The sequence below is a fragment of the Dryas octopetala genome, chromosome 8 (assembly GCF_963921425.1).
Source record: "Dryas octopetala chromosome 8, drDryOcto1.1, whole genome shotgun sequence".
Taxonomy (NCBI): domain Eukaryota; kingdom Viridiplantae; phylum Streptophyta; class Magnoliopsida; order Rosales; family Rosaceae; genus Dryas; species Dryas octopetala.
The window spans coordinates 19,224,028-19,296,116 of NC_141373.1; the positions used below are offsets into that span (position 1 = coordinate 19,224,028).

The 72,089-nt window shown below is 35.9% G+C and overlaps 4 protein-coding genes and 3 pseudogenes across 4 annotated transcripts; 3 read left to right on the plus strand and 4 right to left on the minus strand.

Annotated features, from left to right (window-relative positions):
• The first annotated feature begins 5,411 nt into the window (after positions 1-5,411).
• On the plus strand, positions 5,412-7,340 carry LOC147277812 (zinc finger BED domain-containing protein RICESLEEPER 2-like; annotated as a pseudogene).
• A 1,408-nt stretch (positions 7,341-8,748) lies between these two features.
• Positions 8,749-14,566, plus strand: LOC147277813 (uncharacterized protein C57A10.07). The gene is made up of 3 exons (XM_086254516.1): positions 8,749-9,758; positions 13,143-13,264; positions 14,036-14,566. Exons 1-3 carry the CDS (start codon positions 9,170-9,172, stop codon positions 14,351-14,353), a joined length of 1,029 nt encoding a protein of 342 aa, XP_086110642.1. The 5' UTR covers positions 8,749-9,169; the 3' UTR covers positions 14,354-14,566.
• Positions 14,567-15,908: 1,342 nt separating this feature from the next.
• Positions 15,909-16,978, plus strand: LOC147277814 (uncharacterized; annotated as a pseudogene).
• Positions 16,979-34,167: 17,189 nt separating this feature from the next.
• On the minus strand, positions 34,168-35,522 carry LOC147277815 (pathogen-related protein-like). Its single transcript, XM_086254400.1, has 4 exons — positions 35,351-35,522; positions 35,098-35,230; positions 34,704-35,005; positions 34,168-34,633 (listed from the first exon to the last, which is right to left on the minus strand). Exons 1-4 carry the CDS (start codon positions 35,489-35,491, stop codon positions 34,490-34,492), a joined length of 720 nt encoding a protein of 239 aa, XP_086110526.1. The 5' UTR covers positions 35,492-35,522; the 3' UTR covers positions 34,168-34,489.
• An 8,035-nt stretch (positions 35,523-43,557) lies between these two features.
• LOC147277816 (uncharacterized) lies at positions 43,558-44,199 on the minus strand. Its single transcript, XM_086255727.1, has one exon. It carries the CDS (start codon positions 44,197-44,199, stop codon positions 43,558-43,560), a length of 642 nt encoding a protein of 213 aa, XP_086111853.1.
• Positions 44,200-48,838: 4,639 nt separating this feature from the next.
• Positions 48,839-50,047, minus strand: LOC147277817 (pathogen-related protein pseudogene; annotated as a pseudogene).
• Positions 50,048-57,253: 7,206 nt separating this feature from the next.
• LOC147277818 (pathogen-related protein-like) lies at positions 57,254-59,493 on the minus strand. The gene is made up of 4 exons (XM_086254221.1): positions 59,283-59,493; positions 58,801-58,933; positions 58,404-58,705; positions 57,254-57,619 (listed from the first exon to the last, which is right to left on the minus strand). Exons 1-4 carry the CDS (start codon positions 59,433-59,435, stop codon positions 57,470-57,472), a joined length of 738 nt encoding a protein of 245 aa, XP_086110347.1. The 5' UTR covers positions 59,436-59,493; the 3' UTR covers positions 57,254-57,469.
• Positions 59,494-72,089: the final 12,596 nt, after the last annotated feature.

Here is a 72,089-nt window from a genome sequence, read left to right on the forward strand (position 1 = left end):
GTACTCAAGAAAAATGGCAAGCTAGTGTGTGGATTTCAGAAATCTCAATTTAGCAACACCTAAGGATGAATATCCAATGCCTATGACAGACTTGTTGGTAAACGGCGCAGCGAAACACAAAATTCTCTCTTTTATGGATGGTCATGCCGGGTACAATCAAATCTTTATCACCGATGAGGATGTCCACAAGACTACTTTTAGGTGCCCACCACCAATAGGAATACATGAGTGAATTGTGATGCCATTTGGGTTAAAGAATGCCGAAGCAACATATCAAAGGGCTATGAACACTATCTTTCGATTGATTGGCGACACATTTGAGGTCTACATAGACGATGTGGTTGTGAAGTCCAAGACCAAGGACAACCATTTAATGAACTTAAAGCAGGCTTTTGAAAGAATGAGACAAAACAAGTTGAAAATGAACCCCCAGAAATGTGCGTTTGGGGTTTCCGCCGGGAATTTCCTACGATTTTTGGTTCATCAAAAGGGTGTTGAAATAGATAAGAATAAGACAAGAGCCATCATAGAGGTACCCCAACCAAAAATAAGAAAGAACTTCAGTCTTTTCTCGACAAAGTGAATTTCTTACGGAGGTTTATCTCCAACTTGGCCGGCAAAATACGGCCCATTCTCGACCCTCTTACGACTCAAGGCAACTGACGAATTTATATGGGAAAAAGAACATCAGGAAGCTTTTAACGCAATTAAAGAATACTTAATCCAACCTCCTATTCTCATTCCCCCTTGCCGAGATAGACTTTTGAAATTATACATCGACGTGGCGGAGAATTCTATTGGTGCGTTATTTGCCCAAGATAATGAGGAGGGAAAGAAGCAAACAATTCATTATATGATCCGGATCTTGACCGAGGTTGAAACTAGATACTCGCTCGTTGAGAAGCTGTGCTTGGCTTTATATTTCTCGACGATCAAGTTGCGGCACTATATGCTGCCAACTACGGTTTTAATCATTTAAAAAACGGATGTGGTCAAATACATGCTTACACGGCCAATCATTCATGGCCGGATTGGAAAGTGGACTATAGCCATTTCTGAATTCGATTTCAGATACATCCCTCAGAAGGCAGTCAAAGGCCAATCTTTAGCTGATTTTTTGGCGCACCACCTTTCTAAAGAAATTGAAGATATCGATGAAGTCGAAATTGATGCTATTTCCAGTCACTATTTAGGGATTGAGCCGTGGAGTCTTTGGTTTAGTGGGTCCAGCCCAAATTGTTCGGCGAAAGTTGAAATAATCATAAAATCACCACAAGGGATGAGATACCAGTTTGCTTTTCAATTAGGATTCCCTTGTACTAATAACCAAGCAGAATATAACGCCCTTTTTATTGGGTTAGAGATTTTGGGAGAACTCAGTGCACAATACGTTGCCGTGTACAACGATTCTCTGTTAGTAATCGAACAAGTTACAGGACAATATAGAAGTCTTAATCCGATTTTAAGTTTCTACTGGGACGTGATAACACTGCTAGCCATAGAATTCACAGAAATCACATTCAATCTTGTTAGAAGGGAAGAGAACTATAAGGCCGAAGAGATGACTAAGATAACTTCAGGGATCACCTTTCCAGAGGGTGTCGAGTCACGAATGGTGAAGATAACTTCAGGGATCACCATTCCAGAGGGTGCTGAGTCACGAATGGTGAAGATAGAGAGACAAGAACTGCCCTATGCTCAGCAACGGATGAGGCCCCGCGCCATATGTTGTGTGCAAGTTAACACAAATGATTGGAGATGGCCTCTCATCCAATACCTAAGAAATCCACACCAACCTCACCCAAGGAAGGTGAGATATCAGGCGAGAAACTATATAATGATAAATGATGATCTCTATAGAAGAAGCTACTAATGAAATGTTTGAGAGAACAAGAGTCCAAGATTGCCGTGGCCGAGGTCCACGCTGGACTTTGTGGCGCGCACTAAGCCGGCCACAAGATGAGATGGTTGATCCACAAACATGGCTCACTACAAGAAAACAGGGGTTTGGCAATGATTGAAAGTTGTTGTCTAAAGCTTGCAATTTGTTACCTAAACCTATCGGCAACAAAATTCTGCCGTTACCATGGGCGTTGCCCTAGGACCCTTGTCAATGACTATAGGCAACCAATTTAGTAGTCGTTGCTAATTTTGCAACGAGTTAGCAATGAATATTTTGTTGCCGATGCTGGCATAGAAAACCAAATTCGAGGGATATTTTGCTACAATCACCGCGTTGCCTATGATATTATGCAACAACATCGTCGTTGCCTTACCAATTTATAGGCAACCACTATGTTGTTGCTTAATTATTGCGGTGAAATTCTATGGTGTTGCCTATGCTATCAAGCAACGACTCTATTGTTGCTCAAGTATACAATATGCAAGGACCATGGCATTGCCTAATCTGTTTCGCAACCATGTCATAGTTGCATTTTCCCTCAAAAGGCAACATGGTTTAGTCATTGCCTAATCTTTTTGGCAACCAGCCTATGTCATCGTTGCCTTTTCCTTCAAAAGGCAAGATGGGTTCGCCCTTGGCTAATCTTTTTTGCAACTATGTCATCGTTGCATTTTCTCTCAAAAGGCAACATGATTTTGAAAGATTGCATTGAATATGCAAAAACTTGCAACCTATGTCAAATGTGCGGCCTCATCCAATATGTTTGGGCTAGGGCTGGGTCGATATTCGAACCGCCAACTACTTACCGATCACCGACCAACAAGGGGTCGAAAGAGCAAAACCTTCACCGCCACCGATGTCGACAGTGTCGGAATACCGATTGACGATATTACTGGCTCCAGCTATCGGATCGGAATGGGCCCAATCAAAACATATTTTGGGCCAAAAATATAGGCAAAAAAAAAAAATGCAACCACAATACATTACTGAATAGTGAATACTAATTACAATTATACTTTTATAACAATTAAACAATTATACAAAACAAATAGATCTCAAACATTAATCTGCAGACATACCAAACAGGCAAACTGCAAACATACCAAACTTACAAGTTTAACTGTTTAACAAACTTAAGAAAAAACATACCAAAGTAACACATGTGCTACATATACAAGCGTATTTATAGTTTCAAAAGACCCCCAATACTTGTTAAACTTCTGCATCATTGAATCTGCCACACTTTGCAACACAAGATTACTAAAATCTTTAGTTTTGTCCAAAATCTCTACTTGTAACTTACTTACTGTTACATATAGCTCGAGGCTTGTGCACGTCTTGGTTGCACTAAGCACCAAAGTAGCATCATAGAATTTTTCTAAGAACACCACAAAGGCAGATGCCTTATCCCAATCATCACTTAGAGGCCCATCCCTCACCTTTCCATCCCTATCTTTCTAAAAAAAAAAAAGGTCATAAATGGTCTATACTTCTTTGCCATTCTAGAGAATACAATTTTGTATTTGAAGGCACTGTCCAACATCTTGTAGGTGGAGTTCCACCTAGTGCTAACATCTATTGGGATAGTGGACATTGACCCCTTGTTCATCAAAACTGCATATTCCCTAAACTTATCTAACCTTTGTGGAGAGGAGTGAATCAACTTCACACAATTTCTTATTCCTTCAATTGAACCAACCATCTCCTTCAACCCATCCTTCACTACTAAATTGAGGATGTGACAAGCACATCTCACGTGCAAGTATATGCCATTAAAGAGCAATGTACCTACCTCCTTTAACCTCTTTCTCATATAATCAATCCCCACATCATTTGCACTATCATTGTCTACTGTGATAGTAAACACCTTTTTATCCTCAATCCTTCATCAAACTGTGCTCTAAAACCCTCCCTATGTCTTCACCCTTGTGTGAATTAATCTTAGTGAAGTTGATAATCGTTTTATGCAATATCCACTCATTGTCCATGAAATGGGCAGTCACCACCATGTAATTGATATTTTGGACAAATATCTACGTATCAGTGGTGATGCTTACCCTTTAAGCACCTATCACACTCATAATCTTTGTCTTCTCCACATTGTACAAGTCTAACACCTTGTAGCTACCTTTTTCTTATCTGGAATTTTAAACTTAGGACACAAGTCACTAATCATCTCCCTAAAGGATACTGCTTCAACCACCCTAAAAGGATGATCTTCTCTTATAATTCACTTAATCATTTTCTCTTCATGTTTTTTCTGGTTAAAGACATGTGGAACCAATGGAGCCCTCATGGTCTCTTGTGTAAGGGTTGATTGCCCTTTCACATTACCCTTGTTCACCTCTTCTCTATGTGATTCCTAATCCCAGTAGTACCATTGTTTTTAGGGTGGGCTGGCATCTCATATTTTCATGTATTACAAACGGCATAAGGGTACATCACTCCTTTTTCATTTTTTTTAAAGAATTTTGTACAAAAAGACCATACATCACTATGTTTGACCTTCTTAGACTTGGGTTCAATAGCTGGTTCAGGTTGTGGACTTTCTGGTTGTTCATTTTCCCCAACCCCAAACTGTGTTTGAGTTGAAATTGTTTCAGGTTAGGGTGGATTTTGTGTATAGGAACTTTGGAGTGTTTGTTCATTAAGAGAGGCATTAGTGTTTGAAATAGAATGGCTAGACTCCATCCTAAACCCTAGGATACAAAACAAATTAACAAACCAAATTTACCAAACAATACATCATTATTAATTTATTCTAGGCAGCAGGCAATACACAAACACAACTACACAATTACACAGTCTACTAGTTTACAGTTCTACACAAGCATACTGCATACATGACTCAAATTCCAGTAAAGATTTTGAGAAACCACATCGCCCTAAGTCCAAATGTCCGATGTTAATCTGGTAAATTTCAATATGATTATATGAGTCCTTGCTTTTAACTTGTATAGGCAGCAACTTATATAAAAGTGTATAATTTCTTGCATTTTATTTTTTATAGACAGACTCTACAGAAATGACCAGCGGCTCCGGCCATGGTGCTGAAAATGAGGAAAATCAGACAGCCCCACAAGGGCCACAAGGCCCACAACTCACACAGCTTTCACAGCCACCAAGACCCTCAAGTACCCCACAATCATCAAATTCAACACCAACTGAGGGGGGGGGGGGGGACAAATCTGTACCAAATACTATGACTGGTGATTCAACGGGTGAAAATTTACGTAAAAGGAGATGTACGTCACAAGTATGGGATCATTTCACCAAGCGTATCATTGCCAGCAATATGAAAGCTGTTTGCAATCATTGTAGTGGGATGCTACGAGGGAATAGCAAGAATGGAACAAAACATTTACATGATCACATCAAATGTTATCCTATGAAGAGACAAAGAAGCATATCACAATCAATCTTGAATCCTACAAGGAGTGGTACTGGGAGCTTTAAACTTGGTACGTATAACTTTGACCAAGACAGTGCAAGGAAGGATCTTGGTGTTATGATTATTATCCATGAGTATCCGATGTCCATGGTTGATCATGTTGGGTTTAGAAGGTACTCCCAAACTTTACAACCATTATTTAAGGTTCCTTCTTGGAATACTATTAAGAGTGACATCTTCAAGATTTTTGAGTTTGAAAGAAATAAAACAATGAAGCTCTTGGATACCAATGAAAGTAGAATTTCCGTTACTACGGATATGTGGATATCTAGCAATTAAAAAAGGGGATTTATGACTGTCACTACTCACTTTATTAATGATTATTGGAGGTTGCAAAGTCGTCTTGCGAGGTAAATTTATTTAATTAGTTGCTATAATTATTTTAATACGTTATGATGTAATCAATTCACTAATTTTTCTTTTAATTTGAATGATTTTTTGGTAGGTTTGTATATGTACCAAGTCCACACACTGCGGAGGTACTTGTGGATGTTTTGGTGGATTGCTTGTTGGAATGGAATCTCGATCGTAAGGTATCCACTTTAACGGTAGATAATTGCACAACCAATGATGCCATGATTGATATAGTTTTGGGGAAGTTGCCTTCTAGTTCACTTTTGTTGCAAGGAGGCTTTTTTCACATGCGTTGTTGTGCGCACATTCTAAACTTGGTGGTGAGAGATGGGTTAGATGTTATAAAAGACAACATTGAGGTTATTCGGTCTAGTGTTGCATTTTGGATCGGAACTCAAAAGAGAGAAGAAAGGTTTATCGAGGCGGCTCGACAATTAAGATTGTCAAGCACTAAAAAGTTGGAGCTTGATTGCAAAACTAGGTGGAACTCTACATATTCCATGCTTATCACTGCATTGGAATATAAAGATGTTTTTCCACGGCTGAAAATGCGTGAGTCTCTATACAAAAAAGTGCCTATAGTGAAGAAGATTGGTCAAAGACAAAGGTGTTAGCTGAAAAATTGAAGCTTTTTAATGATGTGTCTGAGTTATTTTCAGGGTCCAAGTACCCTACTGCCAATCTTTATTTTCCAAATATTTGCAAGATTAGGTTGGCAATTGAACAGTGGGTTTTGTCAGATGTGACTGAGGTGAAAGAAATGGCATCAAATATGCTACCAAAGTTTGAGAAGTATTGGAATACTATGCATCACTTGATGGCAATTGCAAGTATCTTGGATCCAAGGTATAAGATGATGTCCGTTGAGTTCTATTTCCAAAAAATCTATGGAGGCGAATCTTTTCTTAAGATTGAGGAAGTTAAAAAGTTAGTGTATGACTTGCTTAGAGAGTATCAACAAAAACCTAGTCAAAGGCATCAATCTTCTCAAGATTCTAATGCTAGTGCTACTGTTTCACAAAATGTTTCACCTGAAGTTGATCAAGAGTTTCTTGAGTTTTTGGCTATTTCTTCGAGCACTCACAGTGTGAGGTCAGAGTTTGACCAATATCTAGAAGAGTCGCTTATACCATTGAATGCTGATTTTGATATATTGGTTTGGTGGAAGACAAATGGGGTCAAATATCCTAAACTGCAATTGATGGCTAAAGATATTTTGGCTATTCCAGTTACTATAGTAGCTTCAGAATCAGCATTTAGTACAAGTGGCAGAATTGTGAGCCCTCATCGTAGTCGTCTTCATTCAAAAACTATAGAGGCCTTGATGTGTGCTCGAGATTGGCTATGGAAGGAGATAAAAGGTAATTTGAAAATTGTTTTAAGGTATGCTAATTAATTTGTTTTAAGGTTTTCTAATAATATTTTTTTGTTTTGTTTTATGATTAGAATCAAACCCGAATGAGGTAGAAGTCATGGAATCTGAAACTTGCGTTTCAACTAATGATGATTTTGACATGGAGGAGGTACGCAACTCATGATTGAATCATTGATGGTTTAATTAATGAAGTGTGACTATTCTAACTTTATTTTGTTTTGATTGTTTAGGTTTCTTGCCTTGCGCGGGAGAATTAGCTCATTATATGATTAAAATGTAAACCTTTATGAAGTGGCCTAAGGTATCAGTATGTTTAATCTTTTATTACATTTCTCTTGGTTCAGCAGCCAGCAGGTGATTACAAATTTACAATCATATCTCTCTTGGTGCAGGTTTGCAAGTTTGGAACACATTTTATGATCTTGGAGAATTAAGCATACTCTAACCATATATGAGTGATGTACTGATGCCATAAAGGAAATATCTAAAGCATGTTTGAAGCTTGATGCCATAGATGTGTTTTCTTATGAATTGATGGATGTATCATGTATTTAGTTTTATTCATTTATGGACTATTAGAACATTAATTTGTGAGTTTGATGCATTGAAACATTAATAGTATGTTTGCAACTCTGCAAGTTTGATATGTATTATGTTAAGAAAGTTTGTATTGAATCTATTGATACTAGCAGGTTTGTATTGATATATTCATCAGGTTTGAATTGAATAATATTACTGCCTGATAGCAGGTCTGTAATGCTTATTGATATGCATTATGTTTAGGGGAAAAAAAAAAAAAAAGTGGTTGAGGCGGGGATTCGGGGCGGGTTCGGGGAAGCCACTCCTCGGCGGGGTCGGGGACAGGGAATCCTCATTTACATAGTCGGGGATTTGGGGCAGATTCGGGGATTCAAATAATTTCGGGGGCGGGGGATGGGGGTGGCACCCCCGGCCCCGACCCGCCCCGTTGCCATCCCTACCTGCACCGACCACCAGCCTACCCTCACCTCTTTATCCCTGCTCTTGCCCTCTGCCGTCCACCCCTGCCGTCGAAACCCACCAAAACCTAGCCCCCTCCTCTCTTCCTCCACATCTTCAGCTCCTCTCAAATCCCAACCTCTCTAAAACCTAGCCTCCCCAAAACCCAGAAATCTCACCCAGTCGAAAACTTAGGCAAAATTTTGAGAATTTCGGAGAAATCATCGAAATCTAGACGAAATTTTGTTGATTTAGTGTTAAAATTTTCATATCCTTGACTGCATCTACTGGCAAGCTCAGTTAAAAAGTGAGTTTTATAAGAAGGTGGAAGCTGAGAGTGGGGGTATTGGTAATTATTTTTAAAATGTATTGACTTATGTAATATAATATATTTACTTTAAATTTTTTTATTTAAAAAATATATGTATATTTTTTGTAACGGGTGAAAAGAGTTGTGTCGTGTTTATCCATTATCTTTTGTGTCATGTTCATATTGACATTTTTTTCATCCGTTAGGTTAACAGGTAGTATCGTGTTTGACCCGAACCTGTCAAAATAAGACTCATGGTATAGCGTACATTATTTACTTTTAAACAGTGACTTAAAAACTTAATTATTTTTTGGAACGAACACTGAATTAAATTTTCTACAAAGTTTGCATAAACAATATGCTACAAATAGGAAAAACAATATGAAGACATCAAAGTCCGCATTCAAAACTCAGGAAATGTATAAAACCTGGATCTTCCCTGCATTTGAATAACAACAAAAGATTCTTCTCCGAGACCTGAATCTTCTTCTCAGTTACAAGCACTCACAACACAGAGTTCCGGTGAGCTTTCTCTCTGTGGTTCCGCCCTGAGCTTGATTCAATTGTAAATTCAATCGCAAATCCCTCTGATTCTCTTTAAAGCTGCAAACTTTATAATATTCATTGGTGTATGTTACCCTCTGATACGGAAATTGCTCGATCTCTCTGTGTAGTTGGTCATATTGTTCTCTAATTGTCTAATATTCATGTCCACCATTGCGTTTTTGCTTTAAATTTTCATCTGGTTATGCTTAGTTTCCATTCCTTTCCATCCCCGTACGCTGGATTCATACTATAATGAGTGATTTTCCATTTGGGTCTGGAAATCCTAAGTCCTTCATTGCATACCCAAGCAGTGACTTTGATTTAGAATCTGGAACCATTAGAAGAACCCGAAAGCATAAGCATTCGCCATACCATCCCCTCAAAATGATTAGGTCTATTGGAAACCGCCTGCAGTATTATTGCAGGCTGAACCCACTTTTAGTCTTCCTCATCTCCTTGTCACTTGGGGTCACAATCCTCTTACTTTTGTCTCTATTCGAGAACCATTTTCGAATGATAAACGAGTATCAAAGTTTTGACATGAGTTCGGGTAGTTATCCATTCCCAAATCTCCAGAATCTAGTCATGGTTGCGGGGCATTCAGTTTATACTAGTAGCTGTGGGAAAGTTGATAAGGAGGATTCTTGGTTTTTGGAGTCTTATCAGAAGAATCCGGGTCAAGCTGCTACTTTTGTGGCACATATACAAGAGGGAATTGAAGTTGCAGCCAAAGACAATACAGCTCTTCTTCTGTTTAGTGGTGGAGAGACTCGGAGAGATGCCGGTCCTCGGAGTGAGGCACAGAGTTATTGGGCAGTTGCTGAATCAAAAGGATGGTTTGGTGAGTTCCTGCATTTCTCTTGTATTTGACATGTTTTGGTATGCCTTGTTTTTAATGTGATTACTTTATATACTAAGAGCTAAATGACTGCCGATTGTTTGAAGAATGAATTATAGGATGCTGTTTAAAATGGTTCTCATATAGTTGATGTTTATACTCTATTTTTGTTACACCATTGTGTGCAGACGTCTTGATTGCAGTAGTTGTGCCAATAATTTTTTATATCTTTTTGGGTGGTCACTGACCTGAAGAATGACCTAAAATTGAGTTTTGCCAGAACCTGGATGGCAGTTCAGGAAGTTATTAAGTTATGGTGAATTTTAATTTTGACAAATTAATTTTATGCTATTTCATGCATCTAGGTTTAAAGCATGCTTTCATTTCCAAATATTTTACAGTTGAAATTTAACTTGAAGAAACTCTTTTTTAGAATTTTAGGAGAGAAAAAGAAAAGAAAATATGAACTGCCTTTGTCCTCCTTTGGTGGAAAAAAGGCGAAAATAAGATGTTTAGTTATTTCTGGTGATGCATTGGGTTAACTTTAGTAAATAAGTGCCAAAGAAGAAAGGGGAAGAAACCTAGTTCATTAGTGAATACAAGATTTAAATTTTATATTCACTAAGTTTAAGGCTGAGAAATATAACTAATCATATTGACATGAATTTCCTGAAGTATGGTGATTAGTGACAAAGTTGTCATGTTGACTATGGAAATTACTTCCATTTTAAACCCTTGGAGAACTTGAATTGCTGGTCAAAAATTGTTTTCCTTTTTGTGTAAGGTAATGATTGCTACATGGAATTTCTATTTGTTCACAAGGTTGCTAACAAGATAAACCCCTTGCAGTTTTCAGCATTGAATGTCTTATTAGCAATTTCCATTATTAAGGCTAAATTATACCAACAGTCTGCAAACTTTACCCCGAGTCTCACTTGAGTCCGCAAACTTTACTTTTAGATTCTTAGTCCACAAACTTTTTCCACATACCCACTTCAGTGCACTCCATCAAAAGTCAATCATGTGCTTGTCATGTGCAAATATTTAGCGTCAATTTTGAGAAAAAATTGATGAAGCAGATTGAAGTGAGTAACATGGAAAAATTTGTGCACTCAAGAATCTAAAAGTAAAGTTCGCGGACTCGAGTGAGGCTTGAAGTAAAATTCGCTGACTGTTGCTATAATTAACTCTTATTATTTTTTATTTCTTGCTTTTGGATGAATACCTTGATGTCATATGAAAAATTTAAAAGTATCAGTGCATTTATTTGATCTCTTGTGGATATCCGTAGAAAAGTTGTGTAAAGTTCATATTAGATTTACCTGAGTCTTGGATTCCATTTTTCATATTTTTTTCTTTTTGCTTTTGGATGAATACCTTGATGTCATGAAATATTTAAAAGTATCAGTGCATATATTTGAACTCTTGTGGATATCCGTAAATAATGTGTGACAGTGTGGATGGGAATTTCCAGTAGGATTCGTGATGACATGCGTAATCTGGTTCTGCCCAAAGGGTAACTTGATTGAAATGACAAGTCAGGGCCAAATAGGTCATAAAGATGCTCCTACTATATGTTCAACCTTTTGGTGAGTCATATATTACATAAACAGAATTACAATTGACTAAATAGTATTTTGGAAGACTCTTCTTACTTTTAACGGAAAAATGCAGGGGGAAAAAGAAGACGAGTAAAACTAAAGAGGACAAAAGGGAATGAAGGAAGCTTTTGCTTCTGAAAGTTTTATTATTTGCACCTACGGGTATCAACACTACCCAGGCTTACTATTACTTCTAGTACTGTTGCAGTTATTACCACACTTCAAGAAACTTTACTACCACAGACCACCCTTTTGCCTCCACTTCCTCCACCATCAAGACCACTTCTAACCTGTAACTGATCCTACTACATCTATCACATCCACTGCTGCCATCTCTAAAAACGTTAGCAAATTTCCACACCGTTCCGTTCATTATCACTTATGAAGCACAGATACTTCATACAAAACTTGTTCCAGTATCCGATATGAATGCTGCCTTGATACACCCTCAATATGCCTTAACATGTATCTATCCATATCCATTTGACCTTTTGGATAGTTTGACTTTTGGATAGGAGACGAAATGTCACAGATGCATGTTTTCAATTTTTTTTAAAGGGTGTCTGAGGGTAATTTTAAAAAGTTTTGTCATTTCTTTTAATAGGGTCTAGGTAGTTATACAAAGTTGAAGGTATATGTGAGAAAAGAACATAACATAATATATATGTATATATATACACACACACACACACACATCTAAGTATGTATGTATGTATGTTTAATATGACGGTGATGATGACTGAAGTTAAAAGAACGGATTTATGGTTCTTAATTTCTCAGTGTTGTAGTCATTTTTATTTTTTACAACATATATAATGTGTTTATATATTATTTTGTTGCACTATCTGTATCTGTGCAACATAGATTACCACCCTTTTCAACTGGTACAACCAACCAACCTTTCATTTAGTAGTGCATCCAATCTCTATGACAATGCTTGCAATCACTGTTTAGTGTTGTGGCCACCAAAGGTGGCATTTTTACTTAATAAACTTTGCATAATGGTTTACTTGTGCATATGCTCTATAGGTAACAGGTTAGTTTTCTTGCCTTTTGAAGTTACTATAACAGAGAATGGTGCCTGTTGTAAGTTTTCCATCGTTTTCATCATTCTCTGTCCAAGGGCCCAACTATTCCTGTTGTCAGTGGCATAAAATTATGTATACATGCAATACCCTCTGTTTTTTTGGCCTATCACGTTCTGTAGTGGATTAATCTTGGGAAATAACTTAAAGTAATCTGGCGTATGCATAGGGATGGAAATCTGACTTTCTTTATTTAGTTTTTATTATTAGTATTTTAGGGGTTTTATTATTATTTTCTCTTTCTCCTTCTATTATTGCATCTTCTCCCTAAGCTGCTCATCCCGCTTCTCTTTTCTTCAATCTCTTTCCCTCTTTTCTTCTATTTCTTTCTTTATTTTTCTTTCTCTTCTCACTCTATTTTCTATCTGCGTTCTACTTCTAGTGATTTCTTGCTATGTTAAGCTGATTTTTTTTTTTTTTCAGTTTTCTTATGCTGCCAAATAAATGTTCAATTTTTCGTGCTATTTTCTTCTTCTCATTATTTGTAATAGATAGTGATAAGCAATCGGGTCTGATACTGATTGTAATGTTTTATTCTTCCTTTTTATCTTTTATTTTTTCTCTCTCTAGTGTCAAGTTCTTAATTTCTGTTGCAAAGGGGAAGAAAACGTGATTGTTCAACCTTCATTTATATGCACGTTGAACCATCATTTATTGATTGCTTATCCCGTATTCAACTTATGCCATGATGGTTTATTTAGGCAAAGAAGATTTGAGACGGAGGGCACTCACAGAAGAGCATGCAAGGGACAGCTTTGAGAATCTTCTCTTCAGTGTGTGCCGATTCCGAGAACTTACTGGCACATATCCTCATAATATTACTGTAAGCCCATTCTACTTAACATGTTTTTTTCTTTTTCTGTTTTTGTTGAGAACTACAGGTATGATGTATTTGAGTCTTGACATAGATGAAAATATCATGGAGAAACAGTTAAGCACCCTTTAACATGCAACTGTGTAGGCTGAACATATATATCTGATTACGAATGTACTGTTAAAATTTCTTTCACCAGCACATTCATGAGTCATGTGCAGATGTGATTGTATGAATGACTTCCCAGAGTTTTCTAGATGATCAAGAAAAACTGGCTGTAAAAATATATTGCATATCCCAGACAAGAGCTATAAGCCAGTATATGGATCATGTGATACAGAAATGCACGAGACATCTCCCTCCCTCCCTCCCTCCCTCTCTCCCTTTGAAACACAACTTATAATTTCTGTACGAGTTGCTTTAAACATTAAATAGAGGACTGTTCTGCATCGTGAGTATTGCACCAACCATGTTGAGCATTCATCCATAATTGGTTAAGAGGACACATACATTCGTTTGTCCTAGCTTTTCTTTGAGTTTCTTATTCTTAGTTTCTTTTTTTTTTGATAAAGTTTGTTGGTTTACCATTATTCCCAGGAGCTTAAGCTGTTAAGACACATGGGCATCTTGACACCCACTAGAATTAGGAGGTTTCAATTGCGAGGATTCAAATTTAGATCTCCTACTCTGATACTATAATAAAGTTTGTTGTTTACCGATGTTCCGAAAACTTTAAGCATACAAAATGTGAGCAAATCTGACATATTGTTTGCAAACCAGGTTGTAAGTTATGATTTCAAGGAGGAGCGATTTGCACATCTACACCGGTCTGCAATTGGCTTTCCAGAATCAAGGTTCTTCTATGCTGGTACCCCGGCAACTTCTACTGCGAAAGAAGCAGCTCAAAAAGGAGAAGCACTGGTGCGGGCTCAGTTCCATGAAGATCCATATGGGTGCCGAGGTTCACTTCACAGTAAAAAACTAGGGCGTGACCCGTTTCACCGTACTATTCCCTATCCTACTGGGTGTCCTGAAATTGAAGGTCTTTTCAGATATTGTGGGGCAGCTCCTTATCCAGGCTCCCTTCCTTGGTCTTAGTGAAATTTATCTGAATATTCTACTCACATAAACAGTCAGAAAGGGAGTCCTGAATCTCACATAGTATATAATTTTTATCTTTCTAAACAATTTTCTTTGAATCAATTTTAAGATATATGAAAAGAAATGTTTGTTCAATGGTTTAGTGAAATATATTTTAGGGCACTTTTGAAATAATGGAGTTAATTGGTGATAATTCACCCTTCATGGTCTTGACTCTTGAAGTTATGAGATCTCTCAACAAGTTGAGTTTTGGTGGATAATTCTCTAAATTATCACGTTGCTAATGTAACATCAGATAGCTAGAATAGTGTGTCATTGTTGCTGGAATTTTACCCTATATAATGATATTATCAATTTTAATAGGCTATGCTGTAATCCAAGAGATTATACTGCCATACAACAGAATGCACTTGATGTCAAGTGGATGGAAAAATGAAAAAGCAGATGTCAACCCCATAGGGGTATAATTGTATGTCAAACTGGGCATGGATTATTCGTTGGTGCTGTACTTCTGTGACATTATTGATTGTGACAGCTTGTTAAAGCTACCCTGGGTTCCTCAAGTACGGGCAAGTTGGAGCTGCCTCTTCACCGGAACTGTCAAAGCTTGCACCCTTCAGAAGACCTCCAAGAAGTTCACCATGGTCGAAAAAGAACACGACTTTCACAATTTTCCCAGGTTCATCTAACTATAACAAAACCTCTGGGATCATCAGTTCCATGACAAAGTAGCTAGAGGAAGAAAAGGTGAACGCTAGAGGATTACCTCAAATCTTGCAATCCCAAAGAGTTCAACTATTTCTCCAGTAGGAGCATGACCTTGAAAGGACCTTCCATTTAACCCCAGTGCCTGAACTTGTATGAAATGACTGGTGGACCAGAATAATGAACATGGAGGATCTCTAGTGCAAATCTGGGTGGGAATGCAGTTGTTTTTATAGTCTCCATTTCCCATGTCTTTACCAGGTTCTACACTTGTTCTTAATTCTAGTGAACCAGAAGGCCATATCTTCCATCAAAATAAAACAAAAATAATTATATACGTTCAATGACACCGATCCTAGTATACCTAATTAAGACTTTCCGCATGTTGCATCTTAATAAGCACATGATGCATTTATCTCATTTATTTCAACTCTTGTTCAATGTTTCAGTTTAAGTTCATATTTGGTATTAATTAGGTTCATATACTGTCATAAATGTGGGTTAGCCTATTCATGGAAGGTTGTTCCATGACCTCGATCTCTATTTAAATCCCTTTTTTTCATTTGAAGATGGACATCAAGAATTATTCAGAATGATCTCTAAACTTAGCTTAGTGAAGAAAGTATTCTTTATATCCTTCAAATCTTATCTCCTAGGTGGATTCCTTAGAGTAGCGAGTTACCTATCATTGAGTACTCACTTGAAATTTCGTAACATGATTTTAATGCCATTTGCAACCCCCATGCCATTTGGCGAAAGAGGTGTATCATAAGTCATAACATGGGAAAAGATGAGGAAAGAATTAAAAAAAAAGTTCATGCCAAAGAATTTTTGTCAAGAATCTTTTATGAAGTTTCATAATTTTCGGCAAAAAGACTTGTCTATAGAAGAGTATACATTAGAGTTTGATAATCTGCAAATGCTTTGTGACCTTGCTGAACCTGAGGAGCAAACCATTGCTCGTTATCTTGGGTATCTTCGAAATGACATTTGCATCATCGTCCAACTACAGCCATATTGGACCTATAATGATGTCGTGAAGCTATCTATGATAGTTGAAAAACAGATTAAATAAGGTCGTGGTAACACCTTAAGGTCTTGGTCCAAAGAAATCAACGCTAACCTGGGATCATTGTCCACTTCCAAACCTGTTGCAGCCACCAAAACAGGTCCAGTTTCAAAAGCAGCACGCAAGCAAGACGTGGTAGCTAGCAAGTAATTCTGGTCGTCCATCCGGTGTTTCAGGTGTCAGGGAATTGGTCATATTGCGTCTGATTGCCCAAATCGGAAGATAGTCTCACTTGTGGAGGAAGTTGAGGAGGAGCCCATTGAAGAAAATGAACCAATCGGAGATGAAGGTGCATGATTGATGAAGAAGAATAGATCACCTATGGGGATCATGGCAAGAGCTTAGTCATTCGACGAAGTCTGAATGCTGCCCATATTAAAGAAAATAATTGGTTAAGCAATAATATTTTCCATACAAGATGTACTGCATTTGGAAAAGTTTGCAATGTCATCATTGATGGAGAAAGCTGTGAGAATGTGGTAGCTAATACTATGGTGGAGAAGTTTAATCTGAAGATAGAGAAGCATGCATCTCCAACCCTATAAACTCTTTTGGCTACGCAAAGGGAATAAGGTAAAAGTAGATCAAAGATGTTTGATTGAATTTTCTATTAGTAAGAACTATAGAGATGAATTATGGTGTGATGTTGTTCCCATGGATGCTTGCCATTTGTTACTTGGTAGACTTTGGCAGTATGATCGATAGACTTGTAATTCATGATGAGTTCAAAAACACATACACTTTTGAGAAAGATGGAGTAAAGATCATCTTGGGGTCCTACCAGGTTAGAAGGAGTTCATAAGCCTTTAAAAACTGAAGGAAGTAATTTTCTTTCAAAATTAATATGAGTTTCTTTGTTGCATTGAGAGAGAATAATGCAGCCTACGCACTTGTGGTGTTGGAGACAAGCAAAGACCATGTTAAAATCCATCCACTGCTGCAACCATTGCTTTAAGAATTTGAAGACGTCATTCCTAATGAAATTCCATCATGATTACCACCAATGAGAGATATACAGCATTGCATTGATTTCGTTCCTGGAGCTATTATCCCAAATTAATAAGGCAGCTTATAGAATGAACCCAAAAGAATTTGACGAGTTACAAAGGCAAGTGGAGGAATTGCTGGCTAAAGGATTGTTGAGAGAAAGCATGAGTCCATGTGTTGTCTTGGCCCTCCTTGTACCAAAAACGATGGATCATTACACATGTGTGTGGATAGTAGAGCAGTGAACAAGATAACAATGAAGTACCACTTCCCTATCCCTATTCCCCGCCTTGATGACTTTCTTGACCAACTTCATGGAGCAACAATTTTTTCCAAAATAGATTTGCGAAGTGGATACCACTAGATTCACATGAGGTCTAGAGACGAATGAAAGATCGCTTTTAAAACGAGAGATGGTCTATATGATTGGATGGTAATGCCCTTTGGATTATCTAATGCTACAAGTACATTTATGCGACTCATGAATTACATTTTCAAGTATTTTATTGGTCAATTTGTGGTTGTGTACTTTGATGACATTCTCATCTACAATAAAGATCAAGAATTGCATTTGGAGCATCTACGCCAAGTTTTCAATGTGCTGAGAGAACAAAAGTTGTATGCTAATCTTAAGAAGTGCGAATTTTTAACCGATAAGGTTCTCCTTTTTGGCTATGTTGTTTCTGATGAAGGAATCATGGCAGATCCTAGCAAAATTGCAGTCATTCCAAGCTGGCCAGTTCCTACTACACTTCATGATATCTGTAGTTTTCATGGCCTAGCCTTCATTTATCGACACTTCATCAAGGGGTTTAGCACTGTCATTGCTCCAATCACAAAATGCTTGAAGGGTGGAAGTTTCAATTGGAACAAGAAAGCACAAAAGAGTTTCGAACTCATTAAAAAAACATGACTCAAGCGCCTATCCTAGCACTCCCTGATTTAACAAAGTGTTTGAAGTGGATTGTGATGCCTATAATATTGGGATTGGTGCTGTACTTAGTCAAGAAGGTAAACCTATTGCTTTCTTTAATGAAAAGTTGAGTCACTCTCGCACGAGGTACTCCACATATGACGAATTTTATGTCATCATAAGAGTTTTGAATCATTGGCGACATTATCTCATTTCCAAGTAGTTTATCCTCTATTCAGATCATGAGGCACTGCGTTTTAATAATGATCAACACAAACTGAATAACAGACATGCTCGATGGGTTGAGTTTTTACAAGCCTATACTTTCCACCTTAAGCATAAATCCAGCAAGCAAGACCAAGAGGCTAATGCCTTGAGTAGGAGGCATACAACCACCTCTTTGCCTTGTCCTTAAGCGCAAAAGGGAACATCCTCAAACGGTACTGATCGGCATTCAGGCCCCTCAATTGTGCGGCTTCACAAACCCCGGAAAACTCCTTCAAAAAGTGGATCGGATCCTCCCCATTCAGCCCATGGTAGCTCGGCAACAAGTGAATCTGACCACTCTTGATTTCGAAATCAGTGGCTATGGTTGCATACCGAATGCACGATGGTTGAGTGGGCAGCGAAGGTGCTGAAAAATGGCTCAGGGGCTGCGGCATCATCTCATTTGCTTCAGCCATGTCGACACTCTCAGTCTCTTCACTACTCGAATCTGATGCACTAGGTTGCGGGTTGACTTGTGATGTACCTAAAGCTTCGTTCTTGAGCCTCTCCAACCTTGCAACAAGTTCAGGGTTCATGAAACACACCTAATCAAGAGAAAACACTCAATCAGTAGAAAGAATGCATATAAAGGCATGGCATTTATTAAAAACTAAAAATTAACAAAAACTGAAATCTAACTAATATAACCTAATTCTAATGACTAATTACACTAATTCATTGATATTAGACACCATTCCCCGGCAACGGCGCCAAAAACTTGTTGAATGTTTTCTTAGAACAAAATAAACAATTATCTCATTCTAAGTTTACTCGCAAGTGCACGAATCGCATTAGTAGCAAAGCGTACAAGCACGAGGTCGATCCCACAGGGAATGGTTAATAAACAACAAATCAATGCAATTAATCGCTAGAATAACTAAATGGGGGGTTTTGGAAAGATGGAACACACGCACACATCACCACACGCACACACACTTTATTCTATCTTGCAATGTTAAGTTTTCAGTTTCAAATCAGATAAGCATGCAATAACCATCCAAGGCTAATGACAGTTAATTTGAACACAACATATTAAAGTTTGACAGCTAAAAAGGTTTGGCTAGTTACTTTCTCGCCATTGTTCTCCTAATGCATAAACTAAGAGCTTCTTGGGCCTTCCTTAGCTAGTTAACCTACATGTTCCCTAGTTCAAGCTAAGACAGCTGTTACCCATGCAGAAGTCATTAAGTTTTATGAGAACGTCAAACATGCACAACATATAAGCTTTGACTATTTCCTTATAGAGGTCGCCCAACCCCACTACCAAGAATAATCCCTTATTCCCATAAAAAATGTTAGGGGTTTTTTTTCAACAAAAATTTTCTATGCAGAACATCTGTTTAAAGACAGGATATATGTGGATTTTTTTATTTATTTTTATGATACATTTCTTTATCCGGCCGGTTTTGATAATGTTCACCGTTTAAGGGTATAGAATTCTATATTTTAGTGTATAGAATCATCGCTCAAGACTATATTTTAGGTTATAGAATTATCGCTCAGGAGTTAAAGCCTAACATCTAACTAAGGAACAGGAACTCAAAACAAAAAACCCTAAGAACATTTACATGTGTTGAAAGTAATGTGGAGCAATGTCCCACATCGGAAAACTAGAGCTTAGCATATGTGCTTATAAGTCTTGGGCCTCTCCACCCATTGCCAATTGGTTTTGGGTTGGATGCTCTAATTCTATCATGGTATAGCAATGTCTCACATTAGAAAACTAGAGCTTAATTAGCATATGTGCTTATAAGTCTTGGGCCTCTCCACCCATTGCCAATTGGTTTTGGGTTGGGTGCTCTAATTCTATCATGGTATCAAAGCTTGGTTATCCGCGTGTAAGGCCCAACGGCCACACGTGCTCCCACGTCACCCAATACAATTTGTTCACGTGTAAGGCTCAAAATATCGTCACACGTACGGGAGCGTGTTGAGAGTAATGTGGAGCAATGTCCCACATCGGAAAACTAGAGCTTAGCATATGTGCTTATAAGTCTTGGGCCTCTCCACCCATTGCCAATTGGTTTGGGGTTGGATGCTCTAATTCTATCAACATGAACCCAAGACAAACAAATTAAAATTTCAAACTAGTAGAAAATTCATCACCATAGGACATCTTTGGACCAAAAAGCTAGCCAACTCTAGCATCAAAGTGCTGAAACCCGCACAAGACCCGCAACCACCAAAGAGGAATAAGAAAGCCAAACAACTGTTGAAATAATTAAGCTGGGGAAAATGGAGGTGTTTCCACTCATACTGCAACGACGCACACAATCTAATTGTAGAGCGAGAAATTTCTTTTTTTTAAGTGGTAGTTACGGATGCTATAGTGGATTACCAACTCAAAAAGAGGAAATCATAGATGGAGGTGTTTTGAGAAGGAAGCCAAAGAGAAAAGCAAAAGGGGGGAAAGAAGAGAGACTTAGAGAGGAGGATGAAATATAAAGGGAAATAGAGGAGACAAAAAAAAAAAAAATCACCCATTAGGGTGACGAAGACAACACCAACTCTCAAGGGACATGATGAAAGGAGAGAGTTAAAGAGAAGGATGAGCTTTTCTCTAACCTCCCAGACAATTAGATTGGCTATTTTCACTTGGGTTCATCAATATAATCATCAATATGACTATCAAAACATTCCCTGAATTCTTCTTTTAATTTTTCTTGTTTGCATTTGTTAGCAAACCTTAACACACATTCCAGATGTGTAATATAAATTTCATATGCGGAAAGCATATATATGGCGATAATCTCTTATATCAACTGAAAAGAGGATGAATGAAGATGAGATGAAAATGAAGGAGAAAGATAGGGAGATGAATCATTTTTTGTTCACACAACAACTTTGATGAAATATGGCCGTCCCAATACTAACACCATTAGAACTCTCAAATGACTTTTTTCCATTCCATTTACACATACTTTTTTTTTGGTTGAAATGTTTGCCATTTTAAAGGTTACTATCTACTATAAGGTATTGATGTTACGTACACAATGGCATACTTTGATGGGCAAAGAATTTCAAATTTATATATTTTTGTTTAAGTTTTGGTTAAGCTTATAAATTATCAAACCTTCCATACCCACTTATCAATTATCATGTTTACTAGTGTGGTGAGAATGTCTTTTGGGGTTTACATGCACATGATTTTTCTTCAAAATCGTATTTTAGTTTGAATAAATTATAATGGCGAAAAGTATATTTTACCTTTGTTTTTTCCCTATGTGAGTGGCTTTTATGTGAAATAACTTTTGGTTAGAATATGAATCAGAATAAAAAACTTTTGGTTAGAATAAAACCTCAAAATTAAATATAAATTATTATAAAGAAATAGTGTCTTTTGATTAAGCTCAAGAATTAATTTATTTTGATTGCCGGGAGACTTTTATTTGAAAATAAAAAATTTAAGAAAAATCATGTGTTTTGTTATTTTACATCATTATTTTTTTCTTGGGGGGAAATACTAGCTTAGGTCCTGAGTTTTGAGGATGTTCTATTTGGGCCTAAATTTGCATTTTTCAGTAAATGGGCCAGGATTGAATAAAGAGTTGAGCCGTTGCAAGGCTGGCCCAATAAATGATAGAAAGAACCAAGACATAATGGGCTAATTAAAGATGAGATAAAAGCCAAAGTTAAGAAGCAACATGAGGCAGCACAGACTCAGCCTAATCACGAGGATCAGATCAAAAGAAGACAAATCTCATTAGAACAAGGTATCGAGAAACCATCATAAGATCAAGAGTCATAACTCCTTGAAGAATCGTGAGTACTCTTGCGATCCAAGGCATATAGAATCGTGAGTACTAAATTGCTTTCCAAATGCTACTATTGCTTATAGAATTTTACTAACAATACATGTTACAGTTGCATCTGCTGAAAAGAGTTTTTCAAAATTGAAGTTATTAAAATCTTACTTGCGATCAACCATGTCACAAGAAAGATTAAATGGGCTAGCTTTAATTTCTATTGAAAGTGATTTTTTGAAAAAGCTTGAACACAAAGCAAAATCGTAGTGGGTTTGCTTCAACCAGCCATACACCGGTGTTTCTTTCCACTCTAGGAGCGCTGCTTCCTCTTCAACCCGGATCTTCTCCTCTGTCATTTGGAGCTTCCTCTTACATGATGCGATCTTGTCAATGCGAATCTCGTGAAAACTCTCCTTGGCATGTGCGTTCTATCACTCAACTGAAAAGAGGCTCTTCGCATCAGCTAATTGGGATTTGATGAGAGACACCTTGTTACTCCAATGATTAGCCCTTTCCTCGTACCACTCGAGAACATTAGCATCATGTATTGTTTGCTCTACGGCAAACTGATCTCCGGACTGAACGGAGCCGTCACTCAGATATACGTGATTGGACTCCATGGAGCGTATCGAAACATGCGACCTAGGTGAATTTGTCGACGACACATATGGTGGAGGAGATGGATATGGAGAGTCGTCCATATACAGTGGTGGAGGAGATGGATCTCCACTTGCCATGGGATCTGGATACAGGGACCTGGGCACTAACTTGTGGTTTGCCTATCTTACAAGCAAATTTCATTTATATAATGGAAATGAATTAAGTACACAGATTTATTTACGGCACTTGCGTGCTTTGAATGTCATTAATATTGGTAGGTGCAAGTACCATTTTGGGTTACTTGCTATTTCACCGTATGTCATACTCACCTTGCTTGAATGTCTGAGGTCCTTCAGCCAACTCATTATACCAAGTGTACTGGTAGTGAACTTCCCCATATGGTTTCCTGCATGTGATGTAGCCATGGTGGTTGGGAGGTGAAAAGCAGGATGTGTGATGTATTTGTAACCACTGTTAACTACACCTTTATATGTAATATAAATCATCTCACTAGATTTGCCCTACAATGGAGATCTTCATGCATATCAACTCAATTCATGCATCCTGCATAATTGACACTGGAAGGCGTGTAAGGTAGATGGAGAAATAAATGTATGGCTTGATTTGCGCATTTCTCCCAAGTTGGATCACACACGCTCCCACTATTTGTATTAATCCTTATTTTACAGAACATATGGATTAACCAACAATTTTTTAAGTTATTGAAATCGACATTGTAGGGGAGACTGATCATATACATTCGTAGTGTTCCAATCATATTAACTGGAAATTATAATTTTTAAATGATTGCATATTGCAGGTTTCTTAACGATGCAAATACTATTAAGTGGACTACAATTGTGTGATATTTTTACTAAATAAATAAGTTAAGAGTGTAACATTGATGACCCGTCATGCATGGAGTGCTTCACATCCATGGTGGGTTTGGGGATTTATGTTCTTGAGTAGCCTTTCTAGTCGGGTCACTTATAATCGTAATAATAAAAAAAAAAATACTAAAAGCCGAAGTTCATATACTGCCCGTAGAACAATCTCACATTGGCAAAAAAGAGAATATGGACTGCTTTGTGGCAGATAAAGTGAACGCAATGCTATACATGGACAGTGCTGCAATGGCAGTTTTGGTGGAATATATGGTACACACTTAAAGCTCTGCAACACCATTAAAAAGAATATACCCAAAAGTGCACTTCAGGTATTGCTAACCCAGTAAAGTACACATAGTTACTGAAATATAATGACCCACGAAACTTAATTACACATAAATAACGCAAAATATATGGCCCTTCGTAGTTCAGTACACACCTTGATATTTAAACTTTTCTACCCACATGGAAACAACTACTCGAGAAGATGGACCGCAAAAGGTATGGCCTAACAAACCAGTGTCTTCAACCACCGCGCAAAAGGTATCGAACTATCTATCGAGTTTGATACATACCAAAATATACTGCTACTACGTATCATACAAAACACTAAAGTTCATTTTATAAACATTCATCCTAACCCACTTAACAGACAAACGCAACGCTAACAATAGATATGTTGTAATAGCACGCTTAGTAATCAGTTGGATGACTGCGGTCTCCATAAACCAAAATCGTAGTGGGTTTGCTTATAGAATTTTACTAACAATACATGTTACAGTTGCATCTGCTGAAAAGAGTTTTTCAAAATTGAAGTTATTAAAATCTTACTTGCGATCAACCATGTCACAAGAAAGATTAAATGGGCTAGCTTTAATTTCTATTGAAAGTGATTTTTTGAAAAAGCTTGATTGTGCACGGTTGATTAATGATTTTGCAACTAAAAATGCAAGAAGGATGGTTTTAAGATGATTTTATTGTTTTTGTTTCAGGTAACTACTTCATTTTGGATGGTTGTTGGATCTCTATTATGGCTTCGCAGTTGGAGCTCTTTGTTTTTTGGCTTATTTTGGTTGTAAATGCTTTTCTTTTGTGACTTGTGAGTCGCTTCTTTGTTTTTTGTTGCAACAAATAGAACCAAGCTAGCTTGTAATAAATAATTATGTTGATAAAATTTGTTTGTTATTGATTTTTGTTTTATTGAACTCAGTTTAGTTATTATATGAGGGCCTCAATTTTCAATCTTGCCTAGGGCCTCTTAAATCCACGGACCGGCCCTAAGCTTCAAGAAATAGTGAATGGTCTTATCAATATACAAATGTGGAAATTCGTCGCCTTTAGGCGACGAATTTAGGTTTGTCACCCAAAACTTCTTCGCCTAAACTACTTTTTCTTGTAGTGTGAAGAAAATGGCAACGAGATAGGACCTAGAAATCAAGTTCTGATACCATGTAAAACAGTACGTAGAGAAATAAAGAAGAGAATCAAAAACTGTTTAACGTGGTTCACCAAAGAATGTCTTTGCCTACATCCACGGGCCCAAAGGGAGATAAGTCTTATTCATAAGAACTCAAATCAAAGTTCCCCAATATATATAGATGTACAAACACCAGAAAAGAGAAGGAAGACAAAAGGCCACCTGGCACCTACAGCCCATTACGAGAAACCACAACACTATTAAGAGCCTCTACTGGATCCAATGCACCAGCTAACAAACACTAGCAGTAATAAATGTTCCATATCATATTTCCAAGAAAGATATATTTAGATAAATGCATATAATATAAGTGTAGTCCCATTATGCCGGAAGGACCCTAGCTCTTAGAACCAGATTTCTGGTACCCTTTTAGATAACTAGCAGAACATAAAAATTTAATTAAGTACGTTGTCAAAAACTAAACTAAGAATATATATCAAACTAAGACTTTCATGTTTAGGGTTAGAGTACAAGTTAGAGTCCCAGACTCCCAGCTGGATGTGATTATGTATTTATGTACACTAGAAATAATGAGCTTATATATATATAGGGAAAAATTTATAAACAGGACACATATTTTGATAGTTGTTTTATTTCAGGACATAAATTTTGATTCGTGTTAATGAAGGACACATACTTTCATTTTGTGTCAATTAAAGATCATGTTTTATCTCAATTTTGGCCTCACATTAGACCCATAAAAACTCTACCAAACGTAGCAAACTTATACTTGGTTTAAAGCTATGCATCTCCTCTTTACAACCATATAAAGATCACTCAAATTGGACATCTGCAACTCCAGATAATTGGCCCAAAAGTAGGGTACCCGCAACTATCCAATTGGACCTCTGAGAAAAAATTTGAAAAATCAGACAATTTCATGTACCCTACTTTGGGGCCGATTATCTGGAGTTGTAGAGATTCGATTTGGGTGATCTTTATATAGTTGTAAAGAGGAGATGCATATCTTTAAACCCAGTATAATTTTTCTAAGTTTGGTGAAGTTTTGATGGGTCCAACATCGGCCAAAGTTGAGATAAAAACTTAAAAAAACATGGTCCTTAATTGACACAAAATAAAAATATGTGTCCTTCATTAACACGAATTAAAATTAATGTCCTGAAATGAAACAACCATCAAAGTATGTGTCCTATTTGTAAATTTTTCCCTATATATATATGCATACTTCTTTCTTGGTTGTTTTTTTTTCCGTCCATTTGCTAAGCATGAGATTATGTATATGTAGTTACATGAATACAACTATACATTAATCTAAAGCGAAAAGCAGACTGTGAAAGAAGGCAGTTTATATGAATAATTATATATATATTTAATATTTCTAGGTGCTATTGACTTATATCACCATCATCTCTAGTATTATATGCACGTGGTAAATATGGCATATACATTCAATTTGGATATGGTTTCTGACTAATTCCATGAGGAACTCGGTCTCACGCAGTAGTTGATATGCATGAAGACTTTATTTTATTTATGAGGGAAAAGTAACTACTTTAAGTATTTGGTTAGAATTAGGGTGCAATAGGACGAATGAAAACAAAATTGCTCTCTAAGGATAGAGAAGTTTCAGAAGTGCGCGCAGACACAATCTTTTTCTGGGGTAGAGAAACAAAAAGGATTTGTCACCCATGCGGTCCATATTGGTGGCAGTTTTGTCCACAATGACCATAAAATTTCCACGGTCCAACAGTCAACGATAGAGATGTTTTTTGGTGGACATGATCGTGTTGGGAAGGTTAGAGGATACACATTTCGAATTTGTTTTACTCGATTCATAGCAGGTTCTGTTCACAACCGCACGTTATTATTTCGATCTAAAGTAATTTTTTGGTCGAACTCTTTTTGTTTTTTATAGTGAAATAGTTCTCGAACGAAAACATGAGAAAGTGAGATAAGGGATAATCCAACCACTGATCCAATCCTAAAAATAAGGGGTCTTTTCAATATAACACCATTTTGAATACCGCTCCGTTTTAGAGTAGGTCCAGTAGGTAAATGAATGTGCATGAGAGCTTTTATTTTATTTTATTTTTTTTTTCCACATCATAAAATGACTTAGGCATAAATTTATGAATATTTACAAAAGATGTCATTGCTCCAATTTGACCAATATTTAAAGATCCATGATTTGAGGCATTATTGCTCTTAATTTTGAATATTTTAATTGATGAAATTTCATGATTCATGCATCCAATTCAAAAAAAATTTGTTAACAATTATGAACATCAACATATAAACACTCATATACAAAAAAATTAAAACATCCAATATATATATAATATGAAAGGCGATTTCTACACTCCACTTTTCTTGTTTTGCACTACTTTCAATTTTTTTAAGGTTTATTGATTTTAACTACTAAATTTCAATAACTTTTTAGTTTAGGTACCAAAATTAAATAGCATTTTAGATTAGGTACTAGTTGAAAAGTCAAACAAATTAATAAAGTAAAAGGTATTAGAATTTACATATATTACATCACATGCCACTACAATAAAAAAATAAAAATAATATTACATCACAAATATTACATTAATTTATACTATATTGTATTAAAAAAAATCAATTCAGTCACAACTTAACTGTGACTGTCTTGGTAAATTGAAAGAGACAACTCACACCACTATATTATATATTATTTTGAGTAAAAGTATTATTTTGACCCCTATTTATATATTGTAGTATAATTTCTCTAAAAAAAATTCAATTAAGTCACAACTTAACTGTGACTGTCTCACAATTTAGATGTGACTGTTGTTCAGTCACAACTAAATTTGAAGTTGTGAATGTCGTACAGTCACAACTAAATGTGAAGTTGAGACTAAATTAGCAAATTTTCAAGATAATATAAAAATCTCAAGGGCAATTTTGTCAAAACTTTATAAATTTTAACTAACACTCATCATATGTGAGCCAAAGGATAAAAATGTCAAATGGAAAAGACTCAAATCAAAGGGGCCAACATATTTGTGACCTAATCTAAAAAACTAAATTTAAATTTCGTAGTTTAATTGAAAAATTATAAGGTCTTCGGCCCCGTTTGGGATTGCGGTGGAGGACCCAAAAGCTGCTGTGGATCACAATTCTCAATCACCTACAGCAGTTTTGGTGTTTGGTAAAAAAATAAAAAACTACTTTCCTCCACAATTCTCAACTCCCCACAGCAAAAACAGAAAGCAGGTTTCTAGGTGCTTTTGAAAACTGTAGTGAATCACAACAACAATGAATATTTTATTTTACTCATATTACCCTTATTGATTTCTATAATTTTTATTTGTTTATTTTAAATTAAAAAATATGTCCATTATTAGTTATATTTTATATTGTGATAATTAATTATGATATTTTATTTGTACGATTAAAACTATAATATACTTAAAAAAATAATACAAATACTTATTTAATAATGTTGTTCTTAAAAAAATTAATACTCATAAAAATTTGTAGCCACAAATTTAAAAAATAAGTAAAAAAATATTTTAGTTTTACCAAACAAATAAGTGAAAGACACTTTCAGCATCATGTCCATTTTAGTAATTATACACAGTCACAGCACTTTTACATCAACATTTACCAAACACTTTGATACTGTTTTTTGTACTCACAGCACTTTTGAAAACATAGGACTTTACTTCACAGCTGTTTTTTCTCACAGCAATACCAATTAAACTGGCCTTTCATGCTATACCAAAAAATTATTGAGATTTGATATTTAATCCTAATTTTCTATTTTTTTTATTGATTTTCTATTTTTTCCATTACTTGTATTTCCAAATTTGCCCCTCAAATCAAACACACCTAGTTTTCTCTTTCATCCACATGATTTAGATTTTACTCAGTCATCTCTTTCTATTCCACTCAGTCGTCTCTTTCTATTCTTCTCCTCCATTATTCTTCTCCTCCATTAATAGTACAGCGCAGTATGTAGGCTATGAACTTTTTTTTGATGAATGTGGAATATATATGAACTTTGATACTGAATGATGCATGAAGATATTTGTATACCTAGCAACATTAAAAAGCAAAAAATCAATTACAAATACATAATTTCTCTCTCATTAATTTGGAAAACACAAAAATTAAACAGCATAACCCAACTCGCTGTAGAAAAACGGTGAAACGTTGGAACCCTACCCCATGCAATTTCTTAGATGAGAGGAACAACATGGAAGGCTCTTTTTTTTTTTTCTCAAAAAGTTATGAGATTTAGTGGAGAACCTACGTCTTGGTTGTTTGGAGGTTTTGGGTAACAATGTCACCTCAAATGTCCACCCAAAGTTTCAAATCCGAATAAATTAACACTAAGGGCCCGTTTGGATTGGGGATTTGAATTTGAATTTGAATTTCAAATTCATGTATTTTAAATTCATGTATTTCAAATTCATGTATTTCAATTTCTATTGTTTGGATAAAAAAATGAAATATGAGAATTTCAATAAGGATTTCAATTAAAAAATTTAAATTTAAATATATTATTATGGTAACATATGATAGGCTTGCAAAGATAGCCTATAAATGAGGTCCATGACTTATAATTTAAAACTAACTCATTTTAAATTGTACTTTATATTAGAAATCACTACATATTCTTAAAAATTGTACTTCTGAAATGCCAATGGCTTCATTCTTAATTGTGCAAAGCATGTAGGCTCATTTTCTAAGGCTCTCATCCAAAGTTTCCTCCTATAAGCTTTTTCATCAACTTCACATCTTAAAGGTTGTTTTGTCACATACTTTCTCTTCCGCCTTTGAGCACCAATAGCTAACATCAAAAAACTAATAACTAAAACAACAACTTGCATTACTTTTTTTTTTACGTAATTTCTTTGTCAATCATCCTTTCATTTATGTTTTGAATTAACAAACCTCTCTCACCATTATCCATGAGGGCTACAAAGTGAACCAATCTGCCCTAACAAATGAACAATAAAAATTTTGTAATTCTGGATGCTAAAGCAATTTTTTACTAAGCAATCAACAAGTAACATGCACCACATATCCTAACAGCAATCAACAAGTAACATAAATAAACCAGAATCAGCCAAAGCACCTAACTTTCAGCAAAGACAATTGCATAATACAACAAATAGAATTTCACCTAACTTTCAACAAATAAATCAAATTGAAGCACTGCTTAAGGTGAAAAGAAATAGTTGTGGAGGTCCTGAAATGATATTTACAGCAAAGACAGAGGAGGAAGAAAGAGTTGAATTATATCGAACATGAGAACCAACAAGTTAGCAATTGCGAGGCAAGGCACACCCAAGCTTACACTAACAAAATGTAACTCAACCAAGTAAGACAACATCACTGAGCATAGAAGCCCTTGTGGAGAAAATACAACAGTTGCCTCCTAGTGACTGTAGCACCATGGCAGCAATAATATAGACAAGTCATTAACCATACCACCATCTAAAGAACAATCTCTTATTATGAAGAATAGAAGATCTGTATATGTTCAATAATCCATAAAATTCACATCAGAATCATTCTAGGATCCTCATATGCATGTAATAATGTCAATTTGTTACACAATATGCATGTAGTTTGGTACTAAGAAAATAATTGCAAACACAGACAAGTCAAGTATATTAACAAGACAATAAATACATAAACCTACAAGTCCAAGTTGTCATCATCTTGCTCTCTGTTTCGGTAAAGTAGTGTTCTTCAAGAACAAGAAATAACCACTATATATCTATATATGCCAATTACTTATAAAAATATTGTCCTATAATAATATTCTTTCTTCTTTTTCAATACAACCATTTGTACTCTGTCTCTGGTACTATCTCTCCCCCTAGATACATTTAGTTTACCAAACTTTCTAGGTAATAGAAATTAGTTTTTTCAATTAATGTTGATTGGGTGTAATTTTTCTTCTAATTTGTCTCCTTCAGTACTTTAATCTCCATCCAATAGTAACCATCACAAAAGCACCTGGTAATTTGTAATTTACTGCCACAGTAATTCAAATTGCTACCCTGCATTAAGAGGATATATCCAGGAGTTGATGATTTTCTTTCCAAATCATTTGCCTTACTTGCTTTGCACAAGAGATGATTAATATTCAATCAAAGTCCATCCCCTTAATAAATACAAGATTAAGCCCACTAATTAAACCCCAGGTTGTCTTCTTCTTAAAGTCCTTTTGGTTCAACTCACATGCATTCTAACTCTATCTCTGTAGTGGGTCCACATCAAATAGTTATGCTTGTGCACTTTCACCTAAATGCATCAATTCAATGTCAATATTAATGTTATGCAAAGCTCCATATGGGTCTATACTTTAGGGCAGTACTAGTAGATATTTTGATCTTTGCTAGAAGAACACTGTTCCTCATGTTTCTCAATCAGCAATTCCTTCCTTTGAACCATTTTATGATATAGCATCACAGGTATAGACATGTAGATACATAGAGTAGCTCCTATTTCAAATCCGGCGCTGTTTATACAAGCAAGTCTTAATTTGCCTAAATTGAGTGGTTTGAATGGGTTATAGCAGGTCTTAATTTGCCTAAACTGAGTTTTTAAACTTTTACATATACAAGCAACATCTAGTCAGTTCAAGCTGAAAGCAGCCGCAACCAAGATTGACAGGAGTTGATTAACAGAGAAGGAGGACACTACTTTAACCACATAGTCAGCACTACTGACAGTAAATTGTTAACATAACTACGAAACTGTTCTGGGCATGGAAAACCCATTTGGATTCTTTCAACAAAAACTCAATGATGGGCAACATTAAAGACCACTTTTGAAAAAGGTGCAGACTCGTAAACTCATGTCCAACAGGAAAAACCCACATACACACAACAGAAAATTTGAAGCACAACCAACATTGAATCAGAAAACTTAAGAAGAAATGAGAATAGTACCTTTTGCAAATACGGTTGATGAGAGTATGACTTTGGTCCGATGGAGCTGATCGACACTGGCAGGAGCAGATCGATTCTGGGAGGTAGTGATTGTGAGGAGAGGTCGGAGTTTGAGGTTGTGGTGAGACAACTTTTTGGCCGGAGAAGTCGAACCCGACAGAGGTGGCCAACGCTAGAAGGAGCTCGTCAACACCGGCATGAGCAGATCGAAGCCTGGAGGTGGTGGCGCGGTTGGGTTTGTGTGGAGGTGAGATCGGGTTAGATTTTTTATTGGACTGAGGATTTCAAATACCTACATTGAGAAGTGATTTCAAATACATGGTTTTTGGCCTTTCAAATCTACCTTGGATTTGGGCCAAATCCAAATCCTTACTTAAAAATAAGCCCAAACAGGTGAATTTGGATTTGAGAAGCCCAAATCCAAATCCACTTCTTGAAATACAGGTTACCAAACGGACCCTCTATAACTTTGATTAAACTTCAACATTTGATTTTGACAAGCAAGCATGCTTGGGTTTCGGGTTCTTGTATTGGACCTGTGCCTAATTGGTTATTTACTTGGCAGCAATATCAGACTAGTGTTAGAAGAACATAGGGAAAGAAGTAGAGAGCTCTTCATGTATCAAAGCCTCCCATATCCCATTGCTCTGCACTATTAATGGAGAAGAAGATTAAAATAAGAGGACCAGATGAAAGAGGAGTCTGAGTGGCGCTAGCTAGGAGAGAAAATGAGTGCCTTGGGGATTAGATTTGGAAGGGCAGATTTGTAATACAATTAAAATAAATTATAAAAGAAAATATTAAAATCAGAAAAGGAGTGCAAGTGGAGAAAAGTGGAGTGCAGAAATCGCCTCCCTATAATATATCTATAATATAGATAAAAAAAAAAAATGAACATAGTACGTAAGCCTCCATTTTGGGTAAAACAAAAGAAGAGAAATATCTAATAAAAATATAACAAATTCAACACAATACAAACATAGCACTAAGATATATAAATATCAATACCAATACCTTTGACTCAGGTATATAAAACAAAAGAAGAAAAATAAGAAGATAATATCGCTTAGGTCAAGAAAAATGTATAATTACCAACCACTTTTTGAGATATGTATATATAATTATCAACCTCTTTTTGAGATATATATACCAATGGTTTCATCACCACTTGCTCAGGTAGAAAAATGTGGAAGAAAAACAAAAACCACAATCATAGAGTGCTTGGTGTTGAAAAAAAAAAAAAAGATAGAAGAAAAAGATGCATGGGTGGAAGAAAAAGAAGATCGAAGATTGATGATGAAGAAGGATAGAAGATGAATATAAATCAAATAAGAAGAAAAAGAAGCTAGATCGAACAAACCACAAACACAACAAAAGTAAAATAACACGTTACTTACCTGGAAGTAAGGATGAAAGGAAACTTGAAAAACATTACAAAAAAAGCCGCGCGTGTTGAACTTTTGAAATTGTTAACCTAAAGAACATGTGAGGATGAAATTAAGTTTAATGATACTTGAAAAACGTAAATGACGTTTTTTCTTAATCTTTGAATGTTGGTTGTAATACACTAATTTGGACAAAAAAATACCTATTTTGAAATTTGAAAAGAAAATTATAAAGGATATACTTCATTTTCAAAGTCAAACATAAATGGCAATTAATTACCAAAAAAATAAATGATAAAACCTTGAAATAAGATATTTATACACACTAATTTGAAAATTGCAAAAAACTTCATAAATTAATGGTGAATAATTACAAAATTTTTTCATGATAATACCTTGAAATAAGGCATTAATTGACAACATTAAAATTTACCTTTTTTCAACTCAAAAGAGTAAAAGAAGAAATCACAAAATAATTTTTTTGCAGAAAATAGATAATCCTACATGGCAAATTCAAAAATGAGTGTATATTTAATTTTCTCAAAAAATGGTGTAATATCAAATTGGGTATCTGGAAATTGATGTATTTCTAATTAGCTCAAAAATAAGTCATCAAGGCTGCTCTTGCGCGCTTTAGTAGTTTTCATCAGCATATCACTACTAAAAGAATGGCCCTTGACTTGTGATGTTTACCTACTCCTGCACAAGAGCTCCTTCACTTTTCATCAAAGGATACATTTTAACTAAATTGTTTCGACTATTGCTTAAAGTAGTAAATTGTATTCCATCTAATTTTGGCGCTTTAATTTTAGTTTGGGCGCACCACTTGCATCTAATAAGCCAATTGTCAATTAATTATTGTAAGACTTGGGAGAATGTAGGAAGATGGTCATAGAAATTGACCTTTTCATGTAAAGATTTCATTACATTGTTTATTACATTTAGAAGATGGACCTTCATGCTGCCATTTTATTAATTTGAACTGCATGTTAATTGCTTGTGATGAACTCTTGATGCTCCTCACGATCTTCAACGTAGTTTTCAATCCTAGCACCCTTCATGAGCCCTCCAAGAAGATATATCACCAGGATCGTAAAAGAACTTCACATTTACAATTCTCATCTGCTCATCCACCTGTTTATTTAATTTAGACCAAATAAAATATTGATTGTAACAGTTAATAATTAGCTTGTTTAAGCTACCCTGTGTTCCTCAAGTATGGGCAAGTTGCAGCTGCCTCTTCACTGGAACTGTCAAAGCTTGCACCCTTCAGGAGGCCTCCAAGAAGTTCACCACGGTCGAAAAAGAACTCAACTTTCACAATTTTTCCATGTTCATCCAACTGTAACAAAACCTCAGGGATCAGTTCCATGGCAAAGTAGCTAGCTTGAGGAAGAATAATATAAGATTACCTCAAATCTTGACATCCCAAAGAGTTCAACTATTTCTCCTGTAGGGGCATGACCTTTGAAAGGACCTTCCATGTAACCCCAGTGCCTGAACTTGTATGAAATGACTGGTGGACCAGAATGAACATGGAGGATCTCTAGAGCAAATCCGCGTGGGAACGCAGTTGTGAATGCCCGATGAGATGAATCCGCCGTTTCTTCTGCCGGGTTGTAGCAACGGAACTCATCTGGCAAAGAGGTTTGCAGCAAAGAGTTGTAGCCTCCCCCAAGCTTTCGCTTCTCTTCCAAAGTTATAGCTTTCCTTCCTGTAAGTTAATTATAAGAACAATTTACATCATGACCTACTTTGAATAGTGTAATGAATCTTAATTTCTTTTTGGCAATACAATATAACTACCATTTAGGCTGAAAGTGTAATTCTTAGGATCAATTGATTTATAGTCTTCATCTCTTGTCTTATGAAACATCTCCATTTCCCATGTCTTTACAAGGTTCTGCACTTTTTCTTCTAGTGATCCAGAAGGCCATATCTTCAATAAAAAAGAAAAAAAATTATATGTTCAAATGCAATATTGGACAAGATAAATATTACGATATGAGAGAGAGACAGAGAGATTGAGAGAGAGAGAGAGAGAGAGATCGAGAGAGACCTTGGTTCTGCCTTCTTCAAAGAGCTTGTCGACAACATCATAGTTGGGAGGGGCTCCAAATCTCCATTTGGTGTTCTTCTCTCCATCTCCATGCAAATAGTAACGATAATTATTGTCTTCCACAATTCCTAAAGAGGCCATCTTAGCTTCTTAGAACAAGAAATTTGAGCTTATTCTATGACCTGGGTGTTTTTATGTAAAGGAAAGCTCCTTATATAATACAGGCTATAAGACCCAGTGCCGGCCCTGAAGGGGGGGGCACCGAGTGCGACCGCGTAGGGCCCACTTTAAGGGGCTCATAAATTTATATATTATGTATATATTAATATATATATATATTAAAAAAAATAGTTGTTGGGTTTATTTATAATGTCTTCGCTGTAATTAGGCCATTCTACTTATTGTGTCAGATCTATAGTTATCTAATTTCTTTCTTTGGACTTAAGCCCCCCTTTGTACCAAAAAAAAAAAAAAAAACTAGGCCCTTCTAAAATATAAAGTTTGAGTTCTGCAACCTATTTTTCCTTGATTATTAGTTGAAAGCCACCTTTTTATTTCTTTTTATTTCCTTAATTTGTGTTTGGTCAACTTAATTGCTTCATTTTTTCTTTGGCTTCTCATGTGAATCACAAAAGAAGCAACCCAACATCCTAATCTGCATGGCAATGGGTCATTTTTGTCCTTGGGTTTACACCTCTTTTTTTTTTTTTTTTTTTTTTTTTTTATTTATCAAAAGTACATGTCTTCTTTCTGGAAAGTTGGATTCAAAGAGCATGTTTGCTTTGAATTGACAAAGACGGATCTTTATCTCAGAGGTCTCATTGAGGCAATAAGGTAATTAATATTTGAGTGTGTGTTTTTCCTTTTTAATTTTTCTCTTATATTCCTATAAATTATTTTTTTTTTTCAATTATTTCTTGACGTTCAACCAAAAATTTCCTAATTGATTACTTAATGTGATCAAAAATTTTCTAATTGATTTATTGTCAATTATGAATTGTTTTACAAAAGATTTTATTAGGAGCACAATTTAAATTTCGCTCCTCGGCCTTCCGACCAACACTCTTTAAGTCAACTTGGGCATCATACCACTGAATTATTCCTGTAAATATTATGGATACAAGATATTTAACCCACAATACTTTCACTCACAGCCAGTCAAACGTTTGAAACTACAAAAACTACGTACTAGGATAGTTGCATAAGAGGAATTCATTATAAAAAAGGGATTAATGCCATTTTGCTCCCCAGACTATGACACTTGTATCAGTTTGCTCCCCAGACTATTAATTTAGAAAAATAAGGACCTTGACTTTGTCAATTTAGCCAATTTAGGATATTCCGTCAATTTATCAAGCAAAATTTAGCAACAAATAAAAGAGGAAAAATTATGCATGAGAAAAAAATGATAAGATCTAATTGGAAGGGACCATTTTGCCCTCAAAGATTTGGATAAAAAATGTGTAAAGTGACAAAAAAACCTCAATTGGCAAAATTGAAAAAGTCAGAGTCCTTAATTTTCCAAATTAGAAGTCTGGGGAGCAAACTGATACAAGTGTTATAGTCGGGGGAGCAAAATGGCATTAATCCCTATATAATTTATATGTAAGTGTCATGTATGGCAGATCCATTTATATACAAGTATAGTTGCATAAGAGGAATTCATTATAAAAAATTGTAAGGTATATGTGCCATATATATTCGGCCGGCTCAGGTTGTATTTGGGTCATATATAATGGGCCTTATTTGGGTTGGATCCCACGTAAGGCCCAATATGACCTTATATCTATTATAAATAGGAACTTTGTCATAACTAGCTTATTTCTCCTGAGAGCTATCATGCTCAACCAATGTAAATTGTAACCACTTTCATTATTCATAATGAAGCACAAATAATTCAAAAAGATGCAGCCCGATCACATGTGAACCACTTTATGTATATCGTATATCTCTTCATGTGACTGTGTTGTTACACTTTATCTCTCATTGGTCCAATTTTTGACACCAACATAGAAATTAAGAGTTGTACGGCCAATTTCTAGTTTATTGACAACATAATGTTAATTGTAACTCGTAGAGAGCAGTTACCTTGGGAAATTTCTAGTTTGTATGCGTCAAAACAGCAGCTGGACAAAATGCTATTTGTTTGGGGTCAGGATTAGACCGAGGGAAAGCATAGTTTGATATTTTCGTTTTATCATACTGAATAATATTAGGAAATGTTCTTTTACCAAACAATATGACCAAAAAAATGGTAGCTGTGTCATATTAATAATCAGAAATTTAACCCACTAATTAAGTTGATTTTTGTTAAGTGTGTAACCTAGATTTATAGTATGACATGCAACATTAGTGTTTTAAGAGAATATCATACTCGGAACGAATATATAAAACTTAAGTTCAATTTGTTGGGTTATTGCAATTTGTCTCACTATAGAATTCTTAAAGAAAAAATACCGACTATTTGACAAATGCCTACCACAAAAACATTCATGGCTAGATTTTTTTATTTTTTTATTTGAAGAGAGAGATTCGAATCATGACATGTAAGGAACTTTACAAGAAGTAAACAGCCAAAACTAGAGCCGGCCACTTATTCCATCTTTATACATACAAACATACAAGATGGATTTTTTTCTCCTTTTTTATTTCTTTTCATTCATGAATCTTGACTCCCGCACTCAAGCGGCATATGATGGATTGGGTAAAATTAAAGGTTCCTAGATTTTTCAAATTTTCACGTTTGACCAAATAACACTTTTAATTTTTGAAGAGTAAGCACATAATCGCCATATCATTATTTCTATTAAATTGATAAAGCTAGAGATTATAGTTTAAGTGAAACTTAGGAGGGTGTACTCAATCAAGACTTTTAAAGACTTTTGTTAAATTAAAAAGTCAGGAGGTACTCAATCAAGACTTTTATATACTTTTAAAAAGTCTATGAAAGTCAGGGAGTACTCAATCAAGACTTTTTAAAAGTCTATGAAAGTCATACGGTACTCAAAATGTCAATGACTTTCACATATTTCTCAAATCTATAGACTTTGAAAGACTTTTGGCATTAAAGTATATATACCAAATCTTTTTATTTCTCTTCCATTCCCCCCCAAGACTTTGAAAGACTTTTGAGAAAAGGCTTCCCCTTTTCTCTCTTCGCCTCCTCCAGCATTGTTTGCGCGTGTGTATGTCAATTCCAACATTGATACACCTATTCCTTATATTATTTTATCACTATGCCATTACATATAAATAGACCTGTCATATACGGTTCTAATTCCAGACTACAATGCTCCAGAAGTTAGTTTTCTGGGTTTACAACATGTCAATTATAATATATTGTTCCACCCTTTTATTCTTTGTATGTTTACGTTGAGAGATTCAAGGATGACTTGAGTTAGATTTATCTGTTAGATACAATAATAAATAGATTAGTTCAACATTATTTAAATTTTTGACTTATATGTTAAGTAGTAATACAACATTATTTCTTTCAAATTTTAAAACTTATATGCATTTCTCATTATGTATTATTTTATTTTTTAATTTAATTGTCTTCACACTTGGAAGCTCGTTTTCGTCAACGTTACCTGGATTTAACATTATCCGTGTAACATTGAATAGTAAGTTTCGACAAATATTGAAGACCAGTTTTAGATCATTCAATATATTAGTAGGTTTCTTAACAATCTTGATTTCTTAGAGGTTATTCTTTCATCAGCTTGTCATTTTTTTTTTTTGATTTTACTGCTTTTTCATTGCCTTTCTGTTTGATTTCATTGCGTTTTGATTGCCCTTTGTGATATACGGATGCTGTTATCTCACAATATTTCACAATGATATTTGTATCAAGAAGTCATTGAAAGTCTATCAATGTCTATGAAAGTTTTTTAATAAAACTTCATGAAAGTCTATAAAAGTCTATAAAACTCTTTGAAAGTCTATCATAATTCTGAAAGTCTATGAAAGTCTGTCACTTAAAAAAAGTCTTTAAAAATCTGGATTGAGTACACCCTCCTTAATGAAATTTTGGGGTATAATTGTGTATTTTCAAACTATAGAGATGAAATTGAAAATTTCAGCAAACTACATAAATTAAAAAGTATTATTTGTACCAATAATATACATTAAGCTAACACTTCTATATTTAAAGTACATGTCAGAGTCCTTACTGGCATGCATGTGATTATGTACGCTAGAAATAATGAACTTATATATGCTTATTTTTTTTCTTTCTTTCTTTTGCCAATCATGAGATTATATATGTACGTGTAGTTGTATGCAATACAACTATACACTAATTTAAAGCGAAAAGCAGAATATAAAAGGAGGCAGTTTATATGAATTTAATATTGTTAGATGTTATTGACTTAAAGCACCATCCCTAGTATTATATAATTTGGGATTAATGCCATTTTGCTTCCCAGATTATGACACTTGTATCAGTTTGCTCCCCAGACTATTAATTTAGAAAAATAAGGACCTTGACTTTGTCAATTTAGCCAATTTAGGATATTCCGTCAATTTATCAAGCAAAATTTAGCAACAAATAAAAGAGGAAAAATTATGCATGAGAAAAAAATGATAAGATCTAATTGGAAGGGACCATTTTGCCCTCAAAGATTTGGATAAAAAATGTGTAAAGTGACAAAAAAACCTCAATTGGCAAAATTGAAAAAGTCAGAGTCCTTAATTTTCCAAATTAGAAGTCTGGGGAGCAAACTGATACAAGTGTTATAGTCGGGGGAGCAAAATGGCATTAATCCCTATATAATTTATATGTAAGTGTCATGTATGGCAGATCCATTTAATTTGGATATGATTTCTGACCAATTCCCTGGAGAGCCCAATCTCTGGTAGTAGTTGATTTGCACATATGATTCTTTATTTTAAGGATTAGTTAGGATTAGTTAGGAGATTGTCCTCCACGGATTGAGAAGTTTCAGCAAGTGCAGACACAAGGTAGAGAAACCAAAATGAATTTGTCATCCATGCGGTCCGTAATGGTAGCAGTTGTTAATATTATAGTAATTAATATTTATATATCAATATATATATATATGACTAATTAATTCTATATGACTAATCAAAAAGTATATATCAGACTTATCAGTAAATAAATAAGATGAAAGATTCTGGCCTGTGAATTCAAGAGAGGCACGGCAGTCACTGTCCTAAAGCCGTAGAGGCCTTCCTACGTGCAGGTTATGACGGTCACCTACAACTCCAAGATACAACCCAATGAACTCACAGATGTCTGATCTGCTATGTATGTCAAACGGCAGACCGATTGTCAAGTCAATATCGATTGCCCAAAAATAGAGTATGAAAGTTGAGAGTAGGATATGGAAGAGGATGATAGAGGATGATGAAAGTTAGAATAAAAGACAAGTGTAGAACGTTCTTTCTTCAGTCTGATGAGATTTCTATTAATAGAAATCTACATGCCTCTTTTAGAGAGTCATGACTGTTGTATTAGGCCCATAAGAAGTTACCCTAAGTGAAAAGTTGTAACTGTTCAACTAAACTGACAAAATATTTAAAATCAAATAAATTAGTTTTGAATCTTAAATATAAATAAATAATATTATATTATATTATACCAACAGCAGTCCCACATGATGATACTATATACTCGATCCACTGTAAAATTTCCATGGTCTTGTCTCCAAGAGTCATAGATAGAGATGCTTACGATTCAGGACAAATACGTACTACTTTATTTTTTCTTTGACCATCGATACTAACCAGGATCATAGTATTATAAAATCAATTTTTTCAAAGAAATAACACTGGAAATTTTGTGTGGCCGTGGGTAATAATTTATCTTCCCCTGTGTTAGGGGCATGCTTGTGTAACGGTACAGAGAGAAAGAGAGAAGAAGGAGAGGAGAGAAAGAAAGAGAGAGATAGAGAGAGGAAAATACCAGCTATGAAGACTTGATTATGATATCAAGAAAGATTAGAGTATTAAATTCAAAACCTTTTGAAAATGGGTGAAGATGCCCAAAATTTCATAAATTATTATATATGCAAGATTTTACTGAAAAATTATTCTGTGTAACCGATACACTGTCACGTGGTGTAACTAATCCAACATGTCATAATATGGGTGAATGTTATTAATACTATACACTCACACGTTGGATTGGTTACAGCACATGGTGGTGTATCGGAAACACCACGATACACCCAATAATTTTTCCATATTATTGTGGGATGGGTTGAGATCTGCTGTCCCCAAATTCCAGATCCCTTCTCTCAGAGTTTGACATATGTCCCTCCACTTAACAGCCTCTAACTCTGTTAATTTTTAGTTTACTTAAAAAAAAGATATTCTTTTTTTCATCAGCCCCTTCACTCACTCTAGCGCTTCCTCCGGCGGGGGATGGCCATGGGAACGATCCCATTCTCTTCCTCTCTCTTTCCTTATACCCACAACAAAACCCAGAACCTGAGTCAACGCCGACGGGACTTCGCCGGCGTCTTGTCGTTTCCGACAGAGTTGGGAGGCAGAACCGCCTGGGTCTCCTTCCCTTGTCTTGGCGAACAAGGTGGTGTGATTAGATTGCCAGCTGACCATTGGAGTGAGAAGATCGAAGCCACAAAGCCTCACGAGAGAGGGTGATCGGCGAGTTGTAGAGAGAAGGGAGAGATAGTCGGGGGAGGAATAAAAAAATGAGGGAAAGAAAGGGCTCGACCAGAATCGCGAAGTTGCCGGAGAAGACGATCGGCTTGTTCTGAGTTCACTCGTAGGAACTTCTGGTTTTCTGGGCAAGAAGGAGATGCCGAGAGAGAGAGAAGAACTTTTTTTTTAAGTAAAATAAGAATTAACAGAGTTAGAGGCTGTTAATTTTTTTAAGGCCTTCCACAATGGGGATATCCAAATTTTGTTACCCAAAACCCATTTTGGGTCACAAATAGTGTTGTTACCCATTTCTCATAGTAATGGTGCTGTGACCCATTTTGGGTAACAGTATTTTATACATATTTAAAATATGGCTAATATTGATTAAGTAATGTTTAATTTATAATTTAAAACTGAAATAATTATAAAAATTATACCATTGGTCTTATTTTAATGAGATTTGTAAAATAAGGTCAATATTGAATATATTTAAAATAAGGAAACTTCATAAATTAGACAACATAAACCGTACAACATCGGAACTTCAACAACCATAAACAACAAGAACAACATGATAATTAAAAGAAAAAACAACAACAACAACTGTATTCAACATAACAGAAAATGAAGCGAAGTTCTTATTCGGAGTCCGATGACGAAGAATTGACACCCACGTAATTATACCAATATGAGATCTTCTGTTCGGTTTCACACTCATCACATGGTTGAACGGGAGGGTTTTTCCCGTAGGTGCATGGCACAGGTGGTTTGGGCTCTGACAAGTGGTTCAACCATTGGTGGCAAAGATTTGGGTGATTGGCCAAATTCTTGAGCTCCAATCTCATGCAAAATTCACACAAAGGGACCAAAATATCATCCGAACACTTGCAGAACCTCTAGTCTGGTTCTTTTGCACGCTCCATCATTAAACAATAATCGCACAATGGAGCAGCACAGTTAGGGAGGCACTTACACAAGCTTTGATCGCACTGTTGTTTGGAGCTCTCACCGACGCCTTGCTTAGAGCTCTCACCAACGCCTTGCTTAGAGCTCTCACCGACACCTTGCTTATAGGAGGAGGCCATTTCTAAACGATAGTTATGTGGATGTGTTGGCCTACTAGTTAAACCTTGGTATTTATAGGGGAAAAAAGCATGATAACTTGCCCATTGGATTCCCTGATGGATTCACAGATACTCGAATCTCACATGTGAAGCAACAGTATTGTGCATGGGATGGAGTGTTTGGAGTAAGTGTATGGTCTTGTCATTGGTTGAGTGAATTATTTTGCAAGCATGTGATGGTTGTGTCATGTCAAGTCAGCTAAGAGAAATCAATGTCTTTATTTCATTTCACAAACTGCAACCGACAAATACAAACACACTTAAACGGCAAACACAAAGACAGGAAACAAACTTCGAAGATAAACAACAAAGATTAACCTAACATACGAAGATAAACCTAACATACGATAATGAGAACAACATTGATGAATCATGATTCTGATCTCAATGTGTTACTGCAAGTGGTGGGTTCCCTTCTCGGATCCAAATATGCGTAATCAAATTGGATTTTAGGGATTAGTTGATATTTCGGGCCCTAAGCAAAGTTCGACGAGCATTCATCTTAGGTAATGATGATGGAGCAACACCGGTCGGACATGGTTCTACACCTTCATATTCTTGTTCTGCCCTTCTAGTGCTCACTTCTGGGTCTATTGGGTCATCCGTACAGTCATCCCCAGGGCGCTCATCCTCCACGATCATATTGTGTAATATTATGCATGCCTTCATGATATTCCCTAGGTCAATCGGACGCCAATAACGAGCAGGGCATTTTATTATCTGCCACCGGGCTTTTAGAATCCCAAATACCCTTTCCACATCCTTTCGGTATCCCTCTTTTCGAGCTGCAAACAACTTGTGGTGGGGAAGAATAGGACTGTGTAATGAAGTAATAAGAGTTGACCATTGAGGGTAGATCCCGTCAGCAAGATAGTATGAGAGTGTGTAATCTACCCCATTCACAGTGAATCTCACTCTGTGGTTCCGACCGGAAATCACCTCATCAAAGAGATGGGAACAGTCCAGCACAATGATGTCATTATTTGACCCAGGTATACCAAAATTTGCATGCCATATCCACGTGTCATACGATGCAACGACTTCAAGTATAATAGTATGGACATGATAATGCCCACGATAATGAGCTTGCTCGGCCATAGGGCAATTTTGCCATACCCAATGCATGCAATCCAAGCTACCAATCATACCTGGAAATCCTCTCCGACTCCCTTTCCGTAAAAGTTTTCTCATATCGGTAGCAGTAGGCCTCCGGAGATACTCGGCCCCGTAGATATCTGAGATGGCTCTTATGAATTTAGAAAATGATTGTCGTATATATGGTGGATTGGCTAACAGTCACCATCTCTGAGACCAAATCAAACGGCATGCCATATGCCATCACTCGTAGAGCCGCAGTAATCTTTTGATGAGGCGTACAACCCACTCTACCGAGAGCGTCAGGTCTTGCTTGAAAATATTCATCATGGCAGCAAACATCTTCGAGAATCCTATTGAATAGGGGTTGGTGCATGCGGTATTGCCTCCAAAACGTCACGGTGTCCTCGATTGGTGCTGGAATGAAGTAAGCCTCCATGAGACGTTCGTGCGCATCTTCCCTATTTCGCTGTGTGTAACGACGATGTGAAGACGTACCACCATGTCTTGGACATCCGGCGACGACATTATGACCCATGGACATGATCAATTGCCCCACCCTCTCTTTCTCATCCTCTTCCCTATCCCATGAACTATCAGAGTTCAAAGATGAGGAGGAGGATGAATGCACGTATAAATGATTCATCTGTGTGTTAATGGATAGAGATATTATCCTGAAAATAGAGTGAATGGAACTTGGTAAATATAGTAGTATTTATAAATAAGCCGCATGATGGTGTAGTCTTGTCATATGCAAACGTCATGGTATCATGCATTCGTCCCATCAATTGTTGTATGAATAAAGGTAGTATGCATTTGTCTTATCAATCATCAGGGGAATTGGTATCATGCATTCGTCTTATCAATTGTCTTATCATTCATCTTATGCAATAATAGAGGGAATACAATGTTGGGTGACCAACTCAAACATGCCATATAATAAGAAATTCAAACTTGAAATACGTGAAATACAAACCTAGTTCATGGATACTTAAAATGCAAACATAATCATAAGTCGACACATAACATTAAAGATCATACATAATTCAAAGTCAAATTCTAATTGTTAGGGGGGGGGGGGGGTACCCTGAATTTGACTGATTGAGGTTAGAAAGATCTTGGTAGTATCTAGATGGAGTGTACTCCGAGCTTTGGTTAGTGTGCATCTGCCTTATTGCTATGACTTCAGCTTGTTTTTGCTCCCAATACATTCGTTGGGCCTCATTAATCCTGGAAAGATCTTGGCCCATAATATTTTGTTCCTCCCATTCTAGCTGCCTTGCTATCCTTGTCCTCTCTCTTGCTTCCTTTGCCGCTTCTCTTTCACTCTTTGCAGCCTCTCTGTTAATTCTCATTTGTATAGCTATTCTTGCATTTTCATTAAAATCATGCACTTCCTCAACCATTTGAGCTTGGACGGGCTTAGCGGCCTTGGCCCGCTTTGAATGGTTTCTTCCTAGTGGCCTTGGCTGCGAGGGACCGATTGGTTGAAATGGTGGTGGGTGTTCATCATCACTAATTCGGATGGTCAGACATACATTATTGTCACTCTAGGGAGTGTCGAAATCGTCAGAGGCGAGGGTCTCTGGTTCACTCAACTGGGCCGGGGTATTCGCCGCGGCATACTTTGCACTTTCTTTTAATAGGTTCCAAACATGTAATAAACCAAACTTGGATCAAGTCTTGCCTTCAAAACTCCCAAGTGCGTTCGCAAACTACAATAATAAAATTAAATAAATTGCCTTGATAAATAAACAATCGTAAAATTAAATAAAATTGTCTTAATAAATAAGCAATCTTCAAATTAAATAAATTGCCTTGATAAATCAATTATCGTAAAATTAAATAAAATTGTCTTGATAAATAAACAATCTTCAAATTAAATAAATTGTCTTGATATATAAACAATCGTAAACTTAAATAAATTTCCTTAATAAATAAACAATCATAAAATTAAATATCATACCAATAATAAATAAATAAAAACTTACCACATTGGCATCATTTGTACCGCTTCCGCGCATTCGCTCCGCCTCCATCAACGAAGCATAAAACTTGGTGCATTCTCGTGCTATATCAACCCATAGTGATTTAGCGCCACCAATCGAACGCACGGTTTCACCCCCCAAGTTACGCTTGAAGATTGCGTATATGTCACTCCAAAGCACATTTTTTCTTATATTTGCACCAAGACAACCGTCGGGAGACTTCTCTAGCCAAGCCTTCACTAGGGCTTGATCTTCACCTTGTGCCCAAGAACATCCTCTAGGAGCCATGATAAAGAATTTTTTTTTTCTTTGTAAATGTGGTATGAAAGATTGATGTTTGTGATGAAAAAATCATGGATCTTGTGTAGTATATATATAATCTTTGAGAATATAGCCGTTAGGGGTGTGGTAGATTTTTAGAAATTTTTTTAAAAATTTTCAAGTATTTTATGGATTTTACAATTAATTTAGTAATATTTATAAAAAAAAAATAGAATGGGAGTGATCTGGGCCGTTGGATTCAAGCACCGGTCCCTATTTAATAAGCAATTTCGAAAAAAGCCCAATCATGTCAATTAATCATTCCCCTTGTTTGATCTTCACGTGCTGGCTTTGGCCACAAACAGAAGGAGCAACGTTGCAGCTTTGGTGTCAGCTACCCTCTCTCCTCCTGGAAGTCTTCACATGGTGGGCCATCACAATTTTGGGTAACAAAAAAAATGGGTTATACTGTTATCTAAATATAGATAACACATTGGGCCACAAGGGAATATAGGTAACAAATTCTGGCCCATTGTGGGGAGTTGTTACCCATTTGTTACCCAAAATGGGTTTTTGGGTAACATTTTCATATGCATTGTGGTAGGCCTAAGTGGAGGGACAAATGTCAAACGCTGAGAGAAGGGACATGGAGAGGACATGAAATTTGGGGACAGCAGATCTCAACCCATGTGAGATCTTTCTCTCAACATGGATAGCATATATATACAATAATTTTCTCCTACCAATTATGACTTAGTACCTTATGCATTTTGGGATGATTTGGCCTAATCAATGATGCTATAATAAGATCACATTATATGAGTAAGTACCTAAATTTCCCTTTAATTTATTATTAGTATTGTTAATTACTGTTATTATTTACAACAAAATGACTTGAATATAAGTTCTAACCCTTCCTGTCGTACTCAATGCTACTTAAATTACAGTTCATTGGTAATGAGTATCCAAGTTGAGTGCTCAAGGTTAGCAATTATGTTTAAATGGACATGGACCGATTGGGAAGGTTAGAGGTTCTACCTATATTTGTCTAGTTACAAATTTGTTTAACTCCTGCGTGGGACACAAGACAACCCGAAAAATTCATAGGAGGTTTGTTCACAAACACACACTGTTAATAAGAGTGGGCATACCCCGCCACCGCCCGCACATCGTTGGCTCAAACGGGTTGAGGTTATGCGGGTTGGCGGTTGGAGCGGGTCGAAGTGCGAGCTAAGCCAACAAGGAAGTTTCTCTCTCTCTCTCTCTCTCTCTCTCTCTCTCTCGCGGCTTTGCTCGGCTTCGGCGAGCGGTAGAGGACGAAACCCGCCACTTGAGCCGCCTCTATCGGGGTGGATCGACTTGAGGCTAAACGGCCAGCGGTGCGGTCGGAGCAGCGGGTCAAACAGGTTGATGCCCACCTAAACTATTAAGTCTGTTATACCGATCTAAATAACTTCTTTTCTTAGTGACAGTGTTCTCCACGGAAACATGAAAAAGTGAGATAAAGGATCATCCAACCAATGGTCCAGTCATAAAAATAATAGAAAATTACATTTAAATCAACAAAACATTTATATATTAATATATAATATAATGGTTAATGTAGTTTTTCTTTTTCCACAAAGGTCAATGGGTATTGAAATTTTATCCCACTTTTGTCATTAAGCCCAATTCACTTGTTGATGTTATATATGTAGTTTGGTGCTTTGGAAAATACCAATTTGTCTATTATATTTTTTTCATTACTTACGGATGTAAAATTATGACGTTGCTAGCTCTTGATTTGGTTTATGGTATAGATATTATGGTTAGGGTATAGAAATGAGGTTTAGGGTCTAGAAATAGAATTTAGGGTTTAGAATTAAGGTTATAGAGCTCATGACTTAGGGTTTATGCCTCGGGAATTCTAAGCCATTTTTCTGTGTACCAGTTAAACACAAACCTAATACAAATCTAAATTTGTAGAGTAATGTGTATGTTTATTGATTTATTGTAATTTGTCTTTTTTTTTTTTTTTTTTTTTTTTCATTTTGGTTGATGATGGCTAAAATGAAATTATAAAACAAGTATATTGATGAATATGTAATTTTAAAAAGTTTTATTGATTTGTTTGTAATTGACCCTAAAATAAATCATCCACTTATTTTTAGTGAAATAGTTCTCCAATAAGTTGTCGATGGAAACATGAAAAAGTGAGATAAAGGATCATCCAACCAATGGTCCAGTCATAAATTTGGGAAAATGCAGGAAGATATATGCTCATAGTGTAATTGACCTTTTAATTTATAGATTCATTGCAGTGTTTATTACATCAGATCATGTAGACCTTTATTCATGCGGCCATTTTATTAATTTAAACTGCATATATATATGTTTGCTTGTCATGACTCATGCTACCCTGTGCTCCTGAGGATAGGGCAACTAGCTTGTTGCCACCTCCTTATCTCCAGCATAGTTTTCAATTCTTGGACCCTTCACGAGCCCTCCAAGAAGATCTGCTGGGTCGTAAAAGTACTCCACACTTACAACTTTCATCTGGTCATCCACCTGTTTAAATAATTTAGACCAAATAAATTAATTAGAGAGAGAAGTAGCTAGACAAAAAATCATTTATAGAATAACAAAGAATGCATGTATATTTTAAAGTTTGGTTTTTGTAATTTGGACAATTTTCCACTTAAGTTCCCATAATTTTAAATTTTTTTCAATAAGTACATGTAGTTAAATAGTTCATAACAATTGTAATTAAGGTTAAATAAAAAAAATTTATTAATTTTATTAACAGAATGTACACATGTAAGACAAAATTTTTTTACTATATATGATAAAGTCAGAAGAAGGTTTTGGTAATAGACATGCGCATAGTGCATGTCAAAAAGCTAGTTAATGATAATAATACATCTTACACACAAGCAACATGCTAGCATGTGCACATTTGTTCGAAAAAATTGTGATTTGGTCACAATTGCAACCGTGATAAACTACATAACTTAATCGAAACAAATTAAAATTACAAAACTTCAAGAGAAAGCAGCCCAAATTACAGCGTATAAATTGTAACTTAGCAAGGAATATATAAGAGGAAGAATGATGCATACCGTAATAATGTCAATGCCATAAAATTCCACCAATTCTCCAGTTGGGGCATGGCCTTTGAAATTGCCCTCCATGTAAGACCAGTGCCTGAACTTGTAGACTATGACTGGAGGCCCAGAATAGACTTCGAGAACCTCCACAGCAAACCCACGTGGGAAAGTAGTGGTGAATGCTCCATGAGATGAGTCCAAATTTTCCTCAGAAGGTTTGTAGATCTGGGATTCCTCTGGGAGAGAGCTTCGAAGCAGTGGGTTGTAGCCTCCACCCATTTTCTCATAACCTTCCAAACTTAAAGGTTTTCTACCTGTAAATTAAATTATATATATGTAACTTTAGAGCACAATCTAAATTAAGTATTAATATGGAATTTGGACCAATTTATTGATCATCATATCATGTATACCATTAAAGTCTTCCACGCATGCCTTTTGGAAAAGCTCCATTTCATATGTCTTCAAAAGGTTCTGTACCATTTCTTCAAGTGACCCAGGTGGCCATACCTTCATCAAATATATATTAACAAATTATATACTACTTTGATCACAATTGCAAAAGATAATGATCTTAGAAATTAGGGAAAATGACTCATTCAGTCCCTATATATAGTTTGTGTGTTTTTTCAATTAGGTTATATATTGTGATTGAAGAATACTTGTAGTTATGTTTCATTATAATTCTATTACACTTACACAAGTTGCAACTTGATTGAGTTGGTTGGCCGTGCTTCTTATTTGTACAAGGTCTGGTGTTCAAACCTTGGTTTGTTTAGTTACCACGTACCAACTCATTTTTTAATTTTTAAGATATTGGAGATAGCGCTGGACGAAGCTGCACCAGCTGGGTGATATCAATGAGTGGATCATGTGCACATGTGCAATAAGGAAGGGGCACAATCGGAATTATAACAAAAATAAAAGTCAACAATAACTGTATATCCATTGACTAGAGGGTTTAGGCAAAATTTTAAGTAAAATAGGGGGTTATGAATTAACTACAAAAATGGTTGGAGGCTATGAATTAACTAGGTTAGAATTAAGGGGTTTATAATTATTTACTATATTAATATGCCAACTGATATTAATTTAAGTAATATAAAAAATTTTCTCTAAGTTAATGCCTCTCGTTTGGTTTTAATCGTATATATGTGGTAGAGTTTTGAGGAGTTTCGTGTAAAAAAAAACAAAAACAAATATTCTATATGGCTCCCCAATTGCAAAGGCCTATGATTCGACAAGGACAACGATGAGAGTGCCAATGCCAATCTCTTGCCACCAGTAAGAACTATTCCAAGTCAACTACCAAAACATATACAGTTTATTAAACAAACACTCCCTAAGATTCCCTAAGATTTTTGGTGTTTTGACATATACTACAAGGTTTCAAAAATTACAGGAAGACCCCTTTAAGTTTTAAATCGTTTTCACATAATCCCTTACTTTAAAATTCCGTCAAAAAATTGATGACATCATCATAACAACATTTCTAAATGACAAGTTTAATCTTATAGTTATTTACATATATATCTCCTAAGGTTTATTATATTTTCACATAACCTCCTAAGATTTCAACAATTATACAAACACTCTGTGAGGTTTTAACTCAATTATAGAAAGGTCTCTAAAGTTTTAACACATTTTCATATGACCCTTTAATCACAAACGAGCATGATAAAAATGGTAAAATGCCAAACTAACCTTACATACTATTTGGTTTTATATAATATATCTTTCTTACATGTTGAAAAAATATACCGATTTGAAATTTTAAAATATCACTAAATCTTTTTTTTTCTTGTATGAAAATATTGCTAAACCAAATCACTTTTTCTTGTTATGTAATTCGATTATTTGCTAAATAATTCATTTATTTCATTGTATAAACAATTCTTGTCGAAAAAAAAAAAACTCATGCATTTGATTGTGATATTCTTGAAAAAATCATTCATATATTGGTTCATAAATTTATTTTTTAAAAAAAAATTTGCAATGGTTGAAAAAGAGTGCTACATTTCTCAATCATTCTCAATATGGGTACACCCCTCTCATGTGTGATCTGAGTTAAATAGGTGGATAATTTATTGGGTGAGGTGAAAATGCATGTGAGTATTAAATCTAACACGTGAATTGTTTATTAATTTAGAGTAAACTATATAAATTAAAAATATTATTTAAACCAATAATATATATTAAGCTAAAGCATCTATATTTAGAGTACAAGTCAAAATCCTAGCTGCATGTGGTTATGTACGCTAGAAATAATGAGCTTATATATGCATATTTTTTTTCTTTCTTTATTTTGCTAATCATGAGAATCTGTACGTGTAGTTGTATGCAATTAATACAACTATACACTAAATTAAAGCAAAAATCAGTGAAAGGAGGCAGTTTATATGAATTTAATATTGCTAGCTGTTATTGACTTAAATGACCATCCCTAATATTATATAAAACCTATGGCAGATCCATTTAATTTGGATATGATTTCTGACTAAATTGCATGGAGAATCTAGTCTCTGGCAGTAAGAAAACAAAAGAAAAAACACTACTTTAAATGACCATCCATATGCATGATCAGAATGTCCAAGAAAAAACACTACTTTAAGTAGGGGTCGGCAATGGGCCGGGCCGGGCTAGTCCGGCCCAAATTTTTTGGGTTCGGGCCGGGCTCGGGCTTGAATTATAGAAGCCCAATAGGGCTTTCGGGCCGGGCCGGGCCGGGCTTGGGCTTTAATACATAAGCCCAAGGCCCGCCCATCGGGCTTTGGCTTGCGGGCTTTGAGGGCCGAGCCGGGCTAGGCCCGAACGGGCGGCCCAAAATGGGCCCAAAGCCTATTTAGACACATATATATCTTCAAAAAAAAAAAAAAATAGGATTTTGGCTATATTGTGATTTGAACATGAGACCTCATATAACAAGCTTCAACTCTCAACCAACTGAGCTGACTAGTTTATTTGTCAAGTTTGTGAATCATAACATATTTAATAGCTCTTTCGTTTATTTACTTCAATAAATTATTAATATGCTTATTAAGTTATTATATAATACTATTATGTTAGTAATAGTGTAATACCATAAATAATAAACTTTTAAAATTATATACAACATTACAACTATAATAAAACATAAATGTACATATGTATTATTATATATTTTATTACATATTTTTATAAACAAACGATGCAATTGTGTTGTCAACGATCCAAACCGTTCAAATTTTAGTTCCTCACTCAAAGATAATTTGTGCAAAAAATTAGCTCAATCGGAGATGTAAAAGTGACATAATGGTGGTCAAATTAATGAACGATCGTGGTTTTTCTAATGATCATCGAATGGGTAGATGAATTTCGATTTAGCCGATTTTTTGTACGGATGATCTTTGACTATGAACATAGAAAATGAACAGGTCAGATTGTTGAAATCACGTTGTGGTCTTCATAATTATGGAAACAATAAGGTTTCAACGAGAAAGTTATTAGAATTATACTCTTCAAGTGTATTTATATGTAGAAGCTCACATATCGATCTTGTTTTCAACGATCTGAACCGTTCAAGTTTTAGTTCTCCACTCAAAGAGAATTCTTGCAAAAAATTAGCTTAATCGAAGATGTAAAAGTGATTTTTTTAAATGTAACGGTGGTCGAATTAATGAACGATCGTGGTTTTTCTAATGATAATCGAATGGGTAGATAAATTCCGATTTAGCCAATTTTTTGTAAGGATGATCTTTGACTATGAAAATAGAAAATGAACGGTTCAGATCGTTGAATTAATGAAATGACGATTGTGGTTTAATAACTTTAATTATACTTGTATTATAAAAGTTGTATATACACATATACATTTATATTTTATTATACTTGTAATGTTGTATATAATTTTAAAAGTTTATTACTTTATTATTTATGGTATTACATAGTTTACACTATTACTATTTACTAACATTATAGTATTATATAATAACTTAATAAGCATATTAATAATTTATTATAGTAAACAAACAAAAAACCTATTAAATATGTTATGATTTCTAAATTGGGCTTTGGGCCGGGCTTTGGGCGGGCCTAAACGGGCCGGGCTTCGGGTGGCCCATGGGCTTCAAGGGGATGGCCCAAGCCCAACCCAAGAGACTTTCGGGCCGGGCCGGGACGGTCCAATTTTCGGGCCAAATCAGACTTCGGGCCTAATGGGCCGGGCGGGCTTCGGGCCTTGGGCTTTTTGGTGAGGCCTAACTTTAAGGATTAGTTAGGATTAAAGTAGAATAAAACAAAAGAAAACAAAACTGTACTCCAGGGATTGAGAATTTTCATCGGTAAGTGCAGACACTAGGTGGAGAAACCAAAATGAATTTGTTGTTCATGCGGTCCCTAATGGTGGCAGTCCCACATGGTTATACTTCGTACTAGTAAACGATCCACTGCATGCAAAATTTTCATGGTCCAAGTGTCCAAGAGTCAAAGATAGAGATGTTAACGATCCAGGACTAATAGTAGTATAATTAAAATTCAATTTTTTCAAAGAAATTGTGGTTGTGTGGTCGTTTGGTCTAAATTGCAAAAACAATTGCTGCTGATGTCAGAAAAGATTGGAGTATTAAATTCAAAACCTTTGATAATGGGTGAAGATGCCCAAAAACCCATAAATTACTTGCAAGACTACATTCACATTATGAGATCTTACCATATATCAACATGTATAACATATAATTAGTACCTTATGCATTTTGAAATAATTTCGCCTAATCAATAATGCTATGATAAGAGCACATTATATGATCGAGTAAGTGGAACCCAAAAATTCTTTAAAGAAAAATTTAGTCAACAATAAATGAATTGAAGCTTGAAAGTTGAAGCGGAGCGAAATTGCCGGATTGATTCTTCACTTTAGCTTGCCAAAATCTTCTCTTCCTCAAGGGGGGTTGTACCTACAAAAAACTTTCCAATGCCTAAGTTAGTAAAAAAGAATTATTCTGTATTTCTCTAATAAAATTTTCACGTACATTCATCAATCATCTCTTTGGGGTTTTATAGAAAAAAAATTATAATTGTTCCCATGATTTCTCCACATTTCTAGCCTTCAATGATCATGGGTTTGGTTGGAGAAAATCATGGGATTCCTTCAACTGTTATTTTCGGCTCTTGACTTGGTTGAACACGTGAAGATCTTCTTGTTTCCCTTATTCATTATCTCCTTAATTTTCAGGAGTTAATGTTTAATAAATTAATGACAATCAATTGTCACCAAAATTGGATAAACACCCTCTCTTTTGGCTGGGGCTAGGCTTGTTGATCACGTGGGAAAAAATTCTTCCCTTGTTTCATTCCTTCTTATTAGGGTTGTCCATCGGTTGGTTCGGATCAGTATTGGAGCTTACCAAATCAAAATAAAAAAATTCGGTATTTTTTGATTTCGGTATTTTTCAGTTCAGTAAGTTTTGGTAAACTTTAGTTTTCGGTTCGATTTTGGTAATTTTGGTATCGGATACTTTCAGTTCATTTTCAATTTACTTCGGTATATCTTCGGTTCATTTTCGATTTACTTCAGTATATCTTCAGTTCATTTTCAGTTTAATTATAATAATAATAATTATTATATACCAATATAAATTTAAATTTAATCAAATATGATGCATAAAATATAATATTTGATAAATATATATTTGCACGAGTAGTATTGGTAATTAATTAGTATAGTACTAGTATTAATTGCAATAATATTAATATTAGTAATAATATATACTAGTATAATTAGTTTAATAATTTGTATTAGTACATATCATATTAATTTAGTATGCATATATACCGATAAATATGAGTATATATATATATATATATATATGCATTACTTACTTAAGGATAAGATTCTTATTTTCCTAAAAATAATAACATTTATTTTATTAGAAAATGACTCTATATCTTAACTCACACTTTTGATAATATTAATATGATAATATTATACAATTATATTTTCTTATAGTTGTTTAAGATATTAGTAGTTTAATATTTATTGTACCACTAATATAATAGTATTATATAAGCATATATAACTAAATTTCGGTAATTATTTCAGTTTTTTCGATAATAACAGATTCGGTTTCTTTCAGTAATAATTTTCGGTAATCGGTCGATTTACCAACTTTTTTTGGTATTTATCAAAACCAAACCAACTTTTTTCAAATTTTTTTGATTTCGGATTTCGGATTTTTGAATTGTGAAAATCGGTATACCAAACCAAAAAAATTCGGTTGGTAGTCGGTCGGTTCGGTAAAAACCAAACCAAAGGGCAGCCTTACTTCTTATCCCTTTAATCCTCTTTGATAATGCTTTAGAGATTAAATAAAAATTAAATAGTAATAAAGATGGAGTAGGAGTCTTTATCACAATTTATCACCATCGCTTATTTATTAAATCACATAAATAAAATTGACACATCACCTTTGACTTGGTCTTTAATTTATTGTAACAAATAAGAAATCGCCACATGTCGTGGTGATTTTTTGCTCCAACAGTACCCAAATTTTCCCTTCTATTTATTATTAGTATTGTTACTGTTATTATTAATTTACAACAAAATGACTTGAATATAAGTTCTAACCCTTCCCTGCCGTACTCAATGCTACTTAAATTATAGTTCATTGGTAATGAGTATGTAAGTTGAGTGCTCAGGTTTAGCAATTATGCTTAGATGGACATGCATGGACCGGTTGGGAAGGTTAGAGGTAGAGGTGTCAAACGGGTCGGGCCGGCCCGAGCACGACACGGCACGGCACGATTAAAATAGGCACGGCACGGCACGGCACGATTAAATGGGCCGGGCTGGGCCGAAGTTTTTAGCCCATCGGGCACGGCACGGCACGAGCACGACACGGGCCAAGCACGGCACGAGCACGGGCACGAAATGGGCCCGAATTAGGCACGACTATTTTAACATTGTTTTTTCTATTTTTAAAGAACTTTTCACAAAAATATTCAATTTTCATGAAAAATAATGTTAATATTTAATTATAAATAAGAAAAAATATCATAAGATTAGTTTTATCACCATAAAAAATAAAAATAAAAATAGGTCTGTGGGCCGGCCCGTTTAAGGCACGGCACGAGCACGAATGGCCCGCGGGCCATGGGCCGTGCTGGGCTTAGATCTTAACTATATGGGCCGGCCCGAGCACGGCACGAAAGCACGATGGACTCAACTTAAACGGGTCGGGCCGGGCCGGGCCGGCCCGTTTGACACCTCTAGTTAGAGGTTCTACAGTTCTACCTATATTTGTCTAGTTACAAATTTATTTTACTCATGCGTGGGACACAAGAAAACCTCGAGGTTTGTTCACAAATACACACTCTTAAGTCTGTTATATCGATCTAAAGCAACTTCTTTTTTCCTTTTTTCTTTTTAGTGAACTAGTTCTCCACGGAAACATAAAAAAGTGAGATAAAGGATCATCCAACCAATGGTCAAGTCATAAAAATAAATCATCCACATTTTATTTGAATTTTTTGTTTTTATAACAAATGACAACTACTCTTCAATTTTATACAACTGAAGTTAAAGAAAAAAAGGATGTTGGAAATCTAACTTCCGATGTAGAAATAAATACTCTCAATATATTATTATTACTAATCAACTAGAGTAACAAGCACCCTATTATGCAAATTTTTATTATTCATGTTCAAATAAAGACGAGCCAATTATCAATTACTGTTAGACTTGGAGAATGTAGGAAGATATATGGTCATGGTAATTGACCTTTTAATTCATTAATTCATATATAGATTCATTACAGTGTTCAATACATCAGATCATGTAGACCTTGTCGTTCCATCATTATAAAATAAATCCATACAAGATGGACCTTTATTCATTCGGCCATTTTATTAAATTTAAAGTGCATAAATGCTTGCTTGTCACGACTCATGAGCTGTTTATACATTCTACCCTGTGCTCCTGAGGATGGGGCAACTTGTTGCCACTTCCTTATCTCCAGCATAGTTTTCAATTTTAGCACCCTTCACGAGCCCTCCAAGAAGATCTGCGGGGTCGTAAAAGAATTCCACACTTACAACTCTCATCTGCTCATCCACCTGTTTAAATAATTTAATCAAATTAATTAATTAGAGAGAGAAGTAGCTAGACAAAAAAAAAAACATTTATAGAATAACAAAGAATGTATATTTTAACATTCGGTTTTTGTAATTTGAACAATTTTCCACTTAAGTTTCCGTAATTTTAATTTTTCTTTAATTAAGAACATGTAGTTAATAACAGTTGTAATTAAGGTTACATCATAATTTTTATTAATTTAATTGAATGTACACATGTTGTTTGCATATAATCACATATATGTGCGAAGACATAAAATCTTTACTATTATAAAGTAAGAAAAAGGATTTGGTGTTACAGGTTTTACAAAAAATGAGATTGTCAAATATACCATTCATTTAACAAAACAGTCACATAAAAACAAATTAATAAATGAGGGTATATATAGCTGTAAAATACAACTATTAAAATTAAATTAAAAAAAAAAGACACTCCATCACCTTAAAATGTTGAGAGAATTATAAAAAGTTATAAAACAATAAAAACAAAATGCAATAAAAAAAAAAACAGTAAAAATTGCAATTGACACTCACGTAGTGCGTGCTAAAAGACTAGTTATTAATAATAGTATGTCTTACATGCGCACATTTGTTCGACAAAATTTCTAATTTGGTCTTCTCAATTGCAAACGTGATAAACTACCTAACTTAATTGAAACAAATTAAAATTATAAAAATTCAAGTGAAAAGCAGCCCAAATTAATTACAGTGATCAAAATTGTAACTTATATAGCCAAGAATATATAAGAGGAAGAATGACACATACCTTAAAAATAGCAATGCCATAAAATTCCAGCAATTCTCCAGTTGGGGCATGGCCTTTGAAAGGACCCTCCATGTAAGCCCAGTGCCTGAACTTGTAGACTATGACTGGAGGCCCAGAATAGACTTGGATGATCTCCACAGCAAACCCACGTGGGAAAGTAGTGGTGAAGGCTCGATGAGATGATTCACTAGTTTCCTCTGCTGGTTTGTAGATCTGGAATTCCTCTGGCAGAGAGGTTTGAAGCAGTGGGTTGTAGCCTCCACCCAGTTTCTGAATACCTTCCAAACTTAAAGGTTTCTTACCTGTAAATTAAATTATATATGTATAAATTTAGAGCACAATCTAAAGTATAAATATGGAATTTGGACCAATTGATAATCATACATATCATGTATACCATTTAGGCTGAGAGTGAACTTTTTTGGATCAATTGATTTAAAGTCCTCCCCGCATGCCTTGTGGAAAATCTCCATTTCATATGTCTTCAAAAGGTTCTGTACCATTTCTTCAAGTGAGCCAGGTGGCCATACCTTCATCAATTATTAACAAATTTTATATTACATTGATCAGAATTGCAGAAGATAATGAACATAGAAATAAAGGAAAATGACTCATGCGGTCCCTATAGTTTGCGTGCTTTTTCAATCATGTGATATCTATTTCTTCAATCACGTACTTAAAGTTACGTTTCATTATCATTAACTGTAAACGAAACTTAACGTCCTACAATAACATGATTGAAATAATTGAACTATTAATACATACCAACAGTCAAACTATATATAAGGATTAAAATTAGTAGTTTTCCAATATATATATATATATATATATATATATAGAGAGAGAGAGAGAGAGAGAGAGAGAGAGAGAGAGAGAGACCTTGGTTCTGCCTTCTTCAAAGAGCTTGTTGACAACTTCATAGTTAGGAGGGGCACCAAACCTCCATTTGGTGTTCTTCTCTCCCTCCCCATGCAAGTAAGAACGATATTTATCTTTCTCGCTACCTGAAACTGCCATGTGCTCAATAGACATCTAGGAGGATTCGATGGGTTTCGTTGGAACTTTTTGTTTTTTGGCAAATGGGTTTCGTTGAAACTTTAAACAATGTGATATCTTATATAAATGCATGGAGTATATCCCTTGCGGCCTTGCATGTGTGACACATATACGCGTGATGCCGTGCCAGCCAAGTTTTGTTACCTGGTGTAAAGTCCTAGGGAGACTTTTCTGGGTCTTTTTTTTTTTTTTTTTTGAGAAAGGAGGCTTTTTTGGGTTTTCTAGGTTAAGACTTAAGAGTATAATTTATGATTTAATTGTATAATTGTATAATATTTATAAAAAATACCGATGATATCCTTATAATTACTATACTGCTATAAACAAATTTTGCTCATTCACTACTACAATACCTATCAAAGCCAACCAATTTCAAGGGTATCCTCACTCCATTAAACAACTAATGTTTAGTTGTTTAAGCTATTAGCCACCAACTAGCCTCTAATAAGCTGTTAGTTGTACAGATTGAGGTGGCTAATACTCAATACATGCCAATCTCAAGGTTTTGGTGGCTGCAAAGATCAAATCTGACATTGATGTAGACAAGGGCTTAAGCAACTAACATGAACTTTTGTTGGTGGTTTAGTGAAACTAAATATATAATAAAAAACTGATTAGCCATGCCTTATTAAACCAAAGATGATTGGTTTGACAGTGATTCTCACCATTGCTGCAGTAGTTGGTTAAACATGGCAATCTGAAAATTATTGGTTGATTAAATGGTTACACTAATGACAAACAGTGAATTCATTACTTGAATAAGCTGCATTGAAACTATTGTATTTGCTGAATTGATTTTGTGGCTAATAAAATCATCATAGAACATACATTCCAAAAAGAACAAATGGGAAGCTAATCAAATGAAACTTGTTTTCCAAACATAAGGATAAACATATATTCATATTGATGAGTGCCAGAGGAATTACAAACATTGCTGCTGCAAATACTATCTCTAAAGCATTTCTCTAATATGAACAACTACTTAAAAAGTCTGCATACACCAACCATTAATTACAACCTGAAAATGCAAGTTTCATCCCTGATGAAAGCAACACAGCAGACTTGACCAACCATACGCTAGGATGCCTAAAAGAAGTACACTTGGTATTATATATTTGGCCAACAAGCTAATATATATTAGCAAGTGTTACTATCCAAAATAAGTTTCAGAAACAAAAGTGCTGCAGCAGATATATTGAAGTCTAGCTATCACACACCTCTCTGGCAGTATCACCAACCATTTCACTTCCGAGAGGCAAAGTTCCCCCCACTAGCAGCTGACAGCCTTCCGTGCTGACTTGTGCCTTCATTTGGAGAGGAGGAAGCATTCAGAAAACCACCACGCGCGATAGGACATATTTGCAGCAGAGGGGTTATGAGCATCACAAACTGGAAGTGGTCATTGAAGCTGTGGTTGTGAACACTCTGCTAAGAAATAGATTATATAAAGCACCTATGTAGTAAACAATCAAATCAAGTTAAGAGCAGGAACTACACCTATTGAAAATATAAGCAATAGGTTGATAAACAAACCATGTTACAATTACCTCACATGCCACACAACAGTAAACCATAAACATCTAATTCCCATAGTATGCTTTAGAAAGCCAATTAGTGTTGTCTTTCACAACTTTGTAACTAGCCTTGCCTAACAGCAAAGTACTGCAAATAAATGCATTGAAGTGTAAGCATAATATATTTAGTGGATCAAATAACCAAATTTGTCAAATAGATTAACTAAAAAAAATGTAAGAAAATTACATGTACATCTAAAGCCAGTGGCTGCCAATATCTAAGGCAAGCAATTAATTAGAGAATAACTAAGCCAGGTCTGCATTAGTATGCAAGAAAACTTACCTGACTGAGCATTCGGGGAGCAAAGCTCTGTTTCCATCAGTGCTATCCCCTACAAATATAAGACCCTGGTGGAAACCATATGCATACACACCACATAAGTATTTGTTTACATTCATGATTGGGGCATATATCAACATCTCATTGTGTTCACACACATTTATGAACATGCTTTTGATCGAAATTTTGTTTGCTATAAGATCAAGATTTAGAGGGGTAGAATAATCCAATTTCGTAAAAAGATATTAATTAAGAACAAAACGCCTACCCAAACCATAACCCATCATTGACAAAGTCACAAAACCCCAATTCCCAAATATAAAAAAAATCCTAACTCCCAAAATTTCAGAGACAGTAAGCTAAGCCACCAATCAGAAATATAGATAAATGAATAAGCTAAAATCAGTAATTGAAGACCCTAAATCAAACCCCTAACCCGTGAGTCATTGAATCCCCAAATCAAAACCCTAACCCTAAATCCCTAATTCGAAATTTCAGAGATGAGACATACCTTTTGATTTTGGGAGAGATGAGAGTGAGAGATGATATCGAGAGTGAGATCGAGCCTCGTGGGTGTGGGTGTGGGTGTGGGTGGTCTCGAGACTGGGATAGAGGCAAGATCGAGAGTTCGAGAGTTCGAGAGTGAGATCGAGAGAGATCGCGACTGGGTACTAGTTGGGTGTTTCTGGAAATGGGAGATCGCGACTCGCGAGTGACTAAGTGAGAGCTGAGAGTGAGAGTACGTACGTCTTTGACGTGACTCATATATGCTGTGATGATGAGAGAGAGGAGGGAGAGAGGAAGATTTTGGGAGTGGTCCTGTCGCCATCGGCTGCCGGACGAGAGAGTTCTCGCCGGAGAAGATGATCGGTGCTGGGAGAGGGAATAGAGAGACCACAGACAGAGCTAGATCGAGAAGAGAGAAATGTGAGAGTTAGGAGAGAGAAAAAATTTAAGTAGGAAAAAAAAAACATATCAGGTGTGTTTGAGTGTTAGGACAAAAAAAATTATAAGTGATTTGTCCATAAATTTCAATGCAACTTACTGGAGGTCCGGTCCTCAAATGAGAGAACCGGTTCTTAAGCCCAGAAATTCAGAGCGAGTTACTGGAGGTCCGGTTCTCAACTTGTGAGGTCCGGTCCTCAAACCTTAAACACAAACACGAGTTTACTGGAGGTCCGGTCCTCAAGAGTGAGGACCGGTCCTCAATCCTAGTTTTCTGAAACACCAATATTTTTGAATTTTTATAAAATGTAATTCAATCTAACTTACTACAATATTTGTTTTCACATAAAAAAAAATTTCAACCACAAACAATTTTCATCCAAAAACAAATTTCACAGGTCAATAATTAAATAAAAGCATAATGACAATAGAGTTTGGGGAAAAACTGGGCAAGTCAGAGAAAACAGTGTTCCTTGGTTATATTGCACCGAACACAGTTACCCTCCCAGATAGTATGAAGAATTGCTGAAAACAACCAATTTACAATCCATAAATTCCATCAGTTGTGAAAAGATAAAGTTTCTGGTATGATAGAGCTACACACAGTAAGCAACTAGTTTAGGAACCAATAATCATCTGTTGATGCCATTAACAAACCTTACCCATGAAATAGTTGCCAATCAAACCCACACTGCCAGATGCCTGCAATTAGTTAATTCCTTCATCAGTTACAAGGTGGGCGGCAGCTCATATTGGTGGTAGCATAAGTTGCTATGGATTTATCTTCTCACTAACCATGTATTGGAATGAAATTTGGTTGTTTAACAGGGAAAAAAAAAAGGGATCGGTCTGAAAACAATGGTGAGGAAGGAGAGAGTTGTCAGAAAACATAAGGCTACCAATTCACCAACGGATAGATATTAGTTGGCACAACATATCAATAGCCAAAATAATGACATATTTACAACTTTAACCCTCACAGAAACCATTTTTCATTTTAGTTATAACTGTTGTAACTATGTTTTAGTGGAATTAGGTGGCTCATGTCAGCCACAGTAAATAGTGCACTGTTTGGAGAATAACACAAACTAACTTAAACATTAGTTTATGATATTAGTTGGCTTTGATAGGTATTGTAGTAGTGATTTGACCCCTCTTTCCCCCCCCTTTTTTTTATTTAATAAAAAAACAATTTTATGCTTAACCATTTTTCATTCCATATTTGTTTTCTTATTAATTTGTTTATTTATTATTTTTATTTTTTTATAAAAAATAGGTTTTAGGGTCATTGGATCGGTTCGGAATTTGGATAGTCCATCTGGGGGTGGAATCGAAATGTTTGATATTTGTCGATTCTACATGATTCGACTGGCCTTTGGAAACAAGGAAGTTTCTCAGATTTGTTCCGTTTTTATAAATGTTCTCGGCAGAGCTTTGGTTATTAATTTGCTTATATTTACTGGGGCATATAGAATTCCATAAATGACTAGATATTTCATGATATACAGTTTTATGAGTTTTGATTCTACACGTAGTATAATTTAAATAAATTAATAACATCTCATTAATATACCATTTGATATTAATATAAGTAATATAGAAAAATTTCTCTAAGTTAATGCATGCCACATTTTGTTTTAAGCGGATATATGGTAGAGTTTGAGGAGTTTCGTGCTGTCAATATACATGGTTACCCCCTGGCCCAAAAAAACAAATATTCTTATATGATTCCCTAAGTGGAAAGGCCTATGATTCGACAAGGACAGCGATGGAAGTGCCAATCCCTTACCACCAATACGAACTATATTCCAAGTCAACTACCAAAACATATCCATATATGTTATAAATTTATAATTGTAGATAAGTTAGAGCAATTGGTGGAGATGCCAGAACACTATATATATATCAAGAATGTTCTAAAACTAATTAGTTAGTAAGTTAATACAAAGCTAACCACCATGTTGAGTCCACCGCACAATGTAATCTTAAAATCTGAACCGTCTATTTTGTAGGCTCTACTTCAAAGATCATCCCTGTAAAAAATCTCCAAAATCGGAAGTTATTTAGTCATTTGATTATAACAACAACTATTTCTATGTTTTTATTGAAAACACTGATCGTCTATTTATTTGATCTGAATTAGATGACTACATAATTTCTGATTTAGTTGATTTTTTGCAATGATGATTTTTGAAGTATGACCTAAATAATTGACGGTTCGGATTATAAGATTAGTTATGTGGTGGTCTCAAAAGCATGGCTAGCTTCGTATTAATTTACTAACCAGTTAGTTTTAGAGCACTCCTCATATATATATAATATTGTAATTTAAGGTTTTATATTCTCAATCATTTAAGGTTTTATATTGTAATTTAAGAGGTTTTATATTTTCACTCACTTGTGATCTTAGTCATATACGTGAATAATTTATTAGGTGATGTGAGAGTTCATGTGAGTAGTAAATCTGACACGTAAATTGTCTTATCAAATACTATGTAGAAGTTAGAAACATCCAATCCAAAATTAATTGGTATTGGATAACAAACCCACAACATTATATATTGCTTGGCTACGTCAACTCTTGTGTGATCTTCAAGTTTTGCTATGGCTTTCTCTTCCAATCCAGTTTGTCATTCTAAAGCCAAACACATAGAAATTGTTTGTCACATTGTTCGTGAGAGGGTTACTCGAGGCGACATTAAACTTGAGTATTAATTTGCCTACTTTTGAACAATGTTGATATACTCACCAAAGGGCTTTCTTCTCCCCAGTTGCGTTTTCTTCGCAACAATCTCGATCATGCTTGGACCAGTCCCAGCATGTAACACCCCGAACCTCGGGTCCATAAATACACTAAAACCTCTTTGCAAAGAATGAGCCATGCACTTAACATAATAAATAAATACGTTTGATAAATCATAGCGTGAGCCCAAAACATTTATGTAAAATACACTACATAAAATCGGTTAAACAAATTAAAGTGGGTCCCACTGCCTCGACTTCTCCTCACTGCCTCCTCAACCTGCTGAACCTGCAAAACACCAACAACCACACTGCACCATATTCATGGTACACCGGGTCATTCAAACAAACAACCCGGTAAGCTCACTAGAGCTCGTATGAGTAAAATGACTAAAACAATAATCCTCAAATAATCATTCAATTTTCATGCTCAAAAATAATCCACAATAAAACCCATAATTACTCAAATCACATGATATTCCATCAGTAATGATCCAAACATCAAAATAATCATAATTCATCATATTCACATCAAATTCCACCAATAATATTAATAATCATTCTGCAATTCAATTGCCTAATCGTCAACTATTAACCTCAACCTCAAATCATTCACGTCTTAATTTAATAACCTCAGTGCATAATCATCCTCATTTCCATTCTCCAAGATTCAAGCCTAGACTTACCAAGTCCTAGTCAAATCAAATCCTAGCAAACAAATGCACACAAGAAATCCAGCAAATAGTTAAACTAACTAATTTCACTCACTGTTTAACCACGTAAAATGACAAAAATGCCCTTCTTGGCTCCTTTGCTCGGATCTCCAATCCGGCAGCATAACGGCATCGGAAATGAGAGGCATACCGAAGAAGAAGACCACCCAAATCGCCGCCACACAAGGCGGAGCTACAGTGCACGTGTTTGGATCGAAGCCAAATGTCGCCGAAAATTCTCGAACTCGCCGGAACAGTCGTCGGCCAGAAATCCTTCGATTCGCCGCCGTGGGAGGTCGCCGGAGCCAGGGAAGCACATGGGCAGACTCGCCGTGACGAGAGAAAGATAACCCAGGTGATGGGAGGTCGCGTCATCGCCGAAAAAGTGAGATCGTCGACGGAGCTCCAAGGATCGGCCTTGAACTGGGTTTCAGGTCTCGGGGCATTTCTGGGCTGCACTGCCAGCAGGGGGAGGAAGAGGGAAGAACGACGAGGAGATCTGGGCCGGTCTCGTTGCCAGCCATGGTCGGACGCACCGCCACGCGCCAGTGGTAGGCGCGGCGAAGGTGAGAGGCGCGAGAGAAAGAGAGAGAGCGAGAGAGAGAGAGAGAGAGAGAGAGAGAACCGAGAGAGAGGAGAGAGAATGGGATAAAAATATGGTTTTTGGGTTTTAAAACCTCTTTTGTAAAAATTACAAAATTGCCCTTTACTTCAAATATCTTTATCTTTCAAACCGTAACTCCGATTGACGCGTGCCACGTGTCTACAAACTCGTGGACTCGAGACCTTTCCAACGTGCCCAAAGTCAAAGACGAAAGTCCATTAGTTTTAAAAGTCAACTTTGGGTCAAGCCCAATTTAAAACAAAAATTTAAATTTAAATCAAAACCTTTTTTATTTTCTGAATAAATCCCAAAATCTTTAAAATAAATATTCAAACATTTAAAATAATTATCTGGAAAATACGGGGTCTCACAATCTACCCCCCTTAAAAAAATTTCGTCCTCGAAATTCCCAAGGAAAGTAAGAGCATAACAACCTCACACAAACATAAGCAATCAAAAACATCAACCAATCATTGTTCAGAAAAACTCTTTTAAATAAAAGAAACTAAGAAGAACGCAAACAGGACGGAAAATAAAAATACGATAACGATCGAAACCTTCACTTGAGAACTGCACGTAACGAGTTTGTCGTGTTCCATTCGCATCTGTTATCCAAGATCTTCGAGTGCATCCAACTTGATCTTCGATTCTTTCGAGTAGCTTGCCTCAATTCTCGATGACTCTAAATTCTCCATCTTCAGAACTTGTATCTTCATGTGCGAGTCGCTCAACCACTTCTGAAGCGTTGCCACTTGAGATTGCAAAACAGTAACTGCTGAGTTCTGGCAAACAAACAACAGCTTAGGTCCTACCTGGCTACTACCTCGAAAATCTACTTACTCGGTGAACTAACTCTTCAACCAACTAAAAACCTTACTTCACTATTTCCCTTGAACCTCTGTTTTCTGATTAATAAACTTAGTCCAACCTTTCTAAATTCACACCTCTTACTAAATCTCCAACTTCAACTTTTCCTGAACTTGCTGAGGAGCAGAGAGGCGATGGCAGTGCAGGGGACATTTCTCGAAACTTTCTCAAACATTTTCATGGCTCAAATAAAATACATTTCTGAAATCACTTGAAAATCATTTTCTTTCTCAAACTGGCTTTCACAAACATTTTCTGAACTGATTTTCTCAAACTGGTTTCTCAAACCTTCTGTAACATCACCATTCCTCACCCCGGCAGTGTGGGATCACTCACTTCTCCTCACCTGGTAGCTCGCCACTGCCTCGCGCAGCCGCCCACTCAGGGTCTTGGTCCCTGGGTCTTGCAATCCACACACTTCCGGCGGGTCTAGCTCTGATACCAATCTGTAACGCCCCGAACCTCGGGCCCATAAATACACTGAAACCTTGACATTTAAACCTCTTTGCAAAGAATGAGCCATGCACTTAACATAATAAATAAATACGTTTGATAAATCATAGCGTGAGCCCAAAACATTTATGTAAAATTCACTGTATAAAATCGGTTAAACAAATTAAAGTGGGTCCTACTGCCTCGACTTCTCCTCACTGCCTCCTCAGCCTGCTTAACCTGCAAAACACCAACAACCACACTGCACCATATTCATGGTACACCGGGTCATTCAAACAAACAACCCGGTAAGCTCACTAAGGCTCGTATGAGTGAAATGACTTAAACAATAATCCTCAAATAATCCTTCAATTTCCATGCTAAAAAATAATTCACAATAAAACCCATAATTACTCAAATCACATAATATTCTATCACTAATGATCCAAACATCAAAATAATCATAATTCATCATATTCACATCAAATTCTACCAATAATATTAATAATCATTCTGCAATTCAATTGCCTAATCGTCAACTATTAACCTCAACCTCAAATCATTCCCATCTTAATTTAATAACCTCAATGCATAATCATTCTCATTTCCATTCTCCAAGATTCAAGCCTAGACTTACCAAGTCCTAGTCAAATCAAATCCTACCAAACAAATGCACACAAGAAATCCAGCAAACAGTTAAACTAACTAATTTCACTCACTATTTAACCACGTAAAATGACAAAAATGCCCTTCTTGGCTCCTTTGCTCGGATCTCCAATCCGGCAGCATAACGGCATCGAGAATGAGATTTCCCGAGCTCGTGTACCTTGAATAATGGTTTCTAGAGGTGCCGAAGAGGCATACCGACGAAGAAGACCACCCAAATCGCAGCCACACAAGGCGGAGCTACAGTGCACGTGGCTGGGTCGAAGCCAAATGTCGCCGGAAACGCTCGAACTCGCCGGAACAGTAGTCGGCTAGAAATCCTTCGATCCACCGCCATAGGAGGTCGCCGGAGCCAGGGAAGCACATGGGCAGACTCGCCGTGACGAGAGGAAGACAACCTAGGTGATGGGAGGTCGCGTCGTCGCCGAAATAGTGAGATCGCCGCCGGAGCTCCAAGGATCGGCCTTGAACTGGGTTTCGGGTCTCGGAGCATTTCTGGGCGGCACCGCCACCAGGGGGAGGAAGAGGGAAGAACGGAGAGGAGATCTGGGCTGGTCCCGTTGCCAGCCATGGCCGGACGTGCCGGTGGTAGGCGCGGCGAAGGTGAGAGGTGAGAGAGAGAGAGAGAGAGAGAGAGAGAGAGAGAGAGAGAGAATGGGATACAAATCTGGTTTTTGGGTTTTAAAACCCCTTTTGTAAAATTTACAAAATTGCCCTTTACTTCAATTGTCTGTATCTTTCAAACCGTAACTCCGATTGACGCGTGCCACGTGTCTACGAACTCATGGACTCGAGACCTTTCCAACGTGCCCAAAGTCAAAGACGAAAGTCCATTAGTTTTAAAAGTCAACTTTGGGTCAAGCCCAATTTAAAACAAAAATTTTAATTTAAATCAAAACCTTTTTTATTTTCCGAATAAATCCCAAAATCCTTAAAATAAATATTCAAAACATTTAAAATAATTATCTTGAAAATACGGGGTCTCACACAGCATGCGCTTGAGGGAGGGTGATAGTTAAAAGTTATACTATAAGCTAGGTTAATTAGTCTTAATTGTGATTAGTTTAGTCTGTTCCTAGTAGTAAGCTGAGCTGTTTGGTTTGTTAGCTTTGTGTAACAGTAAGGGTATCCTTGTCATGTACCCGTGCATATAAGATATGCACCTGCCAGTGTATGAACACAGTGAAAATATACATCAAACACTTTTCTTTCCTTCTTTGCTTTGTCTCTCAATTTCTCTGTTTCGCTTGCTCATTATCAACACCATCTTCAACCTCACAGTTTTGCTATCATGGTATCAGAGCTTGGTTGTCCGCATAAAAGGCCTAACGACCACACGTGCTCCCACGTCACCTAATACAATTTGTCCACGTGTTAGGCTCAGAATCCTGCCACACGTGCGGGGTGTGTTGAGAGTAATGTGGAATAATGTCTCACATCAGAAAACTAGCTAAATTTTAGCATATGTACTTATAAGGTCTTGGGGCTCTCCACCCATTGCCAATTGGTTTTGGGTTTGATGCTCAAATTCTACCAGGATACACTCTCAACCATATATAATATTTATTGTAGTTGCATATAATCATCAATATGAGTGCTCTAAAGCTAACTGCTTAACAAGTTAATACGAAGTTAACCATCATTTTGAGCACACCACATGACTAATATCATAATCTGAACGGTCCATTTTTTAGACTCTACTTCAAATATCATTATTGTAAAAAATTATATAACCAAATCGAAAATAATTTAATCATCTAACTATGATTAAATAAATAGACGAACACTGTTTTCAAAAAAAGCATATAAATAGTTGTAATTTTAATCAAACCCCTAAAAAGGTAATAGAGTTGGAATCCCAAACCCCTCCATGCAGTGCCACAGAGACCTCGGCCATTCAAACCCATGGGAGGCTCAAAGAGAGAGGAGGAGAAAAGGGGAAGGAATGAGAGAGAGAGAGAGAGAGAGAGAGAGTGGAGGGAGGCTCCGGTGTGGGTGCGAAGTGGGACTTCTAGCAGTCTAAGAAGGTGATAGAGGTTGGGCAGTATTCCAGGGTGGGTTTGGCTCGATCAAAAATTGAAATCCGTTATTTTTATCCTTAAAGTTATTTTGGCTATTTTTGAAAAGTTGTAATTAGGAACCTCTATGTTGTTTCTTTTTTTTTTTTTTTTTTAGTTGTAAAATAGTGTGGTGTGCATATGATGTGCCACATTAAGTTGTGGCTGTACGACACTCACAACTTCAAATTTAGTTGTGACTGAACGACAGTCACATCTAAGTTGTGAGACAGTCACAGTTAAGTTGTACTTAATTAAATTTTTTTTAGAGAAATTATACTACAATATAGTATAAATAGAGGTCAAAACAATACTTTTACTCAAAATAATACATAGTATAGTGGTGTGAGTTGTCTCTTTCAATTTACCAAAACAGTCACAGTTAAGTTGTATCTGGATTGATTTTTTTTTTAATACAATATAGTATAAATTAATGTAATATTTGTGATGTAATATTATTTTATTTTTTTATTGTAGTGGCATGTGATGTAATATTTTTAAATTCTAATACCTTTTATTTAATTATTTTGTTTGACTTTTCAACTAGTACCTAATCTAAAATGCAATTTAATTTTGGTACCTAAACTAAAAAGTTATTAAAATTTAGTAGTTAAAATCAATAGACCTTAAATTTAAACACTTATTATGTCAAGGTACATATAAACAAATAATAACAATAAGAAATAAAATTAAAACCATATAAATTTAACTTACTTGTTAAATTAAAGAATCTGGAAGTGAATCTTTAATTTGAATTTATGGCTTTTTGCGGCAGTCAATAGTTGCTCAAGCACTATGCAAACCTATTAACTCTAAATTTAAATAGATGCCTTAATTCCTAGTAGAAAAAAAAAAAACCCTCCTATTCGGCTTCTAAGGTATATATTGTTTTTTTTTTAATTGTCTTTTCTCAATCTATTTTCATTATACGTACCTAATAGGAATTTTTCTTTTGGGGTTCTAACAAGTTTTATTGGGCCTAAATTATATTCATCTATTAAGATTTTTTCTACTTAACACAAAAAAAACCCTAGCCGCCACTCCCAAACGATCTCTTCTCTCTCCTCGACCCTATCTCTCTCAGCCCAGTATTTCTAGAGGCGGGGGCGGTGGCTCCTGTGTTCCTCACAGGCTCGCTACTCCTACCCCCGCCTCTCCCTCCTTCTTCTCTTTTTCTTTTGCTTTTTTGGTTAGTACTATGAGATACTCACTTCCCTCTTTGTGAGAGCTTTTTCATTTTAATAAAAGAAAGCTTTTTTGATCCCTCTGGTTTGGTCTATCTGTGACGTTGTGCGCGATTTGTGTGTTGTGCGACGTCGGATCCTGCTTTTATGAAGTTTAGTTGCTCTCTAGAGATCTTTCTTCCAGTTTGTCTTTGGTTCTCGTCACAAGGAGTAGGGATGTCACTTTGCTCGCTGGTACTGGTCTTGCCGGTTATTACTATCTGATCCACCACCTTGATCTATTATCAAACTCAATTCAGAAATGTTGGTTGGATTGTGGACCCAAACGTGACTAGTTCGCTAATTTCTTTGGTGCCTCGTTGGCTCCGTTTGGCGACTGTAGTGTCTGCTCGTTGCTAACGTTATGAGATCGAGTTCTTATTTCGTTGTAAGCGTTTAGCTTGTTTGCTTTATTATTGTAGGGCTTTTTGCCATAACCTTGTATTTTTTATGCCTTTTTGGCTGTTTTATTGCAATGTTATTGCTTTCTAAAAAAAAAAAATCTTTTTTTCCGCTCAATTTCAAAC

Coding starts and splice junctions, on each gene's coding strand:
- LOC147277813 (XM_086254516.1), top strand. CDS start 9,170: ATGAGTGATTTTCCATTTGGGTCTGGAAATCCTAAGTCCTTCATTGCA. Junction 9,759..13,142: donor TGAATCAAAAGGATGGTTTG/GTGAGTTCCTGC, acceptor TGGTTTATTTAG/GCAAAGAAGATTTGAGACGG. Junction 13,265..14,035: donor CATATCCTCATAATATTACT/GTAAGCCCATTC, acceptor TTTGCAAACCAG/GTTGTAAGTTATGATTTCAA.
- LOC147277815 (XM_086254400.1), bottom strand. CDS start 35,491: ATGGCCTCTTTAGGAATTGTGGAAGACAATAATTATCGTTACTATTTG. Junction 35,231..35,350: donor TTGAAGAAGGCAGAACCAAG/GTCTCTCTCGAT, acceptor TTTTTATTGAAG/ATATGGCCTTCTGGATCACT. Junction 34,634..34,703: donor TTGGGATGTCAAGATTTGAG/GTAATCTTATAT, acceptor GTTTTGTTACAG/TTGGATGAACATGGAAAAAT.
- LOC147277816 (XM_086255727.1), bottom strand. CDS start 44,199: ATGGCCGAGCAAGCTCATTATCGTGGGCATTATCATGTCCATACTATT.
- LOC147277818 (XM_086254221.1), bottom strand. CDS start 59,435: ATGTCTATTGAGCACATGGCAGTTTCAGGTAGCGAGAAAGATAAATAT. Junction 58,934..59,282: donor TTGAAGAAGGCAGAACCAAG/GTCTCTCTCTCT, acceptor TAATTGATGAAG/GTATGGCCACCTGGCTCACT. Junction 58,706..58,800: donor GTTCACTCTCAGCCTAAATG/GTATACATGATA, acceptor TTTAATTTACAG/GTAAGAAACCTTTAAGTTTG.